The sequence below is a fragment of the Anomalospiza imberbis genome, chromosome 4 (assembly GCF_031753505.1).
Source record: "Anomalospiza imberbis isolate Cuckoo-Finch-1a 21T00152 chromosome 4, ASM3175350v1, whole genome shotgun sequence".
NCBI classification, from domain to species: Eukaryota; Metazoa; Chordata; class Aves; order Passeriformes; family Viduidae; genus Anomalospiza; species Anomalospiza imberbis.
This window is the reverse complement of record NC_089684.1, coordinates 29,247,659-29,319,747: the sequence shown is the minus strand read 5'-3', so window position 1 is coordinate 29,319,747 and position 72,089 is coordinate 29,247,659. Positions and strand designations below refer to the sequence as shown.

Below are 72,089 nucleotides of genomic sequence, written 5' to 3'. Positions count from 1 at the left end.
AAACTATTGAAGGCTGGGAGTTTAACTTGTAAAGTTTATATATGTGTCAGAGACCTAGCTGAACACCTGGCCAAGAACACTAGGATGCTTCTTACTCTCTGAGCCTAAATAATTGACAGCAGAAAGGAGGCCAGAGTTGTCTCCTTGCTTGGAGACATCGTCTCTGTGGCCTCAGTCTGAAACTCCGAAACCTGTGGAAAGTTTTCCATTGGTATCAGTGGGCTTTGGATTGAGGAAAAAACCCTGACAATATAGGTACAGGAGAAGGATATTGCTCATATCAAAGTGATTAAGCAAATTCTTCTTGCTGTTGTTTGTACCTTTGCAAGTTTCTTGCATTGTTGCATCCTACTTTCACCGATGTTGATTTTCTCAGAAAAATGCTTCTCAAGATGATCTATGCCACCATTCCACTCCCTGAGTGTCAGTAGCCAGCATGAAACCAGAAAGGTAGGAATGAAAAGGCCAGTCCTGCTTAACCTCTGGAAGGTGGATCATGCCAGCATGCTGTGTCCTTCTTGGACAGGCTGTGATGCAATATTTGCCCTTCAGTCATTTAATATAGAAAAGTTAAAGTGGAGCCACGAAAAATTAGGGTGTATCTAACTCAAGGTCTATGAGGACTGGCCTGGGTACAAGGAAGAGGGAGAGAAGGAGACACAGAGAATAATGCACCTGATTTTTGAGAATTTTTTGGCAAAAGGAGGCAAGTGTGATGACATTCTCTTAAGTAAGGGGCAGAGGGTAACACTGATGAACAAGTGCATGAAGTCTCATCAGTACTATGCTCTAGAGCGCTGGCAATATCCTCACTTATTGCAAAGATGGTTTCTGCCTTCACATGCTGACATTTGAGAGGGTTTAAGTGGAATTCCAAAATTCTTTAATCTCCTTTCTGAAAGCTGTTTTGTATAGCAAAACCTTTCAATATTGTTGTAAATGCTCTATGGAAATCCCAGCTGACATTCACCTCACTAATGTAAAGTCAACCACAAACCTGTAAAGAATGCTGCTTCTCAGAAACATATTGAATTTTTTAAGAATTACCTCGAATACCAGGCATTACAAGACAAAAAGACATCTGCTAACATTGCACAGGCCTTAACTAGCGTGTATTGAAATTTTCAAAGTCATTTAAAAATCATTACATGTGTAAAAAGAAGTTCATGGCTCAAAAGAAATGTCTTCAGAACTCTTTCTGCTGACTTGCAAATATACCTAAACTCACAAAATCCATCACTAGAGCAAGAAGGACTCACAGAACAAGAAGGGCTAAAGCTGAAAAAATCAAAGAGCAAAAGCAAACATGACAGAGCAGATCCACCACCACTAAAATCAATATCCTATCCCAGTGGAGCCATCAAAATCTATGGAACCAGACATGCTTGTCCTGAAACATTCTTTCAGTGACTAAATGCCCTTCTGGTAACTGTATCTGCAAAGCTAATCAACCACTACCCAGCAAGGAGTTTCCCTCAGCTATCTATAAAGGAACATTTTCTCTAACCTCCCAGTCCTCAGCCTCGCGGGACACATACATAATTACTTCATTCTCCAGCTGGACACTCAAACCCATGGCTGTGTAATGCCAAAAATCCAACAGTGAACAGAGGCGGGGGTTTCGTGCCTCATTATGATTTTCTTGCTGCTCTCTTGGTAGGGCCTACTACCAAGACAACTAATTACTAGTAGTGCTTACTACTACTCTGTGGTGCAGCAATTTCCAGAACCATTGGCCTCACTGTCCCTGCTGTGTGCTCCTCCTGTCTTTTTTCAAAAGAATGTGGGAGATCATGATTTAGCAGCTCATAGCCGCAGCATTCTTGCTTGGAGAAGAAGAGCAGCTTTCTATGGAAGACAAACATAATGAAAGCAGAACATAAATTACTTCACCATGTTCATCAATATGCTGAACCACGAGCTATTATTATTTGCTTGCTGTTGTCTTTAATTAAATTTTCCTCAAAATGTACCTTGTGAATAATCTATGTGCCAATTCTTTTCATCTCTCCCTAATGGATGAAAAGCTCTTTTTAAAACTTAGACTCAAAGTGGAGGTAGTGAAACAGATTTTGTGAAATGCATTTTAGTTTAATTGATGTGTTCTACAACATTTCTCTAATATCACCTACTAATCAAAACTGAATGGTTTCTGTGGTTTAGAATGTGAGATCATAGATGTGCCAAGACTGTTGCTTTAATGAGTGAGATATGAAAAACATGTGAATGAGATAGTAGATTATTTACTGAAATATACTTTGCTCAGCTTTTGTGTCTCAACAAAATTTGCTTCACATTAAGAGCAGCTAACCAAGACTTTGGAATGAAGACTTTTCTTGTCTGGAAGCCTTGAAAACCAAGGTTTTAGCTTTCTTTTAAATGTCATTTGGAATAATTAGTCACATTCTGCTTTGGTGCAGTGGTTACACAAGCTGGCTTCTCTGCATTCTGAAGGAGAAAAATTCTCTACTTACATTGGTCAGCTGTAGACTACTCTTCCATTTCTTTTCAGAAATAACAAACCTTAGGGCCAAGCTTTTGTTTTGTGTAAAACATCCCAATCCACTGTATTTCAACATCATGCAGGGAGTTTCTTCTAGGTGAGAAATTTTATCTATTGGCTGTATTGGATCCCCAGTCCAAGAAAACCTTTCTGTGCTGGGGCAACTCTGTCACTTGGAAGGGAGAATCACCTTCTATAAAGGTAGGACCTAGCAGTTCCCACTGAGTGAAGCCAGTATTCAGAGATGTTTTTCAAAATGGTTTTGGCAATTAACACACATAAACATCTTGAGTGATTTGTTTTCTAAAAGAGTTAGATATATCAAAAGAGGGAGGCAATATTTGCCTTGTTGTTCAGCTCATAATTAGTATTCTACAAGTGCAGTCCCACTTTGACTGCAAATTTTTAATACCAGTTTTGTTTATTCATGTTAAAGGAATGTTAACAGATCAGTTTCATGCATCTATTTAATAATTTAATTCTTCTTTACTTGTATTTGGTTCATGTCATAAATTATTATCTCTAAAAATAATTTTCCATTAACCTTAAATAAGTGTTAAATAAATATTTGGTTTTATAAGCAAACTAATTTTGTCTGAGGGTAGAGGCATACAGATATATTGCTTTGTTTTGTAAATTATGTTTTCCCAGATCTTATCAAACTAGACTGACCCCTCCATGGCTAAAGTAAATATCAGGAAAGAATAAAGCCAGAATTAGCATAAAATTCTGTTTTAATCTAAACTCTGTCTCAAAAAGTGTCATCCTTAATGAAGGATTACTGATCTGCTCCATATAATGTCAAAAATTACAACAAAATAAATCTCTAAAATATGCAGGAGTGCAGGTCAGGTTTCAAGGGAAAATCAGGATCTAAGCATTTAAGATTTCCATCCATAGGTGTGAGAATAAAAAGGATGGACTGTTCCACATGGTGAGCCTACAATCTGCAGATAAGACAAGATAAATAGGAAATAAATAAACAATCATGCAGGACAGGCATAAGGAGTGATTGAGAGCCACATCTAAACAAATAGCCTAATTTCTGGAACTCTAATTGGATTTCTTTCCTAGTCAGTCACTTGAGAATACAGTCAGAGCTTTGATCTCTGGAATCACAGTACTCATGGAATCACATCATCAAAGAACCATAGAATCATAGATCCATAGAACATCCAGAGTTGAAAGGACCCACAAGGATCATTGAGTGCAACTCCTGACCCTGCACAGGACATCCCAAAAATCACTCCATGTGCCTGAGAATGGTGTTCAAATGCTTCTTGAGTCAACTCTGTCAGGCTTGGTGCTATGACCACTTCCCTGGGAAACCTTTTCCAATGCCAGGGGAGTGCAGAAACTAAAGTGTGTGATGCCATAATCCCAGTCATACTGCTGGGTAAGATGTTTTTCTATTTGAAAGTGCTTTCTGAGGATGATGTGAGAGCTAATTAATAAACTCATAAGGTGTTTTTATCTTTCAATACCTTGTGACAACCTTAGAAAATTCCCTCAGTCTTCAGAAAGAAACTTTCTCTCCAAGATGGTTCTAGAACACCAAAAATTTTAAAAGAAGAAGAAGAAAAAACAAACAAACAAAAAAACCCCTATCCTCTAGGAATCTGAAAGGATATGAGAGAAAGGCACATATGTTTTATAGGCCTCTGCTGCTGGTTTCATCTCTCAGTTTTCTTTTCTAGAGACATCATCATATTTTCAGATGCAGGAATCACTCAGAGACATCTTCCATACAGGACAGCACAACAATGCTGCCAGAGCTGCAGGAGGTGGCCAGCCAAGAATGGTGGTGGTGTGTTCTCACCACGTCAATCCCTTTGTCACTGTGTTATCTCCACACCAAAGCACCCAGACCATCTGTGACACTGACAGCTATTATGTGGCACTTGCAGCTGCCTCCCAGACATCAATTACTGTGCTGCTGGGTGGCTATAAGTAATTCATTCTTCCCATCAATTATGCAAATCCTTTCTCCCATACTCTCATTCATTTAGGTGAATGGCAATTGTCTGGACACATGCACAAACGACTCTGCCTAGAAAAGGGAAGAACTGCTCACAACCTTTAAAAAGCACATGAACATCTTTTCATCACCTGAGATGATTGAAAACTTTTAATAAAATGATGATGTTTAAAATGACCGTGACAAAATGGGAATCTCCAGAAAGTGTATTAATTGCAGGAGGTGAAATATGTACCTTAGGCTAGAAGGAGCAGAATATCTTCGAGGCCTCATTTTCAAACAGGAAATAGAGGTAAAGAGCTTTAAAAAGATTCATCATGATTATATCAATTTATGGTGGACAACAGAAGTGAGTGAGTCAAGCCCGGTTTGGTCACATGGCTAAGGATCAATTGCCTTCCTGGTGTTAAAAATAAGTTAGAAAGTATTGTAAAATAGTTGATAGTTGTTAAGTATGTACTGTTAGTTTGGTTATGGTAAAAGGGGTTTAAAGGGGTAGTTGTCAGAAATTCGGTACTCAATGTGCCGTATTAAACCTCAGTAAAGTGCACCACCCCAAGCGAAACGAGCCAGCCTGGACAGAACTGTAATGGGCCAATCAAGCGCCTTAAACCTTCATGCAAATGAAGGATCCAAAAAGAAACCAATCCAAACTGACAAAAAAACCAGGATAAAAAGGGGGCTCCTCACCCACTGAAGCCGTGCCGCTCCACCTGGAACATCGCGCTGCAGCATCCTCGACGGGAACGCTCCTGCTCAGCCCGCGGGCCCCCTTGCTTTAGGCCTTTCTTTTTTTATAATAAATGCTGAAATCACTTTTAGTACCGGGAGTGTGGTCCCGTTTTTAACACTGGCAGTGCTGCTCTGAATTATTCCATTGATGAGCTCCACTGGCAGTATTTTCACTTGGACTGAAGATTATAAGTGCGCCTTTCTTTTCTCTCAGTTTTTATAAGCCACATGAGGGAGTGTTGGTTCACAGAATTCAAGCAAGTATCTGGGCTGAAAGTGTCTCAGAGTATTTTGATAGCTATGTGTACACCTGAAAGCGCTCTGAGAAAAAGAAATTAGCGCTTCCATTGCAGCAGGAAATGTTTCATTAGCCTGATGGGCCTTTGGACCAGCAATCTTACAAACACCCTGTGCCCTTCCAGTGGCTCCACACCAGGAATAAATAGGCTCCAGCCACATCAGGGAGTGGGGTTTGTTGTTTCCACAGTGCCCCTATGGTGAAAATGGATTGCTTGTTGCTGCGGTATGGTTGGGTTGACTCTAAAATCCCTAGTGTCCAGGACATGATGAGCTATGGTGTGGCTTGAGGGCTGAAACCAAGGAGGTGACATGAAAGTTGCCGTCAGTTTGCCATGGTTAAACGGATGGGTTTAAGAAATGCTGCTCTGTAATATTGCAATTTATCTTCTCTTAAGGAGTGTCTTATTCCTGGAACACTACAAATCTGGGACACTGATGTTGAGAGTGGAAATTAGAAATTTCCCAAAAGGGACAGATTTTTGAAAACCCATCTGCCTAGAATGATATCTTTGATCTTCTCCTCTTGCACTTCTGCAGACAGCGCTTTCATTTCTAGCGAGATGACCATGATGTCTTTTGAGGGACTGTCCTCATGACTATGGCCCATGTGTTTCTTTCCTACTGGGGAAGGAGATTCCTGCTTACAATCTTTCCAAGAAGCTGTTAGGTTAAGGGTCATGAAAATGAATGCAAAGACGCATACAAGAAGTTATCTGCACGGTGAGAAACACTTTCTTATGATTGCTAATATCTAATTTGTCTCCTCCAGGAAAAAAAAAAAAGGATGACTTTTTATCTCTGAGCACAATACATAGCACCTTAGATAAAGAGCACACAAATAGCACTGCTGCTCCAACAGTAAATTTAATTCCGCTTCTGCCTGAGGCGAATTACCCGGCTGAGATAAACTTCACTAATGTAATGGCTTCTGGGGACAGTTCACACTTTCCTTTAGTCTCCTTAACTGCTGATGCTTTCCCACGCTGGGCTGCATTGTGAGGGAAATCACTTGATCTGCTGCAGTTAAGGATGTCTCACCATTTCCATTATAAGCTTCTTCAAAAAGGCAGCGCAGGCTCCAATCTAGCATCAAAGTCAGAGAAATAAAGCGAAGGTTTCACTGTGCTTTTAAAAAGATTGTCTTTTACATTTCCTATAAGCAGAAGTCCAAACAAAATACGTCTGCTCTTTGGAACATTTTGCTGCTTTTCTATACACAAAATAGCTATTAATTTCTCTGCATGTTTATAGACTTTAAAAAAACAAAAAAGAGATAAAGATTCCCTGCTAAGATTAAAAAAAAAAAAAAAGTTGAAATAATAATAGCCATATTGGAATTTAAATGTTTCTACTTATCCCTGAGAAATCTTTTTACTTCTTATGAATAGCTGGCTGAAAAACTGGAGTGTGAGGATGCTGAGCTTTTATATCCACATTCTCTTTTCCTTGCAGGTAAACACATGCTTCCAATTAAGGAGGAAAAAACGAGAGATTTACCCAAAAGCAAAGCCGGCTGGAAGGTCTCACTTTCTCTATCAGCAGCTTGCCCCGCTCCTGCTGCTGCAGTTCACACCTCTGTCAGCACTGCCAGAGCTTGTGGAACTGTACGGAAGAACGTCTGGGAGGAGATAAAGGTTAAAAACACAAAACCTTTTGGCTATGTTCTGAGCCCAGACTAACATGGACTCCAAACAGTCAGTGATGCAAGGGATAGAACATTTTCCCCAGGAATTTAATATTTAATTTTGTACAGAATGACCAACTCTGGAGTAAGGAATCTCCTTTACGTACTGGACTGGCAGGGGTGAAACCACCATGCTCCTCTAATCCAATGGTTTTGGGATCTATTGAATCTTTCAGAAATCTGTACAATATTGATAGACAGGCATTACTCTTTTTCTGTCACCACAAAGCAGCCAATATGTCTTTCACTCTCAGACTGGACAGATATGAGAAGACTATCTTGGACTTTATTAAATAATTATTTTCATTATTATGGGACAGAGATAGTATTAATCAGGTTTTGAGAAGACGTTAAACAGAAAGGAGCTGTAAATCATTCTGCTTCCTTGAATTTTTCTGTAATCTAACAGATAGTCTCAGACTGTGAAATCAGCAAGGAAATGAACATTGACTCATCTGAAACATGTTTGATTTTGATCTTGGTATATATACAGACAAAGAGCATTTGTGAAGAATAGATTGCAATATGGGCTAAGCAGAACTAAAGGCAAATTGTAAGCTCCCTTATCACCATGTTGACCTTATTAGACTTCCCTTTGTCTGGAAATGAAAACACTTCACAGGAACCTGCATACCACCATCCTGGGACACAGATGGACATTACAGGAAACACCATCACTGCTTTACCTGTAACCCTATCCATAAACACTTTGGAAAAGATGGGAAAATAGACATTTCAGACATAGACCCAGACTTAATCAAGGCTCTGTTTGCACCACTACTCTCTGGGAATTCACATGGCTGGTTTACAAGGCACTAGGAATGTCTCTAATTTTTTAAAACTATTGGAAAAGCAGCCATTGCCCACACTCTGCTCTTTCCCAGCTCAATCCAAAGCAGATACAGAAGCAATGTTTCTCTTTGTATAACACCCCATAAGCAGTGTCTTATGCTGTGTATATTAGGGATGCAGCAAAGGTCAATTCAGCATTCTGGATTTAGGGCTTCGGTTCTTCTCTTCCCTGCAGCCCTTCCTTTAGTCTGTCTGTGGATGACTCCCTACTCAGCATGAAAGCTGATGTGTATCCCAGCCAGAGCTGCCCAGTTAACTAACATTTACAGGGAATCTGAATGGTCACAGAGCACTCTGAATGTCATGGTGATGGCAGAATGCTTTACTGACTATAATCCCTTATCCCTTGTATTTCCCAACAGGAATCATAATGCTTGAGTCTTGCTTTTTGGGATGGCAGGTGTCTATGCAGTGCTGAGTTCAGTACCCACATTTACTGGTACTAAGTGCAAAACAACATGCTTGCATAGACTTATTTTCCTTATGCAATCGCTGAAGCATATCTGCTATCTTCACATTTGCTGAAGGTTAATAGCACTCAGCTCTCAAATTCATGCTTTGGCCTATCTGACTTCCTGCTTGGAAAGCAGTGTGTTTATGTTCTCTGCACTGACAAGAATAGAGTAGGTGAATGATAAATGCTGTAGCATTGTGTGCTGCTCCTGATAATGTTATCTCCGAAGATTTAAATAACCCACATCATTACAGAGAAGTTGCCCTCTGTCTAGGTAAGCACAACAGCTGTTTGCACTGCTAACATTGAACTGCCATTATTTGCACATTAACTGAGAAAAGTTTAAGGTTTTTCTGGGTTATTTTGCTCATGCTAATAAAATGATTTTGTTTGTTTAAGTTACTATTTTCTAATTTACTTCCATTTTTATTGTTAAGGGTGACAGACACACACTACAACAGAAATGCTGCATTCATTTGGTAAAGGATATATAGGTAGGCATGTGATTTATTTTCACAGGGCAGGACAATTTTATGCTGGTGCTGTAAACCCTGGAGAATTTGCTCCAGAAAATCTACTCTCACATAAAGCAAAGTGGAACAAAACAATCCATAATCATACTGCATTTTCAAACCTTTTTCTCTCTGGCCTATAGGAATCAAGGAAAATACAGATTAGAGAGAAAGCCATGTGACTCGACAGGGTAAACATTATCCAAACAGCAAGTCCTTATGGACTACTATACCAGCAGACAGCTTGAGAGATAAATCTTCCTTTTCAAGGGGCAAGAGGGGAAGATTTTCCTCATGCTCAATGACTTTGCATCAACTGCAGGACAAACAATCTGGGACAGCCACTATTTCTGCTCCTCTTCTGCTCCTTATGCTCTTATTTCTGTCCTACTTAATGCTCCCATCTTGCCTTAAATGGCTGTTGACAAACCCCTTTCCCAGTCCCCAATTCTCTCAGGTGTTTTTTCACCCCTCATGCCAATGTCAGAATTTCCTGTCCAATTTCAATGTCGGGCTTGTCTAATTTAATAATCTCTTTGCTCTTCTCAAAATATTTCATCTCCTCCTCCTTCACTGACTCAATTTCCAAAAGTCAACTCTTTAACATCAACTCCATGACCTATCTTATAGTAAAGATTTTTCCACCATGTTACTTCACATCCAACTTCTCTCCCATTCCCATAATCTCCCTTTGCCTTGGAAAGAGATGCATTTTTTTTTAATGTGAAGTTTCTCAGTGCCTTTGTCCAGGATTCATCAAAAGTACTTAGAGGAAAGTATAGTACTGTTATATTTATTGTTGTTAAATAAGGGTTTTCTTTTCACCTTTTATTTATCTGTAGATAACATGGAAATTTTGGATACAACCTGAAACAGCAAAATACATAGCTTGATTTCTGAGCTGTTTTAATTTGCACTGCAGCAGTGTCTACTGGGAGTTACAGTTGAAGACCATGCTAACATTCTCACTGTTAGTGACTGAACAATGAGATTTATTATCCTTTTTCCATTACACAACAAACTTTACAGAAGAGACTTTCCTAAACACTATGTTGCTCACTCTTTAGCTCTTACAGATACAGCCCCCTGAGGAAGACCACCAGAACAAGATGACATGGGTAAGACCATGTTATTTCACATGTCTGACATGTAAGACTGCATATCTTCCTACTGTGGAAACCAAAAGATATTGAGGACCTCATTTAGTTAAGCAGAATGAATTTAACTAAATAATCTACCACAGTTTGGGACAAGTATTACTCTAAAACATAATTTCTCTCTCCACTGAGTCTGTCCCTTCTCATAACAAAGTTATGATAGGGCATTCAACAGCAAAAAAGTGTGGATTTCAATTTTAATGTGCACAGGAGATCAAGTAATGTGTTTCACATGCAAATATGACAGCAATGACCCTGATTCAGAATGCTTGTTATTTCTGGAGTTGGCATATGGTTCTCTGTAACAGCAGGCATAATGATTGCAATAAATTGCCTCCTAATGCTATGTAATGAACTCTGATTTGTGTTAATTTGGGCAGTACTTAGCAATTCATGTTAATTTTTTAAATCAGTTTTGTAAGACACTGTATATGAATTTAGCTTCATGTTTGGGTTTTTGGCAATGTTAAGAACACAGTCTGACATATAAATTCAGCTTTTGTGCAAAACCATGTGTCATTAATAAAAATGCAAAAGTGCAAGAAAGACAAACCTCAAAGAAATTTTGAGTTTCAATGTCCCTTAGGTAAGGTATCTAGCTGATACTGCATCAGCTAGAAGTGGACTGCAAACTACTTGGGGTGGGCTTATTATCTTTTGGGGTTTGTACAGCATCTTGTACAAAAGAAGCGTCATGGTAAAAATCCTTCTTGACAAATCATAAATGATGTAAATGTTGTGACAGAAGAATAACTGCCACTTGGGAGGAGAATGGGAGAGAATAAATAAGCAACTTTTATGGTCTTCTGTTCTTTTTTTCATTTTATTTACTACTGAATTTGTGCTCTGGATTCTTCTGGATTCTCATAAACCTGCTTATTTTAACAGTCAATGGGAGTTTTCACAGGCTTCAAATTAAGCATGACTTTATGTACTCTACTAAGCAGGGATAAAATTACATGCTACAGTGCTCTACTGGACTGGTGCATTAATCAGAGACTGAGTGCCCAGGAGTAATCTTTTCTTGATTAAAATCTAATTCTCAGTGTTATCAACAATTTATGTAATAAAATCAGAAAACAATGTTGGACTTATAATAGAAACTAAAATGCAGCTGTAAATTAAACAAGGCTCTTCCATCACCATTATAAAACTAACTCATTAAAAGTGTATTTTAGAATCCTAATTGTTTGATTTGCCCATTTCTGTGGCTTCTCCCTCCAAGCAATCAACATTCCCAGGATTGCCATGCAGGTAATGAGTACTAATGAGTAGTAGGGAAAATCTCTGACTTTATATGAAACAGCCCAGTTATTACATAAATTTTAGTGGTTGAGTATGGATTTAGTAGCCTGATTCTAGGCTGTTCTTTACAAGTTCTACAGGTAGATATAATTATAAAGATGGTTATTTGAATATTATGATATGAGTACAAAGTACACTTTCTCATCCCTGTAAAATAGGAATTTAGTGCAAGATTATATAGGTCCATCCATCAAATCTTTATCTAAATAATGAGCGAGGCATGATTTGAAAGGTCATGTATGACTCGCAGTCATGGAATAGTTATTTTCTTCCAATTAACTCTGGATTAGGTAAGTGAGTTGCTAATACAAATATTTGAGGACACATTCTCTTAAAGATGAACCACACTTCTTGGTTGCTCTTGTTTGCTAAAAGGAAGCACAAGGATGTACTTTTGGCAGTTGTTCCTCTCTCCATAAGTTGTTCCTCTCTCTATAAGCATATAAGTTCAAAGCACAAAAAGTTGCAAACTTCTCTGAGGGCTGCTTGCATATATTCTTTCTCATTCCTGTGAGGGCAGAAAGGCAGAAGGTCCTCAATAAGAATCAATTTTTGAGTTAATTTTTAAATTCTTAATGTCATAATGTCTTTTTGTATGTTGTAAACAAGTTCACTACCCTTTCTCTTGACATGAAAGGTGAATTTTTCAGTGGAGCAGCATAAGGGAGTGTCAGATAATCCCTAACACATTCATGTCATGCTGCTGAAGGGAAACAGAGAGTATTACATCTTCCTCTGCACTCAGTTTTCCAAAGTCAGGATATAAAGGGTGAGACTTGAATGGTCGTTGGCTCCACAGTGTAAGAGACTTATTTCTATAGAAGAGACATAATTTCCTCACACACTGTTAAGATCACTGAAGGACTATGCCCACTATGGCAAACTGCAGAAAGAAGGACCTACTCAATGACCTATGACCTCTGAACACATCCTCCTCTCCACCCAAATATGCCTTCATAAATTCCTGGAAGTTTGGACAGTTAGATAAGCACCTGACTGGAACCTGAGATAAGGTAAAGGTGGTACTATTGTCTGCTTATCTCAAACTAAGAAGAGGTAAATAAGATGGGGGAGCATTGATAATGGACATAAAGAATACACAAGGAAAGCCAACACATCAAATCTGCTGAAAATCAGCTCTAACTGGTCTGGAAGGGGGGAACCATATAAGAAACCCACCAACTCAAAGGAATAGAAAGACTGAACATTAGCCTAACTAGCACTGGAATTGAGAAAATCATGTAGTCCATGGACATTGATTACTTTGTTTGCTAGAATCTATAAAGGATGACAAGTTTTGAAGGACTGGAGGAATTTCACCACAGAGAAGACCATGGTGAAGGACCAATAGGATACCACTGTGTCCACAGGCATGGTGAATATCTTTCTACTTAATCTACTTCTTTCTCATTCTCCTTCTCTCACCCCTTCCCCCTTTTCTATTTCTTTCCCTCTCTCCACCTCACATTTTACTGTTAAATAAAATCCACACTATTGATTTGGGCATATGGTCTTGTTTGCACCTTTTTTTTGGGTAGAAGCATCTCACAATAATCGGATCTTAACACACAGGAGAGTGGCTTGTCTAGCATGATACAATATTTTCTGTGCTCTCTTCCACAACTGGTTGTAAAGCATAGCTAAAATATATTTGCTTCACTCATTTTCCACAACTCCAGCCTGAAAATCTGTGTCAATTAAACAGTCTAAACAGACTCTACTTCAGGGCCGTACATGCCTGGGAAATCTGTCATGCCATTTAAAGACAAGGCTCCTTATGAGTATCCAATCTTACTTCAAGGCAGAGAATCTCATGTACATCACTCTTGCATCAAGCAATATCTTCTGTGCTGGTGTTAATCCTGCCCTCCAGAAAGGCATTTCTGCAGACAATCAAGATAAAACATCCCTGAGGAGTTTGTTCCTCACTCATCCTTATGTCATAAAATCCATTTTTATTTGCCAGCTGAATATTGTCTGTCTCTGCTTCCTGATCTGAGTTCCTTGGTATGCCTTTCCCATGTAGAGGAGCAGTTCTTCAGTTTCTAATATTTTTCTGAGTTAGAGGGCACCTCAATCACCTTTTCACACCAAACTTTATTTGAAGTAGATGTTGAGGTTTTAGAAAAACAGAGCATTCCTATTCTGCTGTCCTTTAGGAATAAAAGACTGTTGTATACTTGCTGTATAATTTTGCATAGATAGTAACCCTGATCCTTTCCATGCAGAAATACGTGGGTTTTGCTCTTTTAACTTTTATAGCAGTGGTCTGGTAGGAGAAGAATCTAATTTCCTATTGATCTTTATTTGGTATCAATCCTGCATTGAAAAAGGAGAAAACTCCCCTGAAATTATTGTATTTTTCAACAGGTTCAGATTTCAAACTTTAATTTAGCATAATACAAGACTCATCCTTTCAAAAATGATGATTAGAGGTCTGTAAATAAGAATTTTAAAATTTTTATTTCCCCCAAGATGGCATTGACCAGATACCCTTAATAATCTTTGTAGACCCAGAGGGAAAAAAGACCCCACCTAAAAATCTCCCTGCTGATATAATAATTTAATATATTTCTTTTTTCCAGTTCTTAGGAAATGTCAATTTAATTTTCACCTGAACAAGCCTTGTGGGAAACAAGGTCTCATGCAGAGGCAAGTAACTATGATCCTAGAAGAAGAATTTAATATTGCTGGAGTGCAGGACATATGATGTGACATGCAGTGTGCAGAAAGCATTTATTTTTTCTTTCAGTCTATTCTGGATGTTGAAAAATAATCATGATTTTGTGTTATTCACCCTGGACAAAATCAGCTAATCACAGAATCACAGAATGGGTTAGGTTGGCATGGACAGCAGCAGGTCACGTGGTCCAACCTCTCTGCTCAAGCAGGGTCATCCTAGAGCACATGGCACAGGATTGTGTCCAGGCACTTCTTGAATATCTCCAGTGAGGAAGATTCCTCAGCCTTTCTGGTCAATCTGTTCCAGTGCTTAGTCATCAGCACAGTAAAGAAAGAAGTTCTTCCTCATGTTCAGAGGGAACTTCCTGTACCTCAGTTTCTGCCCATTGTCTCTTTTCCTATTGCTTGAAGAGCCTGGCTCCATCCTCTTGACACCTCCCCTCAAATACTCATAGACATTGATGAGGTTGCCTCTCAGTCATCTCTTCTTGAGGCTGAACAGACTCATCTCCTTTGGCCTTTTCTTGCAAAATAAGTGCTCCAGTGCCTTAATCAGCTTTGCCATCTTCCAGTGGACTCACTCCAGGAGACATCACATGGTAATTATTTAACCTTATACTCTATCACACTTTGTGATTAAACTTATTTGAACAATTAGTTGTCAAAGAAATAAGGTTTTACATTATCCTATTCCTAGGGCCTCTTCACATGGTGTTCTGTTCCTGGGGACTCTTCAGCACTCCATTGTTCCAGCACCCTGTTGTCACAGCTCCAAGACTACCTCATAGTTGCTGTGAAGTTTTTGTTATATTGTTTTTTTTAACTTATATGACATCAGCTTTACCTCTCCATCCTTTCAATCCTTGGAATAATTCAGAGCAGTCTGAAAGCTGTTCTGTGTTATGAATACAGGCAATATCTCCTATCTTTTCTGTACCTTAGTCCTGTTTGAAAATATTACTGTTATGGGTGTATACAAACCAGCCTACAGGTGAGTGTCCACACTTCATTCAGCTAGGTTTCTTCATCATCAGAGAGAATTAGAAGATACCCCCTGGATGCAGTTTGGCCTTTGCTCATAAGCAAGTCACCTGGGGGAAAGATTTTACAAATATTGGTTTCCCTTTTCTTCATTGGTTTCCCTTTTCTTCCTCATTTCTATGTAGCATGCCAAAGAATTTAATACACACAAAAAAATGATTAAACAATTGCAAAACCTGATCCCCAAGAAAACTATTTGCAAACAGATAAACAAGCCAAGCAGGGTGGAGGGAGCCTTCATATCTAAACAACATAATAGTAATTTGCTACCATTTGAGCTATTTTCAGTGTCCTCACAGCATGCCCCAGTACGACAATTAGCTACTGGCACTGGGAGAGAGTGACTAATGCCACAAACTGGAATTTATTTTGGTTGTTCTCCCACATGTCTTTCTTCCTCTTCTCTCAGTCCAACGCAATGGAATTATCTTTTTTTAAAAAAGAAAATAAGATACCCTATAGAAAAACATGAAAAGATTTTTTGACTCCTCTATCTCTTTCCTTTTTTTTCCCAATGACAAATGTGATTTTAATAACTACAATGTTCAGAGCAATTATTCTATCACAGCTGGTAGGAGCAAAACATGTTGATTTATCACTGTTCATCTTAGTGACCCTCATGGGCTCAGTGGGAGTTCTTATACTTTGGTCAGTCTAGGGCCAACATCCAAGAGTTGGGAGTGAATGATTACAGTGGTAGACAGAGCAAAGATTACAGTCAAGGTTGAATTACTGCCCTGACTTTACTCCCACCTTTTTCAGACTTTTTTTAATTTGGAGTCTATCCTGAATGAATTTCCATTCCATTTTCTTTAAAGAAAGTCTGCTTAACTTTGGCATGTTAGCGACAGAATAAAATAACCCATAAACCTATTTTGTGTACTCATAATCCTTGTATCTCAACCATAGCCGAATGGATTCCATTAAGTCTGCGTTATGCATCCAATAACGTACTGTAGTGGGTGCCTGGGGGAAAAATATTATGGCAGGTTATGTAGTAGTACTTTTCTCGTTACACCTTCCTAGATACCAGCAATGTGCAGCTGAGCAAGTAGTAGTATTATACTGTTGAAAAACCCTGATGGATTTTCTTCTATGAATTTCTTCTATGAAGTTGTTCTAGTGAGTGCTAGCAGGGCCCTTTGCCAGTGACTCAGAGATGTGCTGAAGTCATGACTTTGTATGAAGTATAATATGCATCTATTATTTTATAATAGTAGGACTCACCTTTCTTAAAGATATGATTTGTGATTAAGTCTAATAATTTTCAGATAAAATTGGCCACATTATGCTCCAAAAGATTTAGAATGTCTACCTGTCCGTCCCTTGTAGTACACAATTTTCTTCACAATCACAGATGCTGACTGAGTGTGCTTTAAGAACATTCAGCTACTCTGCTCTTAGTGATGTCAAAAAATGGTGCTCCTGGAAATGTTATGTAAACACTTAATTTCTTTTAATAATGTCTCATTAATCCCATAATGTTGTGCTCTTGGCATTCTATGCTCTAATATTACAGAGACCTGTAAGACTGCTGCTGTTGGTTCTTTCGTGCTGTAGTCAAAGGCTTATAGCCATCAATATCTTCTCTCACATGCTTACTGAATTTATCACAGTGGTTCCTGACTTCCTACACCTGCCCTTAGGAAGTGCTTGCTAGTGGAGAAAAACTTGGTGTATTGTTGGTGCATACAAAAGTCCTGTTATATAGCAACCAAACTAAAGTGACTGAAATTAACTTCCTGTAGCAAAGCATAAATCATAGAGTCACAGAATTGCTTGGGCTGGAAAGGGATCTTAAAGATCATCTAGTTCCAGACCTCTGACCATAAGGGACACCTTTTACTTGTCCAGGTTTCTAAAAACCCCATCCAACCTGGCCTTGAACACTACCAGGCATGGGAGAACCACAACTTGTCTGGGAAATCTGTTCCAGTGCCTCAAAACACTCAAAGTAAAGAATTTCCTCCCAACATCAAAATGTTATGGCTTTTTATATTATTAAACAAGTTTTCTAATTGTTCATTAAAATCATTACAAAAAATATTTTTATGCAACCTGACTTTGGATTTTTAAAAGGAAGAAATGCCCACAGGAAACAGGTGCTTTCTGCATTTTAATTAAGATCCTGCATGTGTCTGGATATCAGGAGGTGAGTGAGGTTCAGCCTAGGACTCTTGGTTCACTCTGCTGCACAGTAATTTTGGAGGCTGGAAAACAACCAGTCCAAAATGCAGACACACTGTTTTACAAGACAAAAGGAGGATAAACTCCTGAGAAAGCTCAGTATATGAACCAAAGTCCTTGGAACAAAGCAAGACAGTTGCTGAGGTGCTGCTCCTCACTCTGGGCAAGAGGGAAGACTGGCATGAGTTTTTAGAAGCACTGCCATGTCCCAAAAGCCTTCCCTCCCATCCTTCTTCCTACCAATGGCGAAAAGCAATTCCAAGGAGGAATGTAAGAGTAGTAAAGCCACAGAGATGAGTCCCAAAAGTTCTTTCTGAGTCTCCCTATGACATCAGGCCTCAGTGGACATGGAGTGGAATCCTGGTGTTGGAGCTGCAAGTCCAGCCTTCCTGTGCTCTGAAGGACTCTGGAACCAGAAGAGAGCCTCATGCTCTTTTTCTCATGCTGCCTGAGAAATAGAGGGTTGCAATAAAGAAGGCAAAATCCAAACTGAACCTCCCCATCCTAACTCCTTCTTTTGTCATCACCAACCACTCCCATGGATCTGAGCCTCTGTAACTATGGCAGAACAATTAAATATAAAATTGTGTGTATAAAGACCTTCCATGATTAATTTTTGCATGTAGCATGTTATGAATGAGTTTCCTTCTGCCACTGGCCAATTGATTACAGTTACAGTAATTTTACTCTTTGCTTTCATTGTTAGGTTAACAATTGAATTAAAGACTACTATGAAAGACATTTTTTATTCCAGTGCTCCTAATCCATAAAGCAAAAAATGAACAATCACATGTTATTAGTACATCTAGAAATGTAATACGACCTTTGGCAAATTGTTTCACTCTACAGAGAAAGTAACTAACAACCTGGTATTGGTAACAATTTCTGATATAATTAGATAAAACTTACAGTTCAAACTCAAACAGGTAAAAAATATATTGGTTGTATTATGGAACAAATGAGCTGGGAAACACTCTTACAGTGTAGATTAGTAGTTTTGGTAAAAGAACTTTGCATAATTGAAACATAAGTTCAGAAACAGCCCCCAAATTTACAAGATAACATGAGTGCTTTTCTTTTTGCTTGTATTTTAAAATATGAATTTTAAGTATTTCTTATAAGTAACATAATACACATACACAAAAAAAATGTGATGGCAGTATCTCCTCTAGCATTACCTTACTTTGTAAAGACCCACAAAAAATAGGAGATGGGGTGTCCTTAACAGGAAAAGAAACAAAAAAATTACTCAAAGCACTGAAGCCTCATAGCTCTAGCACACACACTGGACTGAGACTGATTTTAGGATCTATTCTGAACTTAGACTCGGAAAGTCTCATTTTCTCGGCAATTTAAAGGCACAATTTATGGCTTTATTTTGAGGGCTCTATTAGGCCCAATGCCATCAGCTCTGCATCTGCAGTTTGTTTGCTCACTTAGGCAGGAGCTAAGCTGGCCACACAAGAAAAAATTGTGGGTAAATAAACAAACAGATATGAGCAGCTTTCTGGGATTTTGGGCTTCAAGTCCCTCTCTTTTTAGTAAGTCATTGGACAGCAGTATGGATTGCTCAGTAAAAAATGACATTTAAAAGAAAAAGAACACATCTTTAACAGTCTTTTCCTATGAATACATATCTACATAAGCTCAGCCAACCTTCTGGCTTCCTTTTTTAGCTAATTATATTGCTCAGACAGAGTGTTCTGTCTCCATGCTTGAGTCAAAGGTATCTGTGTTTTATCCGGCATGGATAAAACATTCCTGACTGCTGATTCCCTCTCTGCATGGGATGTTGCTAGGTGCAAAGGTTTTGGGAAAATGTGGCTCTTGACTGCAGTTCCTGCCTAGGACTGCAATACATCACGTGCTATCTCCTACCTAACCACTCTAACTCCTTTTAAAAACATTGGCTTTGTTGTACATTAATTAAGGTGGATTCCTTACGACCTTCTGCTTGGGGTGATGTGTAATGGTCCCTTCGAACCCAAACTATTCTACGATTCCCTGCAAAGCAGTTTTCCAGATCTGAAATCAGTACCATGGCTATCAAACAAAGGATTCTTGCATGGTCCAGCAGGACCAGCAAATCAACACAGTGAGGCTCTCACTCAGCTTATGGACTTAGGGTTTTCCCTCCTTGCCTGCCTGTTATCCCTGTGATTTTCCTTTGAAGCCAACAATGGAATAACTTGAATACTGGGTGCAAAATAGTTGATGAAAGCATTGGTCCACTGTGAGCAGGACTGCAAATCTTTGGCTTCATTTGAAGTAGAGCAGGGTTCATTTGGATTCTGCTTTCACTTTCAATTAATGGTGGCCCTGCTGTGCATTTGCTTGTTATGTGATTCAGCTGTAGAATGACAATCCTGCAATGGATACTATTTTGCAATTAAATCCAGAGCCTTTGATATCTTCAGCACTTGCTTGGACAAGCCTCTCAGAAGTCTGATCTAACAACAAGCCTCCAGAGGACCCTTCCCACACAAATCTTTCTATGATTCTAGCAGGGCTTTTTCATCATCCATAAGAAAAGGTTATTTAATATAGAAAAAGATCTGTTCCTCATGTGACATGCCAACACTTTGCTTTATCACTGATAACCATAGATATCACTAACGTAACTCACAGCTCAGAAGTTTTAATCTATTCTCCCAGCTAGTAGTAGGGTCAGGAAAACTGCAGAGGTATTTCTAAAGAAAAGGGAGTCATGGCTCCAATACTTTTATGCAAGAAAACGATTCAATGGAAAACCTGCTGAAAAGGCTGAAGTGTAGTTAAGAATGCAGATAAAGAAAAGTATGACATTCACCTAAAATATCATAATTAATGAACAAATATATCATCCTGTAGTAAATTTGACAGTGTGGTCTCATTAAGTTCACAGCACTATTTGCTCCAAAGTAGCTGACTTTTTTTTTTTCCCTTTAAATACAAAATTATGTAGAAAGAAATGCAGTTTCCCTGAAGGTCCCCTGTTACTGCATACATTGAAGATAATGCAGGCTCTGGATTTCATGGGCAAGGTAGAAATGTGGTTCTGCTCAAACAGGAAGATCTATCATCAGATGATAAAAATTATTACAGATCAGATAAAGTCAGTGTAAATACATTGAGTCTTAATAAATGAAGACCTGGACCTGCAGGTTTCTTAGGCTACTCACAGTTATTAATCCAGGAAACTGGCAGTTGGTTGGCATTAAAAAATAGGGCTGCTCAGGTTTTTGGTATGAAACATGTAAGCTTTTAATGAAAAAATGTCAACAGTGGCAAAAAGCTGTGAAAGCTGAGGCCACAGCCCCAGCACAGACAGGTTCTGGTAGAAATACCCATGCAGAATTCTCCTAAAGTATCTCCTCACTCTGCTTGTTCCCAGGACCCAGAGCACATGGCCTGTCTGTTCTGCTGTCTACAGCAGTGATGTTAGCAAAAACATCAGGATCCAACGGGCCTTTAAAAAAAATCATGCCTTAATTATGCATGCTGGATTCACCCTTCATGTTTTCACCAATATCATACATATTTGGAAGCCTGATCACAAATGTAGGAGAGAAATTTTCAAATCTGTTCACCCCATTATGTACACAAGATTTTCATCAAAAGGTGATGAAAGTACAATTCATTTTTTCAATGAAACAGAGACATTCAGATGACTTGGGCATTTATAAAAACTCTATCATTAAAGACTCACTTCATGTGTTTGTGTTTAAACATCTTGGCTAAGATCATTCAGTGATTAAATACAGAGCAGAGAGAATACCTTTTAGGGAATATTGACCATAATCCCCCATAGTAATTTATTACATTATCACTTCTATAATGGATGACATCACCTCTCTTTGACTCACTTTACGTGTCTGTAATGCTGGAAAAGGATTTAATTGTTAAGATATAGAAGATTTCCTCATACATCACAGCTGACATGAGGACTCTCATTTCCCTCATAATTCAGTCTTCATTCTGTCCTCATAAAGCCAACCAGCTGAAAGATATCTTTTAACAACTGCAGTTGCTGTTGCTCTGCACACAATGTCAAATTGTGCCCATAATTCTGACTGTCTCCATTGTTACTGTATGCTGCTGGCAATGTGTCAGCATTTAGCAAGGATTTAGTCTTTCGTTACAGCCCACCTTCTAAGAGTTTTATGTCATACATGCTTCTTTGTTTTCTCTGTTGGCCACTAGGAAGAAATATTGTAAGTGATGTTAAAAAAAGAAGCTTCCTGCCAACTTACTCCTCATTTGTAACGGAGACTGAGAAAATCTGATATGTAAAATGGAAGTAGAGAATTGATCGCTCTAATGTTGGCTCAGGTTAAGATTTTAGTAAGCTCAGTGTTTATGTAATACAACAAGCCAATCATTTTCCAAGCAGTATTTGGTATGGCAATACAGAAAATCCTGGAGCTGGAAGGTGTGTCATCATGACACAGCTTAACAGAAACTATTGGAAGGGTGCAGAGAAATATCTTAGTGAGCCTTTTGCTTTATGAGTCTTAAAAGCATACAGACCCTATTTCTTCATGCTCATGTATATTTGTGCAACATCCATAAACATTTGTCTTATTGAGTGAGCTCATAACAGACCTTTTTTTCTACAGCCTGGAGTTCGCTGACACCAACTTTGGGCTGAAACATGTATGTATGAAATGGTGCATGTGCACCATTCATGGATAATCCAAGGTTCCCACACTAAATGTTTCTTCTTCTTTGCTGTATTTCCTTCACAGTTACTTTTATGTCTCTCCAGACAAGATGTCCAGGCACTTGCTCCCCTCTCTGTACCTACGTCCAGGGTTGCCCCATCCCAGGTGCAGAATCAGCCACTTGTCCTTGTTAAACTTCATAGAGCTGGTGATTGCTTAGCAATCTAATTTGTCAAGGCATCCACAAGACCAAGACATGTGGCAGACACTTTACTTAAAAAAAATCAGAAGCGTTTGGAGCTCTGAATCAAGCTTAGGATCCAACAATGTAAAATATGGTAACCCTCAATTTGTACTCAGTAATTGATTAGACATGTGTGCTAACTGGAGGTCTGACCAGGAGGTTGGTTTTGTGAAGAAACATACATAGAGTGAGAGGGTACTGGAATCACTCCCAAGAAGACTGATTTCTGAGGAAGACCTCTAAACATAAAGTAGAATGTGTACTGTGTTTTTTTTTGACATGTGTCTCCAACCAAGCCTTCTCTGTCATTCTAGAAGCCCTGCCTGTAGAAGCCTTTCACTGATCTTCTATCATCTAAAGAAATTTATTAAAATGTCCATTCCCAATAAATTTCCCTTCAGGAAAGACAAATCCAAACTTAATGGTTAGAGACCATTTCAGGCATGAAAACATGCAAGTGCATTATTAATGAAGTTTATTGCATATTAATATAATACTATCTGATCTCATTATTTATGTAAATGCTCCATTTTTATTTGAGTTGTCTTAGCTACTTGACCTTAGGGATGTTTGCCAAAAAATTACTGATTTCTACTCTTTTTTATAGTAGTGTAAATAGGCAGGGCTGGCTGGACTTCTCACAGGATGTATAGCATAGAGTTTCAAAGTGTCATATTCTGGGAGGTTACAGACTAAACAGGTTTCAGCTAATGGGGTGTCTGCAGTGTCTGAGGAAAAGGAAAGTTTAAGGCCTAGATGCTTATTACAAAGTCATCCCTGCTTCTTCAATAACTCATCTTGATATTTTTTAATTTGCAAAAATGTGTCTGTGTGATCCCATAGGCTCTTAACTACTTTGTAATGAGTGTGTATGAACAGATGGAAAATGTTTTCAATTTCTGAGAGAAGTGCTAATGGATGTCACCAGCTATTAGAAAAGCTCAGGTGGTTCCATTTTGGGAGAATAGGTATTGTCATAAGCCTCTTCATTTTTAATGAAATGTTTGCTCATTTATACCTTTATGGTAAGTTTAAGACTGCCTGTACTAGTGCAAAATGATCAGAAATTGAGCTGGAAATTATTCACTGTGAAATGGTCCAGAAACTTAAATCCAAACATTTCACTTGAAAATAACAAAAGCTTGTTGCAGGTCACACCAGTATCAGGGAAAATTAATTACTGGGAGAAAAATAAAAAAGAATCCCATCAAGGTTAGACTTCTTTTTCCTCTTTGTATCAGATTCAGGAAAAAAACCCAAAAACCCACCCCCCAAAAAAAATCACAACAGAAAAGAACAATTTTTCTATGCAACATTCCATACTCTGTCAACCTATTTAGATTTTTATCCATTAACCCAGATGAGATTTCATACTGGTTTTGAGCTCCCTCTAGCATCAAACATTAGAATCTTCCCAAGAAACTGAAATATGAAATATGAAATATGAAAGGATAAAATGAAACTCAATAAATAAATTTTCCCTTATATATCCACGCTGAAGGGCATGAAGAATTAATAGAGTGAATAAGGCTGAGAAAAATGCTAAAGAAACCAAAATGTTTTCCTGGCTGGGAATTGAAGAATGGAGGGAGGCACAGACGAATTGGGATGGAGTGGTACTACTGGGTTGCCCCTCCTCCTCTGTTACTGCAAAAGACAGAGTTCAATAATATGTATTGCTCCTCTCTGTTCTGGTGTTGGCTCGTATTGCTTAGCTGTATTGAGACACTGCTTTGATCAAACAGCTGTGAACTGCATGAGTATATATTAACAGATAAAGACACCTCAGTGCACTGTACACAAGCTGATATTTTGGAGATTAAAATGTGTAAAAGACCCTTTGTGCAAATCTTGCATTATTTCTTCATATGTCTGATGCACAAAGACCAACCCCACAAACAGAGCTCCTTCAGCACTCAAGCCAGACCTGAAGAAGCTTTCACCCAGCTACTGCTCCTTCTCATGTTCCCAATTCAGTTTTCAACTTGCCCAATAAAGTGAGCAAAGTAGCAGCTATGACAAGTAAGGCAACACCTACAGCAATAGTATCTCTACCATTGCAATGTGAAGAACAGCAGTGCTCCGAAGCAGAAATTGTTTTTCTCACCTGTCCCATGAAAGGCTTTCCCTGAGTGATAGCTGAGGTTGCAGGTGTTTATTCAGTGACTGGAAGGTGGAGCTTTAAGGGAAGTGTTAAAACCTGCTGAGGGTGTAAGAAAGACTGCGCAGAGCAGGCTCAAGGTGGAATATGTTCCTCACAGGTTTCTTCACAGCACGTATTTTTTAGGAACATCTTGAACATTTATACATTTATTTTGCTCTCACATTTGGTGACTTCAGGCATAGAGAAAAGTCTCTATTGTGCAGGATACTGTACAAATTATATTTCTTTGCCTCAGAAAAATTACACTTAACCCAAATTACATAAGCCCAAACAGATGGACCAAACCTTCTCCAGAGACTGACCAGGTGAACCATGGACCATAGCTAGCAAATACCTATATTTAAGTAAAAAAGAAAAAAATTTAATGAGAAATAAATTTTAGTTCCTGCATTGAAAACTGTAAAGAAAATGGATATTTTAAATTCAATCTGAGTGAAAAAATTTAACCATGTATGCCAGTGATGGTATGTTAGCTTCCTTTTGTAAAGTAGAAATGTTTTAATGATGTCTCTCTGTCCAGCCCTGCCAACATTCCAGCATTTTCCCAGTTAAGTACTTCCACAATGAGAAATGATATAGGGAACCATCAGGCATTACATGACACTGCAGCTCCTAATTCTGCTGTGTATATTCCTCTGCAGTCAGGCTGAGTTTGTTTTAAGTTTATTTTATTTCAACTAATCTTGCAGCAGAAGAAATGGAAGCCTCATGAACAGCTGGGGTATGGCAAGTCCCATATCTTGACTCATAAATGTCGCAGGTAATCCAAAGAAAAACCATTCCAAAGGCACAGAATGGCAGTTACTTTGCTTTGCAACAGCTCCGCACTGAAGGTAACAGATGCCTTTCTTTGAAACCAGTCTGTTGGAATTTCACAGAGGGGCAAAAAATGCAGAAAAAACCCCCAAACACAAAAAAGCCCAGCTGTCGGGTTCAAACAGCCTTGAAGTGGAGCTACAATCCAGGGAGACAGAGAAACATGCTGAAAGCCAAGAACTGAGAAAAAACTCTTTCAGGGTTTATCGATGGAAGGCTCTTCAAAAGCACTATTTTCCCAACAACTGCTTGGACCTTTAGGGCTGGGCTGGCTTTGTCCACCCACGTTTGACACCATCTACTGAAAATGGTGATCTTCAAAGACAGGTTGCTCACCTGCCCAACACCATGACTCAAGCTGTAGCAAGAGTTACAGAGCACAAGCACTGCTTTCCACCTGCTGAGATTAACCATGATGAATGAGCTTTTTAAATTCTGGCACGAAAGAGGGCTCCTACTTGTGTTTCATTAAAATGGAGCTACTAATAAGTATTTATATCCTAAGCAGCTGGGAGAAAACAGGGCATAGAACCAATGCAATTCATGGCAGAAAGAAAGAGTCTTTTTCCTGCATAAAAGATCCTCTTGGATAAAGAAGCAGCTTTAAAAGCTGCTGGTTTCACAGAATATGACAGCTTTTTAGACAATACTAAAAAATGCTAAAAATCAGCCTCCAAGCCGGAGATGAATACTGTGTCTGGAGTACAGAGGAATTGCATGAAAAGTTCTGTTGACAAAGACCAAACTTGGTTGCTGAAGATGACTCAAGTTGAATTTTCAAAAGTATGAAACTAAAAATTTCATTTCTTTGTTAGTTGATAAGCTCCTTTTTCACAGGTTTTGTCCCAGAGATTTGGATCATTTTGGGTACACAAAAGCTCAGCATGCTCAAACATCATCATCAGCAAAAAATTTAATTCTGGCAGCACCATGAGGAAAGGAGTGGACGATCTTACTGTGTTGAACAAGGAACACATACAAAACCACACAGAATGCAGCTGCACTCAAATCATGCCCAGCCCCAGAGTCCATACCTCTTTGCAAACAGTTTTTCCTCTGCTGGCCTCAGTGGCTACTTCCCTCCTCTCTCTGTCTACTCTATTAAAAAACCCTCTTCCATCTTCCTTCAGTGATATTCTTGATGCTCCCTTTCTCAAAATGTCTCAGAATTGTTAAATATTGTTGAATATCCCTTTGGTCAGTTTAGGATAGCTGTCTCGGCTATGCCCCTTCCCAGCCTCTTGCCTAGCCCCTGGTGTTGGGGCTGGGGGTTGGGTGGTAGCACTTTGGAAGAACAACCATGAAGATGTGGGAGAACTACTCAGCAGTAGCCAAAACAGTGGTGTGTTATCAACACTTTTCTAGTTGCAAATACACAGCACAGCTCTGCAAAGGCACTGTGAGCAAAGTTGACCCCATTCCAGTCAGACCAAATACATTTCATAATATACAACTCTTAATAAAATGTATTTCTTAATATGTACAAATTGAAATGTGACTGTAAATGAATTAGAGAATTTAGAAACTTAGTTTCAACAAAATTGTGTCTTACAAAGGTGTGTGTGGTGGGGAGAAATCAACATTTCTTTCCTTGGAATACATTCTCTGTTTTTGCCAATATGAATTTTACCATTTGAATTTAATCTGACCTTGTATCTAATTTAAGCTCTGATCTTTTGCAGGCTATGCAAACTTGGTTCTCTCTTCTTTCACAAATACTTTTAAACAAGAAAAGCATTACACAAATGTTAGCTGAGTGCCTTGTATCTGAATTAGCAGAACAAGTTCATACAGCCTCTTGTTTGATCTGCTTGTCAATTTTGCCCTGAGAGAATAAACAAATGTCAGACATAAGAATTATTTGTGTAACAGAGAGGCATGCTATGCATGAGTTTTGGAGGACTACAGGGCTTTAATATTAATCCTCATGCAATCCATGTGGGGCACTGGTCTGGAGGATTTACAGATATCTGGTAGCCCAGATGGATCAGGAATGATAGAAATCTAGGACAAACAGGCATGGAGCTTGTGTGGTTTGACTGCATGGGGTGTGTAGTGAAATTCATGTTTTGGCAATCCAGACTTCAACAGTGTCTAAGTTGTGTCCAGTTTGGCCAGATCACATTGAGCAGCTTCCATGAAGAAAAACAGGATGACATCCAGAGAAAAACTGCAGGAGGGGGTTACAATTGTGGTTTTGGGCCTGGGACTAGAAAGATCTGCTAAATCTATTTATAGTACATGATAAATGGTTTCATCAATGGAAGTTCTTAGTTTTCCTTCAAAGTATATAATCATTCCTCAATTCCTGCCAAATCACGGCTGGACTAAAGCATTAACAACATTTTGGACAGAAAGGAGAAATGCATGAAGTGAAAAGACAAGAGAATGCGCAGGTGAAAGCCCTCTCCACTATGAGACTGTATTACAAGTTGGGCATTCAGCTACAAAGCTGAGGAAAGATCTGTGCAGCCCAGCAGATTTCAGTTTTATCATCAAAATAAAAAAAAAAAAAAAGGAAAATGATGGGTTTTTCTCCTTATCTCAGCCCAGTACCTGCTAATCTGCCATGAGATAAAAGTACCGGTGACAGTTTTTGTTTTTTGACAGTCCCTCACAAATGTATATATGTTGGGGGATATATGAAAAAACTTGCAGAAATATTTCTATTACATTTATTCATAGTGCTGAAAACACTTTGGATGCCTGATCATGAATAAGGTGCCTGGTGGACATCAGCTGGACAACATATCAGAAAATGTTACTTCCACCAATTGGTTTACAGTAGAAGGCCAATACAGTTTGATGTGTGAGTGCAAGGGAACAGTAAGATAATAATAGTGTAAGGGGTGCAACATTCTAGCTACTTGATTTCTTCAAGTTTTGATTATGTTCATGTCATTTTTGGTAATTTCAGATTTTTTCATGGGTGTCACAATAAAACAAAATATTAGGGAAGCAATAGATATGACACTTTCATAGTACATACAGCCAATGTCTCCAAAGTATTAAGGAATTACAGCAGAATATAGATCCAAAGGAATTATTTGAAAATTCTTTGAAATTCTTTACAGCGTGCTTTACATTGCTGTATGCTTTTTTGACTACAGGAATCTCAGATAACCTATGTTTTTCATTTGTATATTAACTATCTCCCGTCCAAGTTACCACACACACTGCCCTGAAAATTACACACCATGAAATGTACGTGAAAGAATTACCCTTCATCCTCATAGATTTCATGTAGAAGAAAAGAGAATATCTGTGAGTGGTCTCACATTCTGCAAGCATCAAGAAACACAAAACAAAATGGCAATTTGCAGCTCATTTCACCCATTTCAACTTTAGCTATGGGGCTCCTCCTAAATGCTATGAATTTTATATGCTGATATTACTGCCTCTTTAGGTGTAGTGATAGGGAGTACAAGTCTTTTCCATACCAGTTTACGGGCTGCTCCATGGGTCCTAAACCTGTCACCTTTTAATTTTTGGTATCTCCTGGCTTAGCAAAACATGATCAGAAGAATAGTCTCTAGTCAGGGAATACCCTCCTGTTTCCTAGTGCTTTAAGTACAATGCAGTTATTTAAAAAAGATTATTTTTTTAATCCCAGCTATCAATGAGCATTTGCTTTGGATTCTCAAGTCAATCACTTAATAACTTATTGCAGGAAGTATCAGCCTACATTTTTTTCACTTCTTCCAAAATTCCTCCCAAAAAGCCAATTAGTGTTTTGAATGCCTCCTTCATATGGTAAGTTTGCTATTCATAGCCAAGAATTCCTGTTTGTCTGAAGCTGTGAAGCAGACCAAAAAATGTTCAGTAAACATGCATTTTCTGAGCACAATTAATTCCATTTGATTCAATCCACCTTCTATACTTTGTATGTTGATTCTCCTGGTAGGCATGGATAAGAACTGCAGAATCAAGCTGTCTGATGATTCACAGAGAGATGAATAAGTATTTTCTAAACATTAATAACCCTTTTTTCTGAATTGGAATGTAGTGAATACAATTGTCTTTGTAAAGCTCTAAACCTCTACTTCTGCAATAAATAACTTGCAAACATTGGCCTTTAAGTACTCTGTAGGCTAAGTGCTTAAGCTGAAGTAGATTTGAGATTTTCTGTTTGTTTGGGGTTTTTTTTTCCATTTCTTCCTTCTATTCAATCCTGCCCATAGCCCTGACACAGGTTGAATGCAAGAGCTTCATTGGACATACTTGAAATTCTTTATAATCAACTCACCAAGCACACATTCTATCATCTTCATGAGATTTTAAATGCTTTTTGCTTAAAGCAAACACAAGGAAATACGTGGCAAGAAGGTCAAGGGTAGTAGGTCTGGGATAAACACTGTAAAACAAGTGACAAGTGAAATTTAAAGTTTTATTTTCTGTGCAGAACTCATTGTTAAGCTGTAAAGGTATAATTATCTGTTTAACTTTTCAAAGCCATTCAATAAAATAAACACAAATAAATTGCATTCAAAACAGGGTCAATATGCAAGAAATAAGAAATATTAATGGAATCCAGAAAGTTGAAAATGGATGTTTCAGTCCAGTAATTCTGAGCCCACCATTACGGATTTCTGCACTCAGAAAAGCTTGAGTTGCCTAGAGATTATGTTTTAAATAATCCCAGTTCCCAAAGGCCTTTACAATTTTGAATGCATCTTCTTCCCCTTCCCTCTGGGAATGAAATACCAAGCATTGCTAAGCATTCCATAAAAGAGAGTTACTGTGTATATCTCATCAGAAACCTATTTAGATAAGAAAATAGTTTGAGAACTACAGAATAATTGCTTACAAATATATATATATATATATATATATATATATATATATATATGCATACATAAATATATACAAATACACACACACACACACACACACACACACACACACACACACACATATATATATCCCAGAAAGAAAATTGCATCCTGGGTTACATCCAAATCCAGGTGTGGCCAGCAGGGCCAGGGAGGAGATTCTGCTCCTCTGCTCTGCTCTGCTGACACCTCACCTGCCGGGCTGCATCCAGCTCTGGGGTCCCAGCACAGGAAGGACATGGATCTGTTGGAGTAAGTCCAGAGAATGAACATGGACATACTCAGAGAGATGGAAAAGAAAGGCTGAAAGAATTGGAGTTCTTCATTCTGGAGAAGAGAAGGCTTTGGGGTGATGTAACTGCAGCCTTCCAGTACCTGAAGGGAGCCTACAAGAAAAAAGAAGAGGGACTTTTTACAAGTGACAAGAGGAGGGTGGAATCGATTCAAGCTGAAAGTGGGTAGGTTTAGATTAGATATAAGAAAAAATCTTTACTGTGAGGATGCTGAGGCACTGGCACAGGTTGCCCAGAGAAGCTGTGCATGCCCCATCCCTGGCAGTGTTCAGAATTGGGTTGAATGGGGCTATAAGCAGTCTGGTCTACTGGGACATGTCCCTGTCCATGGCTGGGGGTTGGAACTGGATGATATTTAAGATCTATTGCAACCCAAGCCATTTTACGAGTCTATGTTATCATCCTGTGTTTCTATACTGTGCACTGCTTGACCTTACGATGAGTAATTATACACACATACAAAAAAAAAGGTGAGTGAAGTACCCCTCTTTTCTGCTTTTACCAGTTTTGACTCCAGTATTGTGCAGTGCAAATTATAAAGGGTTTGAGTAAATCAATTTAAGAATCCAAAGTACGAGTTTTCAAAGGCATTCTGGAATGAGGCACTAAGTATTTGATAGGAAGCCAGAGAAATGGAAATGCTAAGCATAACTATTCTTAAAACAGCATAACTTAATGTGAAATGTGAAATCAGGAGTCCGAGATTGTACTGTGAACATTTTTCTTAAAAGACAAAACATTGATACAATAAAATTTGAATAGATATAAACCCTGGTGGAAGAAGTAGACTCTGTGCAATGAGACATAATAGTTGCAAAACCTCAAAAAGGTTATGTAACTAAACATAGTTTAGTAATGCAACCTTGGTATGTCGGAATTCAATGGCAAAATGAGTCAACAATGTAATTTAGGAGGAACTCTCCTGGTTTCCTCCTTACACAAATCAAATTTGGAGGCAGAATAATGTCTTATGATAGCAAGGCAGTACTTGCTGAATGTGTTGTGTGGCAGCTTGCAATAAACCTTCATCTGAAATCACATTTATAAAAGAAACGTTCAATTCAAAACCATTTTTTACTCCATTTACTGACACCTAATCTATAATTCTTGAACCACATGTAAGACATTGCACTATGCAAAGAGCAGTGAAAAACAGCAGCAACAGAGAACATTCTTGTGTCTCCAGTACTTCCACAGTGCAGGGACAGGCCTTTAGATTTAGCCTTTTAGTGGGTCCATGCAAACTAGGGGCAGACTAGGATAAACCAAATCTGCATATGAAATTATGTAACACTATTGACACTGCTCTGACTGGATCGCTCATTTTCACTTTTCATTTAATTTGAATCCTCCCACTTCTGGAATTATCTGTCACTGCCATTCAGACTTATGTCCAGATAGAATGAGCAATCATCTGTTCCACTGCCATCCTATCTTTGTTCCTGGTGCCATTTGCGTGTTCTTTTAATGGAGAGAATTCCAGTCGGTCTAATTGCAAGATGCAAACACAAGCTGGCAAGGGAATGTCGTTTTCTCGGGAGGTGTGGCTGTGAAAGCTGTTACAAAGGATAACTATTCATGCTTTCTGAAAAATTTTGTCTCCAGCATGTCTCCATGCCTGTAATTTATGGGGAAAGAGTTGTGTGAGAAGGCAGCACCTTCCCCTTGCAAGGCACTGGAATCCCTAAAAGGAGACAGGAACCAGGAAAGATATCCTCCTCTGACCTGCATGCTGCCATAGGACATTTTGACCTAAAAAGTGTCTCATCCATTAAAGAATGGTCTAGTACTATGGGCCCCGTCAAAAACCTTTTCTACTGAGTCTGGTAGATGGTTTCAAGCACCATGAAACTTGTGCCCAGACTTGTGCCTAAATAAGGCTTTTCATGGTACCTCAGTCAAACAATCCTTCCTGCTCTTCCCATGGGCATGAACTTCACTATGACCTTTCAGTGATGCCCCATTGCATTTCCCACTAAAGCCTTCCTATTTTGGAGACCAACTCTGCTGGACCTAGCAGAGATTAGTTATCAGATGCCATTATTGGAGGGAAAAAAAAAAAAGATGACACAGATGCTTTATCTTGGTTTTGGGTTTTCCTAGACACTGACTTTTGTTCCTGCCTGGTTCAAACCACAGTGATGTGGAAGCTTCAGAAAATACCTTCTAAAGTCAAGAGCTGTTCACTCAGGTGACACAGGAAGATTAAATATATCAGTAAGCTGGGACCAGAGCTCAAGTTCCTTAACCCCTTCAAATGCTACATTCAGTTGTTTGCATTGCCTTCCCTAGTTAATTTTTAATGTTTCAAATCCATAATTTACACACTCAGACCAAAACTTGTAATTTACTCTGTTTCTCTAATGTTGTTGAAATTGTACTTTTGTTATTAAACTGTTAAAAAATGCCTTAGGACAATCTGGAGAGTGGGTGACATTTCATAGTTAAAATTATTATATTTAGATTATTTTTTTATTATCCCAAAGTATGTTGGTGTGGGAACAGCAGCTTCAAGTGATTGTTAGTTATTGAGAACAACATTTGGATTATTACTTTTCCAGAAAAGTACTCACATTTCTGCAGAGAAATTGCCTTAATTTATTTTTGTGACTAAAACTTAATGAGGTATTCATACAAAATTTCATTATTTTTATAATAATTAAAAAATTTATAGGATTACCAAAGCAGCATTCTGCCTACCAAGCCCATTTGGACCTTCGGTCTGCCTTCTAAAAATGCCAAAAAATGTCTGCCCGTTATTGCCAGGGCTAATGATGACCTCTGACTGTGGTGGCCCAAAGTAATCTCTGCCTTGGTTTCCTAGCCATTAAATATGATGGAGAATACAGATCCCTCTAGGCTGTGACCCTTTTTCTTGTTTCATCTTTTAAAGCTCCAATTCTGCAGCACATACAAGCACAACTTTATCATTGTGACAGCACTGCTGTCAGTGGAGCTGCTCCAAGAATAAGGTCAGAAAGAGCATTCCTACAAGGCCATGGATTGAAAAATATTTGGGGTAAGATTTATTTCGTAGTTAAGAACCTGAATGGTGCCCAGCACAATAGATTCTTCTATTTGTTTGTGGCTTCCTCAGTAAAAAAGTTTGTTACGATAGTAATAAAGTGAGGAGTTCTATCTATCCTTTATCATTTTACAGCACTATCATATTTCATATCTGGTACTGTGTTTGACTTTTATTCCCAGCCCTGTTAATATGTGACATATCCATAGAACTGCAGACTCAGAAGACTGATTGAACATTTCTAATAAATATTAAGCTCTAGTGTTAGGCACTTGCACATCAAGAGTAAAGGACAAACACCTTCTTTACAGACATCTGAATTTCTAATGTGTCGGATGAAACACACTGGTTTAAATCAAAAGCAAATCTACTTAAATGGATTGATGTTCTTCAGACAGGCAAAATATGAGCATGAAATGCCACAGACTGTTTCTCTGGTGTTATTTTAGTTTCTTTTCACAAGACAAGACAATACAGTTATCAGATATTGGTCATTGAACAGCCTTTCATGAATTATTTAGGGAAAAGCTCAGCTGCTTTAGATGGCAAGAGTGCAATGCAAGGTGAGTATTATCCATTATTTTCACTTGAAATGAGATTTATTTTAGCCCAGTTTCCTGTTTACAGGGAAATTAGGCCAGTAGGTGACTTCTCACTCCTATGACTGTGGCCTTGAGAGCTGCCTTAATAAATCCATTGCCAGCTCCCTGCTGACTATTGATTCCATCAAGCTCAATGAACAGAAATAAGAAGTTCCTAATTTGTTGTGACTTTGCATAGATGTGTTTATTTATAAAAGGAGGGAGCTGTGGCAGTGTGCTTGCTGTTGAGCACTGGTACAACTTTGTGTTGGCAAGGATTGGGGAGAGAAGGGTGGCACATGCCAGGCATCTTGCAGGAGATGAGAAGATATTGATATTTGTGATTATTGCTTCTCAGCAGAGTGTCTGTGCTCCCTCTCCTTTGTGCCTTTGCTTTCTCTAGCTAATATTCTAAACATAACATTTTGAATATTGTTGAGAAACTAAAAGCAGGGGAAAAATTTTGCCCTAGTTCTTCACAAGGGGGCTCATGCTCAGCTCACAAGTCTAGCAAGACAAATATATCTGCCTTTCCTTCCACTTATTTTCTCCAAAAATAGTTACTCAGTTCTGTGAGTTGAAACTAGAAATAGTTTATATTCATGATTAAATAACCCAATTAGCTCTAGGGTTTAATCACTATGTTTTCTAGTTCATAGGGCAATTGGAATATATTCTTAGAATTCTATATACAGTTTTGTGGGCAATGAAAAGAGGGTAGGTGGGAGAGAGTTTCTGCCATCAGTTTATACCCACTATCACTGTTTTGTTTCTTTTCAACAGCTTCAAACCCTTCATTCTCAGGAATTTCTCTGGTTCCTCACACTTAGTTCAGTATGAAGTATGTTTTGTCAGAAGTAGAAGTTAGAAATAGAGGAGTAATTCTCCATTCACTGAACAAGTGACTGCCAGGTCTCTGTGGTTCATTGGCTGGCTGTGTGAATAAACAACTACAGACTCAGCTCCAGGGAAAAAAAAAAAAAACATTTTGCTTCTTGTAGCCACCAAGACTAAGGGTCTTCCTCAGACCTTTTGCTTTCAGATATAGGGATAAACTATTCCCTGCTGTTTTGTTTGGAAAAGCTTGTGAGCAGAGGTTTGATAGTGAGATTTACATCTGCAATAGTCTCTGGTAGTGCCAGCTCCGTATTTCTGTATTTAAGAGCATGCAAATCTTACCATGCAAACAATTGATAAAATTATGATAAAATTGTGTGAGGTCTAAAATAGGAATATTCAATGCATTAAGAGAATAAAAAGTAAATTAACACAGAGATTCAGTAGCTACATTGAGAATCTCACAGTAATGCTTGCCAAATCAGGTAATAGATAAAAATTTACATTTAATAAAATTACTGTCACAAAGTTTCTTATTTGCACAGTGCTTCAGAAAAGCTACTAGTTGTTTCTCAGTCAGTTGTTTTTATAGTTACCAAAGTTTTTTTTTTTTTTTTTTTTTTTTTTTTTTTTTTTTTTTTTTTTTTTTTTTTCCCCGTTAGAGGCTCTGGTACTTTGTCTTCTTTCTCCAGTATCTACATGGGGCTGGAAAAAGAAATTGCTATCTGAGAGACTGATATTTCAAAATTCTGCATTGCCTTAAATTGGGATGAAAATCTTAGAATAACTTGCAAATGAAACATGCAGAAATCTTTTCTTTCTGCCATACAGAGCACCTCATTTCAATAAGTTCAGAGTGGCTAAACTCCTATTCTGTTATTTCATCAAAAAACAGGAAGGACAAAAGATATTTTGACTTTTTGCAATGAACATGTCAATATTCTGATAGTAAGACTTATTATTAAGTCTATTCATTGAGAATTTGAAGGAAAACTGCATTTATCTGCAGGATATTTTCATTCTGAATTATCAGCATTTTCCAACAGGTCACTTTAGAAATTTTTCATCTCACTTAATGCAGCGTTGTTGTGTTGTTATTATCATGTAGGGCTCTATCCTTTGTTTGCAGGCAGCAGTACCTGCAGAAATTTGAATTTAGAGGACAAGACTGTGCATCATGGTAGGAAGAAGGAAAGCAGAAGAGAATGAGATAGGAAAAGAAAAATACCATGCATATTTAAGTACAAATTATCAGAGGCAGATTGTTGTGGAACCACTTGTTTGGGAATAATCTTTGTGTTGCAACATCTTTCAAAATATGTCAAAATCCCTGAATCAGCCACGAGGCTCCTGGTAGAGAATGGAGAAATCCGTGAGCTTTTTGTCCAGAAGCTTGGTATTGATTTGGTGTGTGATCCACAATCTTGTGAGCAGGTGTGTCTACAGTGTTTTTAATTATTTGAGACCTTTATTATGTACACAAATATGTGGTAATTGTGCTTTCTCACCCATACAGCCAGATGCTCATCATTGGTCATTTGTCTGGGGCAGGGAAGTCACTTCTCAGATCTTTCTGTCACATGCACAGAAGCAGTGTGATTTCATATCAGTGTCCTCATACAGCTCTTGGTGACTTCCCTGTGGAGATCAAACCACATGGAAGAAATTTGTGTGACTACAGCACCATTTGAAACCTCATCTCAAGCAATGCACACAGATATCAAGACTCAGAATTGATATTGATAAGCTGCACAGGGAAAGGAGGAAGTGCTGATTTGACAGACATGAGGCTGAGACTTTTTCCTGGTCCTTCCCTGCAAATGAAAAGCCAGTGGGAAAAAAGGCATTTAAAAATGATACCTTTACAATGGTAATGGTCAGTACACAGATCTGACGTCTGTGTTTTGATTTTAACTCTGTGCAGTAACATATCAACAGTCTCAAAAGTTTGCAGTGCTTGTGCCACCTTCTGTCAGAACTACCCAGTTCTCCCTCTCTCCCATTCCCTTCCCCTCTGTCATTATCCCAAGAGCAGGATGACTGTCAGCTGCACAGCTCCTCTGCTCCAGCCCTGAAAATGGATGTGGAATGCACCCTCTTTACTCTTCCCACCTCAGTGACTCTTCCTGCCTGCCAAGCAGGGTCATAACAGCTACATGGGGGACAAATGGGATCTCTATGTCCACAAACTTCATAAAATCCCAGTAGCACCATTCTCCCCCTTCTCCCCTAAAAACTTTCCTTTGCACTAATATGATTGGTGGAACCAGCATCTTTTAGGTATTTATTTATATCCTTATTTTGATTCAAATTATGTTGTCAATATTGTCTTTACAGATCCCAAACTCCTTCAGTGTCCTCCTACAAGGGAGTCCTGAAGAAGCAGAAAAGCACTTGAACCCAGAATCCAAAGTTATCTCTACTAACTTCAAGGAATGATCCAAATTTACAGGGTAAGTTCCTATTTGTTTCCTATGCTAGGAGTCCCTGGGTCTCAAGTTTGTTATTATTTATTATTACAACACAGACTGAATGGAAAATGTCAACTTGTTTTATTCTTCCCGGAAGGTGAAGAACTGCAGAGAGAGGGATGCATGAATCTAAGTAATGCTTGAAAATATCTGTAAGATCTCTAAATATGTATCAGGTAACTTAAAGGATACTAATGCTGTAGGATTTTATGAATTTCATTCACACTTATGGTTTTATATTTTTATGCAACTCAAATCAAGATACACCAGGAAGTGCAAATGAATCTTGTTAGAAAGGTGCCAACACACTGAAGAAGCATATACTTATTTTTGGGTTTTTTTTTTTTTGATGATTTGGTTGTAAGATGCTGTATTTACTATATTCAGGATCAGAATAAACTCTTGATGGTTTTACAAAAACACTTCCTACATTACCTTTTACTCAGCCCCTCCTAAAGAGAGGCATTACTTGATCACCGCACTCCTGATCACAATTCCACAGAGATCCACACAGAGATGATGGAGCACTAGGAGGCCAGCAGCTCACTAGTTAGGGATAGGATGGGGGAATGCATTCTCACTGCTTGGCCAGAAGTGCTGGTGTTTAAAATGGAAGCATATTCCCACGTGTACTGTCAACTGCCTTGAAGTACTTGTTGAGGCACAAGCTGTGTTTCCCTCCCACCAGTGTGTATCTGGCTGGGAGACCAAAGCTCACTGATTGATGTCCCAAGCTGCTAAACCCAGCTGCCCTCCTGAACAATGACAAAGATTACATTCCATGAAAGCATAGCTCAGCTTCTGCCTAAGCTCCTGGTCTGCAAGACTCGTCTTCTTTCTGAATCAGGATTTTCAAAATCTGACCTCTGACCCTTTCTGTGTCATGGTGTGAGTTCTCATATGATTTCCATTTTAATAGGTTCAGTTGCACTACATGCTGGCTAGATTATAAATGCTGTGCATACCTTCCCTTTCCCTTGTTTTTTCCCTTTTCATCCTCATACAGTTGTGTTTTGAAGTAAATACCATCTTTTGGAGTATCTCTGCACAGTGCTGAATGATATAGCTCTTGCTTATGTGACAATGCAGGTGTTAAACAGTAGGCACAATGATAATAATGTTATCAGTATTGATAGTTAATTAACTTTAGCTGTAGTTTTCAAGAACAAAAATGTCAAGGGATGACAAGAGATTGACAAGGAGGGAAGCCTCAAATACATTTAGGAGGAGGGCAGAGAAGAGAAAAGCAGTCTGCAAGACTCTTGCTTCCTCTTCACTCCACAGAAGCCAAATTGGTAAAGGTAGGACTCCAGTGGGAAGTTAGCTTTCATCCTTTTTCCTGTGCTGCAGATATCTTTACAGTTTCTGATAAGAACAAAAATATGTCATACACTGGGAAATTCTTGGGATTATTCATGTTTCTGTATCCTTTAATGAATAGCTGTTGCACATTTGTATTTAGGGCCAGGGGGGACATTGACAACTAATATTTTTTCCAGCTGTGTCCAAGCTATTCAAAGAAAGTCATGCAGATGCAAATTTAAATGATCATTAATCACGTCTGGAAAAGATGCTCCCCATCATGCATAAATGCTACTAGAATCAGGTAGTGAGTTACTTTCAGAAACTAAAGAAATTCTAGTACCAAAATTGTATTTGTAACTTTTACTTTTCCTGATTTATTTACATTTCAAACATTCCCTCTTCAATTGCTGAGCCTTTTCACTTAGACTGTACAATTTAAAAACAACCGAACATACAAAAGAGTTAAATTTCTACAGAGGGCCTGAAATTTGTGATAGCTGGTCTTCTCAGTGGTTTCTGAATTGCAATAAAGAGAAGAATTTATTGTTGGAAATGCTGAAAGGGTAAGAAAGTATAAATCTTTCTTTTCTAAGCAGCTGTAAGCTGTCCAGCCAAATATAAGTTCTATATAGACCAGATTTGTGAGTACAATACATAACTGGGTCAAGAAAGCTGGAAGCACGTACAGGTTTAAATCTGGAAAACATATATGTGTTGTATCAGTTCCAATTTCTGACAATTGTCATAAAACTGATTTTTGTCTTTATTAATTTAGCTTTGTGAAAAGCATTTTAATACAAAAAGAGCTAGGGGTGAGTGAGAAATGAATACCAATGCTTGTTCTAAAGGAAGAAATGATCTGTTTTTTGAAATAATTTGGTGTTTTGCATGTGATTCTGATGTCTTCTGTATCACTACCATCATCTTTTTTGTAGCTTTGTCCAAGTTTTCACTTCTCTCAGTTGCAATGTAAATTAATTTGTCTTCATATAAATAATTTCTAAACAAACCAGTGCTTCTTTGCATTCTCACAGCCACCAGAGCAAACCAGAAAGTTACAAAAAAAAGGAAAGACAACAATCCCCACTCAAATCCTGCTCTTGGCTTTTCAAGGCAGTGACTACTATCCTTGCAGTCCCGGGGCCTGCCTATTCTGACGTCAGTATTTCAGGAGTAATTAACTTGATAGATCAGTCAAAGGCTTTCAGTGCATATTGGATCAAAATTCTCAGCTCATGCATGAAACATGTGGTAAAATACTTTAATTCAGAATGCACTAAAAGCAAAAGGGGGAATAGTCAAACTGCTGCACAATCAGGTGTCAAACCTTTGACCCTGGTAAGCAGACCTGTATCCCAAATCAAAAGCGTGTTCAAAACATGCTTTACATTCTAGGAAGGTTTTAGGTGAGCAAGTAAAACCATTCATCCCTGGCATCCTTTGGCATAGGGCACAACCTCTTCCCCTCCCTTGGAGTAACTGATGTGTTTCCCTATTTACAGAGTTAGAAGAGCTCCAGAAGAAAAATGCTGCTCATGGAGTGCTGGCACACATTCAGGTCAACAATTTTTCTAAGGTATGAAAAGAAAGCATGGCATCCATCCATAGCTGTAATGCATCCTTCATGCAGTAGTTTTCATGAAGTAGCAGTGAGATGTTTGTGAAGTGATGCAGAAGATTACTTTGCAACTTCCTCTGTATACTAAGGACCATGACAAATGCATTTTCATTGACTCCACAGTGTCAGCTTTTTATTTTATATTTTAGTGGACTTTAATCGTACCCCTTGATTCTAAACACATATTTGGGCTTAAACATAAGGAGATTTAATAAGCAGTGCATTGGGCAAGATCCTTCTGCCATGAGCAGTTCTGCCAAGAGTCTGAGAAGGCGTGTCATGAGCTGACTCCTTTCAAACACTGGTGCCAGCACCAATCCCGTGAGCAGTGTAGGGCACCTTATTCTTGAGTTTGGCCCATTCCCCAGCCCCAGTTGTGTTTACCAGAGGTGACATCTGAGCACTCATATTCCACAAAGGTATCAAAAGAAATACAGCAGCACTTCATCATCCTCTAAAAATGTTTGGAATTAATTGACATATGTTTTGTTCCTAACAAAGGAATCTCTAGTCAGGCACTGTGTGGTACCATGCCCATAAAACATTTAAATCTTTCTCCTGTGTTGAAATGTCTTGTTGTGATCCCATACTTCAAAGGATTATCATTTATCTTTCAGTAAAGCTTAATTGATGAAAATTCTTTCTCCTGGCTTTAAATATGTATGCCTCACTTGAAGCCACTTCTTTTTTTTTTTTTTTTTTTTTGTTCCTTAATCCCATATAATAGGTTTTCTAATCAAATTACTACTTGTATTTATTTTAGTCAACATAACCCAGTATATTGATCTCTGGGGGCAGGCATGTTGATTTTAAAAGAATTGGTTGATTTTCTGGCAGTTTGTGAACTGTTTGTGCCGAATATATCAATTATCATAATCATGTAATCAAATCTGCCAATTATGTGACATTGTGTTAGTTCATTGAGCAAATGCAAAGAAAAGGCTGTGACCAAAACTGCTGGGTCCATACTACTTCTGTGATATGGGAAGAACAATCAAGTTGTAGAATTAACTCAGAAATTTTATAGTTAATTTTAATTATCTTCTTCTCCTTCTGTCATGAAAGCTGTGTCTTGGATCCTCCTCCTTACCTCCAGTCACAAAGCTAGGCTGTGATAACTTCTAATTATTTTATAGGACAGAAAACCTTTTTGTAAACAACTATGAGAAACACACTTCTGTGACAAGATGATACCAAACTAGATAGAGTAATATCAACAAAGAGATCTGTCAGCTGTGACAACTTCATGACATTTATTACCCATCCAAAATATTTTTCTCCCTGTTATGGGTACTGATGAAACACACTTTCCAGGATGATTCCTTCCCCCAAGAAACAACCCCCTCACCAAATCCCAGAGTAGTGCCGACATGCTTTTTTGCAAAGGAATGGGTCATAAAAAAATCTGAGATTTTTAATACATCCCTAGCCGTACCTTTTAATGAGAAGAGATTTAAGAGAAGGAACAGTTTACACTGGCATATTTTCTTTTCTTTAAAATTTAGCAAAGTCAGAAAACTAAACAAAAGGCATTTGGGAGCTCCAAAGGAAGATCTCAAAGTACTCAGAGTTAGGCTGAATATGCTGGTTGCTCCCAGCTGACAGACCAAGCTATTGAGGGCCATGAAGAAGGAAAGTGGGGCTGAAGGTGTGTTACAATTCACACTATCAGTGAAAATGTAGAGAAATCCTCTTCACCAGAACAGTGTCTTCTGTCCTCCTCCTCAAGTGCTTTCTTCAGCCAGACTGAAAGTCACGTACAACACATACAGCTCTACATATTTACAGTATAGCTGTACAGACAGACTGCCCTTCTCCCTCGCTTCTCTTGCATTGTCTCTTCAGGAATGAGACCCCCAATTTCACCACACCTAAAGACGGATGCCACTCTGGTAGGGGAGAAGCACACCAGCACACAGACTGTGAATGAGCACCACTTGTCTTCTGGGCTTCAGACGACTTCTGTGGTGGGTTTTGGACTGACACAAATGTAGCAGGCTCAGGAATGTCATTAAGCTTCTGCCTAGCCTCAGTTCCATATCAGCATGGCTTGGACCACCTGCCTCTCTGCACACACCACACCACAGATCAAATGCAGTGGAGATAAACAAGATATTTTAGTACTGTTACCTTCTGCTGTAGTGAAATAAGCTCCTTTCCATGCTTGTGAAACACCCTTGTGAATAAATTGATATGTAGATATGTGTGTATTTGAATATATTTTTCTTACTGCAGAAGGCATTAGAGAAACTAAGCATCTTTAGTTGTTCACCAGCAAAGCTGGACTGATAGTTTTTATTTTAATCATGATAGTTGGTGTGCAATTATGGGAAAAATGAGTTTTAGGACTGTGTGGAGCTTGCTCAAAGGCACAAATGAAAGGGTGTGTTTTTGCTTGTGCTTGTTTCTTGCTTGTGCTTCATCTTTCTGCCCTAAAGAAGTAAAACATTTTCTTCCACCCCATCTAGGCTGCTTACCATATGGGAGAATCAGTCAGAGGCAGCTGGCTGAGGAATTATCTTTCAGAGGAGCTGCTGAGGCAGTTTCAAGGTGCGGTATCTGGGAATCCACAGAGCTCTGATACCCATGGTGTTGACTGGTGCCAAACATGGAGATGTTGGTGCTTCCAGGGCTTCTCCCAGGAGAGGCAGAGCTCTTTGCCTGCAAGATATTGCAAACTTCCTTTGTTCCTAAGAAATGCATGAACGTATGTTTTTTTTTCCCTTGATCGTGCCCCTTGCTTTCCTTGCATCCTCTGTCAGCAAAGTTGGAGGAAAGACATACAGCTGAGTAGACTAAGTCCACTTGCTTTGTCAGGAAGTCAAGTAAAAAAAGATTTCTTTAATACTGTGTTGATCTTAGTGACCTCTACTGAGCTCCTGTCCTTTCCTGAGACAGAGAATTAGTCTCCCTTCTATTCTTGGTATGAAGTGATAAGCTTGTTCCTTTGCCATGGGAATGGACAATGGATAAAAATCAATTCTCATTTAAGAAGCTACAGCAGTTTGCCTTTGCCTTTTCCTGCTGCCTGTATTGATTCCCTGAGCTCTCAGGGACACTATCAATCCTGCTGCAGTCCAGATTTATTTGAAAAGGAACTGTGATGATGGGTGCAGTTCCTGAGAAAAGTCCCTTCCATCTCCTCCTTGCTCTTCTGACAGACAAACCAAGGCCATTTATCCCATCCGTGGTGGTGTGGATTCTCTGGAGGAGTTTACAGCCCAGTGCCATGATTGTCACTGCAATGAAAATTGCAGTGCTTGTCACTGCAGGCCTTGTTGCTGCAGCTCTTTTTTAGGTGTAGCAGAAAAAGAAAAATGAAGTTTACTTTGGGGAAGAAACAGAAATGTGACAACTTTTTCCTGAAGGCATTTTCAAAGGTATTTTTCTGATGGTCCCCTTGACTCTTAATTACCTTGAGATAGTCAACAGGTCTGTAGCATCCTGTCCAAACAGTGCTCATGTGTCTGCCCCATCTTATAGCATATTTTTCATTTGCATGAGGCACTGAATATAAGTTGGCTCACACTAAACACCCCACCAGAAATGATACCTAAAATGTTAATCTTGAAAGTTATGCTACTCTAAATAACTATGTGGGGTGAGGAAATAGTGGAAAGTTAGGTGCCCATGACTTCAAACAGTTATGCTCTTATAGATCACTAGGTAATTGTTCCCACCCTTTTGTAGAATTTCCCAAGCAGGAAATCCAAGCCCAAGGAGCTCTGGTGCAGCAGGTTAGTTATGACCTGGCTTTTATTGATGGTGGCAAGGTGGACTGGTGCAAAACAAGCTTTCTTACTGGGCTGCATTAAGCACCATCTTTAAAATAATAATTTTATGCACATGAAAGAATGTATCTCATTAGTTTTTCCACACCTTTATTCTCACTAGTGAAAAAAACTCCACAAACCAATGAGAAAGTTACCTCAGGTGCCTGAAGCATCTGCCATCATGCAGGATTTATTTATAGAAAAAGCTATAAGCAGTCACCCATTGTATACATTTCAACATTCAGCCCCAGACTTGAAAACTCAAACTCAATCTGCTATGTCTCTTTACAAGGAGAATTTCCTACTCATTTTCCCTGGGATCCATGGATTAAAAACTCTGATATTGGCAAGAAATATGAGCCTGGTGCCAAAAGATCAATACATCCCTGCTCTGTGCTGGCAAAAAAAAACCATTTTCTGTGGATAATCACCTGAGGAGATTTCTCTGCTCTTCTTGCAGACTTTTCTCCACACATTCTATTCCCTCCTAGTTTTGCATATGCTTCTGTTCTGCATGGCTGGATCTATGCTAGGTTGTGGTGGTCACTTTCAGTTGCTACTGTGTCTGACTGAAATCAGTGAAACTCTTTTGTGTACACTGGAGCTGACTTTTTTTTCCTGGAGACCAAAAAACCTGGCAACAGTGCCAGGTGATTATAAATCCCAAACTGCTATTACTAGATGCAGGAGAATCCTGAGATTGTAGGAGTTCTCACTGCTTGAACATAAGAGTTAAGCCTTAAAATTATTCACAATTGCATCTTAGCTTATTTGAAGGTAGGTGCTAGACTTCTGTAAAATAATTGTTAGTCCTTGTAGAATAAGCCCAAGAGTATAAGGTTCACTAGGCAGATATTGGTAATTAGTTCTGTGTTTTTTTTTTTTTTTTTTAGTGCAGTTGAAACACATCAATTATTTAATGAGTTTTGAAGTGCTGAAATGTGTTTCCTTCTCAATGAAAAATTTATGCCATGAGGCAATGAACAGTTTGTCTTTGCCCAGTCAAGTGTTTTTTTAGACATATGAAAATAATGTTAATCCATAGGGGAGGACTGAGGATACTTTATGTGCAAATGTGCATGAGAGAAAGCCTTTCAGTTTCTCTTACTTGAAATTTGTAAAAATATATTTGAAAACTGCTGAAATGAAGTTAGCACTGAGATTCAAGGAATGTGCTAAGGAACTCAGAGTGCATTTTGGGAGATAGTTTTTAAGGACTTCCCTCTTGCATTTACATCTGTTGCATATGCAGAGCCATGCAGAAATAAGTTTAAATGTTCTGGGAGGGAACAGCGATAAAGAAAAAATTCAGTGAGGCTCTACAATGAACAAATAAAGGGAGGTTTTCTGTCAGTAGCAAACAAAACTTGACTGCATTTTCTTCTCTTTAAAATTACTCAAACAAACTATGCATCAAAGATGTTGGATTTTTAACTTTTTGGCACCAGGAAGCTTAAAGTCCCCATTTGACCATCAATATTCCTTGCAGAGTATTGTGCTCTGCCTGTAGTGTGTTGAGAAGTGCTTAACTCTTCATATTCTTTGCACTCAGGAGAATGTTTAGGTACAAGCTTATGGCAAGGAGATTTGATAGTCCCTATCTCTACAGACAACATAGTGAACATACGTTTAAGACTAACTTTGGTGAATATACACACTGAGGTTTTGTTCAGTAGCCCTGATTCAATATAGAAATTCTGTACAGTTTTCTACCCTTACTGAAAACAGTGAACTAGTTGTCATTTTATTTTTAATAAGTTTTTAAACATAAAACTGTTGCCAGCAAAACCTGTAAAGCAAAAATGAAAATACAAGGTTCAGGTGCTAAAAGTTAAATTGTTTATTCACCAATTTGTTATATGTATTCTTTGGTAAGTAGATTAACACAGCTGATTTGGGTAACCAGTCAAGTTATTTTGAGAGGTTTGTGGAGAGATTTCCAATTTTAAAAGATGATGTGGGTGCATATACATACATATATCTATATTAAAAAAAAAAATATATATATAAATATATACATATAAAACAGCAGTAAATGGAACAGATGAAGGATTCCAGCATCACATATGGCTAAAAAAGAAGGGAGCTAGGAAAGTCTGTGCAGAGAACTGTCAAACAGCATGTGAGTGAGCAGGATGAAGACAGAGACAGGTTGTCTCCATCACTGTAGATGCACAAAGTACAGAAAAGGGAAAACATACAACTTACACCTTCTTCCTCTGTATTCCCACCACTGTAGAATTAGACAGTGAGGTGTGACATACAGGTGCAGTACAAATGCCACTCTGTGTGCTGGTTTTTTCCACAGGAGATGTAGATCTCACATTTGAAGGCGTGCCTCCATCTAAGCTAAAATTACAGTTTAGAAACAGAACATGAGGTCTCCCCATGTGGAGAAAACAAATCAGTCACTTGAACTCAGTTCATTCTCAGAGGTCCTGACCACAGGGTTGGCAAAACTTCACCCCATTCCCACTCCTAGTCCACTGCCCTAGCAACATTGTCAGTAGGAGATGAATTGGACAAAACTCCTGAAAAATGTACTTTACCCAACACAAATGGAACTGCAAAAATTTCCAATTTAGCAAAACACAGAGTCTAACAATTTAATTATGTCTAGAGAATAGGCAGCAACAGCAAAATAGATCTAAGTAAGTCTTTATTAGTCAAATAAAAATGCCTATGAGAACTGCAATACCATCACAGAATGTTGCATCTCTAATTATTATATAAGCTTACCTTAAAAGTCAACAATGCTGCAATTTTGCTTTTTGTAGAGTGGTACTTATGTTCTAGTGGAAAAAATGTACTGCTTTGTTTTGTAGTAAGTTCATTTTGGGCAATTATAAGTCTACTTAGTATAAATTGGACTTTGTTTGGAAACTGTTATTTTTATTGAAAGTTAATGAAGTGATGACAGAAAACTCTCTTATTCCTTGTCCGATCAATGCCCAAATGAGGGTCAGAAAAGAAATTCCTATTCCCTTAAGCTGCAACTTTAAAATAAATGGTTTTCATACTTTATTCAATTTTTAAATGATCATTTTCTACATGTATACTATTTCATTCTGACTAGAATGCCATTGAAAAGTGCAAATTATTTAATGAGTTTTGAAGAGCTTAACTGCCATTTCTTTAAAAAAAACTAAAATCCTTAAATGCATCTAGGATGCTGACAATTAAAATCCACACAGCTGTTTGCTCACTCCCCCCAGTAGAATGCAGAAGGGAATCAGGGCAGTAAAAGTGCAAAAACCCCTCCTGTGTTGAGATAAACAGTTTAGAAAGTAAAGCAAAAGCTGTGGACACAAATAAAACAAAACAAGGAATTCATTCCCACTTCCCATGGGCAGCTGTCCATGATCTCCAGGAAAGCAGGGTTCCCTACTGCATTATGGCTACTTGGGAAGGCAAATGCCATCACTTCATCTTCTTTATCACTTCATCTTCTCAGCTCTGACTGCTGATCACGAGGCCATATGGTCTGGAATGTGCCTTAGGTCAGTCAAGGTCCACTGTCCCAGCTGCATCACCTCCCAGCTCCTTGCTCACACCCATTCTGATCGCTGCTGGGGCAGTGTGAGGAGCAGCAAAGGCCTTGGTGCTGTGTGACCAACCCCTGTCAAATAAAAACAATGTCACTTTGCTAGCCTGGTTTGATTATAGCCAGCAGTGCTGCCTCACTGCTCTCCTGTGCTTTCCAATTGTTCTGCATTTTATTACCTTGTCTGTGAACTCCAGAGGGAGGCATCACATTTTTGTCTTTTTTTGTCCAGTTTAGTTGTACTGTAGTTCTTGAGAATAATCCCTTCATGTTGCTTGGTGTTATGGCAACTGATGAGGATTAACTAGGGTGAGCTGTGAAAGTGACTTCTCCTTTTGCTTGCCTTGGTTTTGTGTAGTGGGGTTACTCAGTTACCTTTGGAGCAGGCAGCAGACACAGAGGTGCACCAATTGCTACCCATTCTCCCATGTGTTTAGGAGCACTTTTTCCTTCAGAGCAGTGCTGTGTCTCTCATAGAAGAGCAGAAGGCAAAACTTTTCACCAAGAATGGTCATCAGACAGACTTAGTCCTGAATGTGCTTCAGTCACAGCAGCCTCTCACCGCACTCTGGGATTTCTATCATATTGTTCCCAAGGAAAGGTGAGACCATAAGTACACCTAAAGCTCTACTGACTGCTTTACAATAACACCTAAAGATCCAAGAACTTCCTGACTGTCAGATAAGAGGAGACAATGTGTCCTTTTTGCACTATTTCACTAGAAACACAGGTTGAGAAAGACCTGATTTGTTTCTGTGACACTCTATGTTCCACAAAGAGATTGTATTTAAAAAATGCTTTTAATTATTTAGATTTTTCCACCCATCTGAAGAATGGTTAACAGCTTGAAATAATGCAGGATCTCTGTGATATGAGTTGCATGAGTGTCTTACAGCAGAATTTTCTCAAAGTAGGATTCAACGATTTAAGTAGTTGAAATTCCCAGCTGCCTGTGCTAAAGACAAAAGAGTGGCCAATTTAATTAACCACAGCCACAAGGAGCATAAATAATTATCAATTTTACCAATATCAATATCCTGAATGTGAAAGAGGCTGGAACACAGATGTCTAACCAGGAAGGCAATGCTGTATATCTGATTGCTTTCCTTCCTCTCTTGCTCTTTAACTGATTGCAAGAAAAAAACCAAAACCAAACCAAACAAACAAAAAAGAAAATAAAAAACCAACAAAAAAAAAAAAAAAACCAAAAAACAAACCAAACCTCCAATTAATTTGGAAAACTGTCCAAAAAAGTCATTAAAGAGCACTTCCCTGAATCCTTAAAATTGCTTTTTCTTTCCTTACAAATACTTCCCTTCTAATCTGATTATGTCATGCAACAGTTGTGGCAGTGACAATGGTTAGTCACGGAAATGAAAAAAACCAAGGAGTTCAAGAGGTCACATAGACTGTCCTCTTAAATCTAGGAGAAAATTAACTGTATCTGGATTCACTAACATGTTTCTTAAAATCCATTTTAGAAACTCATGTCACCAGATGCTCTACCACATCTTTGCCTATCAGTCAACACTGTCAGGAGTAAGATTTTCCATGTATTTAGCATTATTTTTGTGCTCTAAATTAAGATAATTACTATTTACTTTGCCTTTGAAAATTAGAGCTGATTAGGGAGTCACATTTTCATTCTACAAGGAATTCCAGCCTCCAAATGCTATTGTTATCCCAAATGAGAGAAAGAAGCCAAAATGATATTTTTTTCCTCAAAGTTAATATGTCATATCTTGGATTAGGATGACCAAAATGTTTTCGAGTCTGTCAAACCATTTGTCTAATTATCCTTTCATACATTCATCCACATGAAATCATTCAAAGAAAAGATTTTAGCATTATCAGAATGGTACATGAAAGCTGAAATTATGTGCTTTGTCTCTCCTGCTGAAATTGCTACTGAATCTTTTACATGCCTGTGACTTGTTTATTTTATTCTCAAATAAATTGCATTCTTTGTTGGAAGATTATTCTAAGTCTTTGCTAGATTGCAGGGAATAGCTTGCTTGGTAATTTTATTTTTTTTACAAGGACAGTGACTGTGGACAATAGATTTTTTTAAAAAGAGAAGCTCTCCTGTTATTTGCAATCAAAATCTCTGTTAAAATATTACATGATAACCAACACAGATTAGTATTTTATCCAATTTTACTGAAATGATTTTACTAATATCACCAATATCCAAAACCTTAGTTTCAGAATAAATCAAGACTTTTGGGCAAGAAACTGCTAGAGCTGAGACAGGGGATGTGCATCAGAGACCTGTAACACAACTGGAGTCATTGATGTTGCATTCTTTGAGCTGCTGGAATTAAACACAGGTAGGGAGTGGAGGGGGAGCAGGGGGGAACAGCAGATCTACTTTTTTCCCTTTGAATCTTGAGCTCCCTGCACAACATGAGTGTGCCTATTATTGCACACAGTGCATGATTACTAGTGGGAAATAGGTATAGCCCCAGGAATGTGTGTGGAGATCAGGAGAAACCCCTGGAAATTAAACTTGTGGGGAAGTCAAAATTCTTTCTAGTTCAGTGTAGCAAACTGAAAAAAGCAGCTTGTAGTGAGTGAATCAATAAACAATAACCCCACCCTCAGCTGAGTTTTCCATGATAAAATTATGTTGATTTAGCATGATTTAACAGCGTGATTTAATATTGGAAACTTCAACCTTGGAGTGGGATCCTGCATTCCCAACCAACCCACATTGCTAGGTCAAGATTGCTGCTTTCCTTTTACTGAATAGGACACTTGATGTTGAAGCAGACAGAAATAATGCCCCATTGCTCTGCTGCTCTTTGCTGAACCTGCATTTCCCACTCAGCCTGATCTAAAGCTGATTTATTGCCACTAGAGCTGACAGCATCCTATTTGTCACTGAAATAACATCAGCATAACAGGAGGGGAATGGAGCAGCAGATGTTTATCCCAGACCAGGATCCCAAACATCTGAGGAGACTTAACAGCTTCTTCTGTTCAAATTACAGATTTTGCATGAAAGCCCCAAGGCAAAATACAAATGCCAGCCTGACAGCTTCACAGCCCAGAAACACACACTGGTTCTCATTGTCCCTGCAAAATCCAGCCCTCTCTACATATCATCCAAATTTCCACAGACTCATAGTGAAATCTTCCTGTGGAAATTCTGCATTGTACCACAACACATCACTGTTGGTTGAAATGAGACACAGTACCACTGCTTTATATTTTGACCACAAACCCCAACATTATCTCTTCTCCTCAAGGTCAGGGAGATATTTTGACTACATCACATACTCTGTGAGCTGTCATGTATTGCATCTTCTTACACCTTCTTCTTCAAGCTGCTTTTGGGAGCATTGCTGTTTAATGCCAGCAAAATATGTGTCATTTGCAACTGTTCCTAAACCTTCCTTTGCAACATCTGCTTCCCAGTTAGGAGGGCCAGTGCTAGTAGAAATGAAGACACCATGTGTTCAGCACAATAGAGAAGTGTATTAATGCACAGGAGGTGTCAGTGCTCTCCCCAGCTATCAAAAGAAGGCTGTCATCCATGTCTGAAGAGGTTTGAGGTACAAGGTGAAAGAAGTACCAGCCAGGGCTGTGAAGCCTGCTCTCATTTAGTAATGAGATCTTGTACCTTCCCTCTGTTAGTGCTGACACCTTGTGATGGGGCTTACCACTCAACATCAGTAGAAAAAGGAAACAGCCCAACTTACTGGCAGCCAAAATACATATTCAGGGGAGCCTTTAGAGCAGCAGAGAAGGGGCCAAGCATCTCACTGCACTGATTTCTAAAGGCAGAAATGATCAGATTCCAAAAGTGTCTTTAAAATGGTCTCATTTGACTGGCTTTAATATGTGATTCTTGCTTTCTTAGGCTGAGTGATTATTTTATTCAAAATAGCCAGAATACAGTTCCTTAATTTTTTTTTTTTCTTTTTTTTTTTTTTTTTGGGCAGGTTTCCTTTTCTGTATTGCCATTCAAACCATGTGTGATCATTTAAGATACACTAAGTGCATCTGCTATACACTCATTTTTCACACATGTAGAGTGGCTCATTCCTCCTTTCAGGGAAGCACTAAATTTTGTGTGAAAAGAAATACTAAGCTCTTGTGTGTACAAAGAACATTATTTTCCCCTGGCCTTGTGTTTCTTTCCTGCACTATATTAATTGTCATAAATAGTAAACACATACAAAATGTCCTCTCTGAAGCTAGACAACTAGACAATTTCATTCTCTACTTAAAATTCTCCCTATTATTTAAATGATTGGGAATTCACTTTGCTTGCAAAAAAGTATTTTGCCTGTTGACATGTTTTTCACATTAAATCTATGACTAAAGAGCAGGAAATTGATAAAATATCTCTCTTCTCTACATGTTGAGGGTTTTTTTATTCCCCCTCTGGTTTTCCTTTTACACCAACATGGGACATTATTTTTCATTGCACCTGCCTGGATTGTGTCAACTCACACCTTTTATCAGAATGGACATCTGATGTTTTTTCAAAGACTAAAATCTGTAAGTCACTATGTAAGTCACTATGTGATATTTCTCTTAAGAGAAATCAGTTTCTAACTGATTATCTCAGATGCTACATTTTAACTGGGGAATGGGCATTTGTCATAAAAAATCGTGTGCTTCCTGCCCCAAACCAGAAATATCCCCAAACTCAATTCTAAATATATTTGCACATATATGTCTGTTTATAAGGATGCATATTATCCTCCCCCCTATATATATATTTATGAATTAAGTCAATCTTGGGTCTTTTTAGATGTTTGTAACAGGCATAACCACAAGCATTAAAACATCTTTGCAAATTTCTAAGGTTAACAGAATGTGTTTGTTTCCAAACTGAAATCTGGAGGACCAATAATTTACAAGAGAGAAGAAAAAAATTTAGCAAAACATGGAAAGTAAACAGACCATAATGACTTATTCTTGGATTTCACTACTTGAAAGAACCTTAAAAATAGGGAATGGATTTCCATAGTGTATAATGACATCTGACTGCTGAAATGTCACTGGTATTTGGGAGCAACAACTCTCAAAAAGCCTCGGTGTCTGGACAATTCACATACATTTTCCCAAACACATTACAGCTGCCCAACCTGTAGAAACACATTCCAAGAGCTCAATTGAAAGCAAAGTGAATTATGTGAGATATAAATATCCATTGATTATAGCAGGGTAATTGTTTAAGGTATTTCCCTCATGCACAAAAAAATATTTCAATTATATCTAACCTACAAATTCTCCTTTATAGAGTTTAACAGCTGCTTTCTCAAGACTTTAAACTGCTTAACTTTTTTTATCCTCTGGCTTAACAGTTGAAGTGTTTTCCACAAGCTTACTTTGAAAAAAGTAAATCTAATGTACTATAATGTCACTGGTAAATGTTTATTTACTGTAGACTTTACGTGCTGTTAATTTATCTTCTCTTTATAAGTAATTTTCCAGAAAATTCAGCCTGTGAAGATCCAGGGATGAACCAGTTTTTAATCTTAAGAAGATTTTTAAAAAAGTTCTTTATTGAACTGCTGTCAATAATGAAGCAGAAAAATGTTCTGCAACCTGTACTTTTTTCTTCTCCCTGCAGCTCCTGTAATTTGATGTATTCTCTTCTTGCATCCTTTATATGCCCATAAAGTTAATTACAGTTACACCTTATTCACATCCTTAATCTTCAAGCTATTTAATAGGCTTTAATGAATATGGGATATATTATTTCATCTAAAAGACAGATCAGGCAGAAAAAAGGGGAGAACAAGGAGGTATTCACTGCTTTTAAAGACCCATGCAGTATAAGAGAGTTCTGAGCATATCTCCCCAACCCTATCTGTTTTTCTGCTCTGACAGATCCCATCCCTCCTTACACTCCTAAAAAACTTCAGCATTTAGGGCTCTTCAAGGGACATAGACTCCTCTTCCTCTTCTTACAATCTGACTTTTCTAGCATTTTGGTTTTTTGTCAGCGAAAGCTGAACTCCTTTCCTCTTCCTCTTTGGGTAGCATTTCAACACCCTTTTTTCTCCACTCTCCTCATTTTCCTATTGCAAGCCTTCCTGACTCAGTATCCACCTCCTCACATAACATCCACCGGCAGTTTTCTGTATCAGAATCTCACTCTGCTTATGCGCTACTCTGATATATTTGTTCTTTGCATGTAATTAAATCTACTAATTATCTGCTGACATTCAAATTCATAGCACCATGGAGCCCTTTTAAGCAGAACCTTAGCAATATTTCCAAAGACTTGTTTGGTTTTTTTTTTTTTGGTGTTTTTTTTTTTTTTTTTTTTTTTTTTTTTTTTTTTGGCGGGGGGGAGGGGCAAAAGGAGATGGAGATGGGGAGAGAATAGGATTGTTTTCATTTTCTCCCTTGAGTTATAGCCTACATTTCTAGCAAGCACCTACTCCCAAGCCAAAATAATAAAATCTGGTAGTTGTGGATCTTTAATAAGGGGGCCTGCAGCTGGTGTTTTCTTACTGTCTCACATACTTAAATTTGACATGTCTAGAGGTAAGAGATCCCTGGGGAAGATAATGCTAGACTGCTGTGCATCTGCTTGGAAATTGGATAAATTCCCAAAATTCCTGACTCTGACAACTTCAGTCACAGAGACACTGAAGGTGATCAGCAAGGATAGAAAGATGAACAGCAGCTACAGTTTCCCTGTTTGAGAATGACTTGGAGTTCTCCTTTAGCAGTAAGTGCCAAAATTGGCCCAGCAAGGGCCTGAATCTGTGTCCAACCCTGGCTATTATGATGTGCAAGTGTTAATGCTGGGTTTGGAAATCAAATTCAGCTTTTGCCCACAGCAATGCCCTGGATACAGCAGGCACAGCCCAGATTGATCCCTCCACTCTAATGGCTCAACATCTCTCTGTGTGCTGTGAACACTTTGAATCCAAGGTAGAAGTGCTCAGGTCTAACAGGTAAGGTTGTGTCTTCTCCTAATCCATACCTGAGATGTTTCCACCCCCTGCTCTGCCACCACAGAGCACGGAGCTTGCAGAGAGGGGCAATGTCTTCCCGTGCCACTTCTTGATGTTGCTTTCCCACCAGCACCCTGTGAGTCTCTGCAGATAAGAATTAGGCCTTTTTGCTTTTAACTTTTTTACTAAAAGAAGGTGGATTAACCCCTTTAGGGGAAGGAGCTGCCTAGGATCTCTTTGATCTTCTGTCTGCATTCACAGTTTGATCCATTTTTCCAAGCAGTCAAAAACCTGGTTTTTGTATTTTTTAATAAGGCTGGGAAGAATTCTTCTGGGTGTCTCTAACAACCATCCAATCTTTTACTGGCACCTTTTCACTCATGAACAGGTCTGTTGAGAGCACAGATTATTTTCTTACAAAATCACAATAAGGAGAGGCTTTGAAAAAAGAGATTTTAATGCATGAGGGATTATAAATTCTCTGTATTTTTACAGAAGGATGAAATGGTGGATTGCCACAAAATATTTTCATGGCTATTACATTGAACTGTATTTACAAAGCAGGTGCAGTTTTGTCTACAACAATCATTGCCTATCTGGAGCCTTTATAAATAACTGGAAACAAATTTGAATTCCCAAGAGTATAATGGCAAAGAAAGATGTTTATCTCCAAAAACATCTATATGAAAAAAATCTTTGTCTTGAAAGCAGATCAACCCCAGCCCCTAGATGTAAGGCATGTTGACGTCTGGAGTGTTCCAAATCTACAGCTAAATTAAGTAATGGGGTTGCATCACTCGTTCTTTTCTCACTGTTAGGAATTTGATGTAAGCAGAAAATATGCTGTCATCACTATGCATCTGACAAAGGACATGTCATAAACAGGGAAGAATTAGTCCAATATTAAAACACCCTGAAATGCCACAGCAAGTTCCTTTTCTATCACTCTTCCTCTCTTTTTTGGCAAAGATCTAAACCTGAAAAGCATGGATAGTGACACGTCAAAAATGTAACTGGAGTAGTTAGTGGAGGAGGTAGGTAATACAAGTAAATATCATGCTTCCTACATTCACCCAAAACTTCTTCACTGTTTTAAGAAGTTCATAACATTAAGTCCATCCTGCTCTAAAGTAGAAAAACCTGGAAATTAAGGACCATTTTTATCTTGGCATATTTATGGTAGGATTTAAATCCCCAGCTTTGAGGTTTCTCAAAGATACGGACCATACAGATCAGAATCTCACTAGTCATTAAATCAGGCAGAATTTACCCCTCTCAGGATGTCTCTGCTCAACATGGCAACCATTAGTCTATATGTGCATAAGTTATAGAAGGCTAAAATGGACTGTGGTGAGTGCCACCATTAACTTGTATACACATCTGTTTTGACATCTGCCGTAATGTTCATCTGCCAAAATAGAGGCAGAACTTTGTATTTCAAACATTAAAAATAGACCCAGACCAAACTGTACAGGTGATTAGGGGTAGGGAGTGGCACATCACTCTCCACAGAGCAAAACTGCTGAAGAGTAAACGGGTGGGTGACACAAGCCTTATTTTCACTCTCTTGTTTCACTTAATACTCTGCACAGAGTTAAGCCACCCAATAGTACCATTCTACAACTCTAGGCAGCAACACAATCCTGAATAGAGAGATTCAGTGGGTTGGCCTGTGAAATGAGCCACAAAAGAATGCCAGGTCTTTAAACATGAATCTCCTTTACTGTAAATGGAAGCACACACGGTATTGCTGTTAGTGCTGACAGGATTCCATGAGCTGATGTGGCAATTCTGCATCTCCTCTTATTCACAGATTATTGTGATATAACAGCAGAAATCCAGCAAGGCACATTACAGTCGTCTTGCACTGCCTTTTCCAGATGCGCACACAGCCCTAGTATCCATAATCATAAAAGAATGTGGTTGGAAAGTACCTATAAAAATCTTCCAGTCCAACCCTTTTGCAATGCACAGGGACATTTTCCAGAAAATGAAGCTGTATAGTGTCATGTTGTGCAAGGCTAGTGAATATTTGGGAAGTGTCAACTTCACTTGCCACATGGAGATTGTAGCTCAGAAATACAGGGACATGGTTACTGTCCTAGGCTGGGCCTGTGTGACAGCATGGAGATCTACAGGAATATTTCAAGACTTGAACAGTGAAGCTGTCTGCTTTAGAAATGAGAAAATATGGCTTCCAAGGAAGTACTGGGAGACCCTCAGCTCCTCTGCTGTGAGGATTATAGACTCAGACCACTCTAACTTTTACAAGTTGCTGCCTCCTTGTGACATTCCTTGCCCTCATCAAAGTATGGAAACTATGAGGTCACATGCAAACCTGTAAAAGGAGCCTGTATTGTAAAGAATGAAAATGTTGAAGATCAGCAGCTTCTCAGGAAGAAAAGCACTTTGAGTGGTACAGATGGCAAGTTTATGGGGTAGCTTGACATTGCAGTGATTTTTTTCTTATCCTTTAATATTCTTCTCTTCCACTGTATGATTTTTTTCTCCTGCTTATTTTGACAAGAAATCATCAGTGCAAGCACCATAGAAGATATTTTGGTGAAGAACTCTTCTTGGGCACTAACCAAATAGATGATAGGACACAAGAAAATACTGCTCTTTTTTAAATAATCAGAGAATCATAAAATAAGCTGATTTGGAAGGGACCCACAAGGATTATTGAGTCCAACTTCTGGCCCTGCACAGTTTTTCAAGTGTGATACTACCACCATCCCCTGCCTATATTTCAATAATTTTCTGGTTTTGATTTCTAGTTTTCATTTCTCTGCTTTTCCTGAACTGTTTTTCTCCCTTTTCAAAGGAAAGAGAGAAGACACAAAAAAAAAAAAAAAAAAAAAAAAAAGAGGCAACTAGTTTTTCATATGCATGAATAACACAGCCAAAACTTTACACACAACATTTTAGGAACATTCACTTCAGTGGCTTTGAGCACTATGTTGGCCTCTCCGGATGTGGTGCTGCTTTCACTGCCTGTGCTTTGCTGTCCTGACAGAGATGGAGCAAACCTGTTCCTCTTTGCTTTTCGAAACACCCTTGGGCATTTTTTTAGTAAGCTGGTTGTCTAGATGATAGTGAGGAGAAATCAAAGCCTGGTTAACAGCAAAATGCTCAGTGACTTGTGCAGCTTATGGCACCAGGGCCGTTCCTTCACTGATCAGATTGCAAATCAAGTAGGATGAGCAAGTTTCTTGTACTTTATACTGTAGGATTCCATAGTGCTGCTGTGAGTAAACATCCTTGTGGCAATGCTCTGCCAGGGCACTCCAGCCCTGCTGGGAGTCAGGAAGGATGAACTGAACAGAAGAGTCTCTTCTTGATGCTCAGTACAACAGAAAGGGAAGCAGTCCAAGACAATTGTTTTTTCCTTCACTGAGCAGCTGTTTACATATTTATGTTCCCTTTCATAGTTCAAATGTCCACTGCAGTTCCACACTTCTCTCCATGGTTGTCTTATCATGAGCAGAACCCCCAGCTCAACACCAAAATGAATACATGAGAATTATGGATTCAAATATGGATTCTGTATCTAATAACGTCTCAGTCTTTTTCCTGGGAATAACTTCTTGAACATGGAAATTCTTTGGGGATCAGTCCCTGCCTAAATTGATTCAAAGTGCAAATTTGAGCATGATGCTATTTTGTTCCAAAACATGTTTCTATAGTTTCCCAGTTCAGTTTTCGGTTAAAAAAGCCAAACCAAACCAAGAAAACTTTGGGCTTTCTTTTGCCTCTTTGTGCCATGATTTCTTCATCCATATTTCTGTAAAGAACACCATTTGTAAGACTGCAAATAATGAACTTCTGAAGGTTTATTCCCACTTGGACAGATGCCTTTAGGCAAAATCAGACCAATTTGTGCATATTTTAGCATATCAATTTGCTTTCTAAAATATGCATGTCATAATTTGCAAGAGGAGTTTCTCAAAGTGCAGCAAAAAGAAAGAAACTTCAATGCTGAATCAGAAAGGAAACAGGCTGCAATAGGAACTTATCACAGAGTTATGGAGTCACAGAATATCCTGAAGTGGAAGGTAGCCACTAGGATTACCAGTGTCCAATTCCTGTCCCTGCACAGAACAATCCTGAGAATCCCACCATGTGCCTGGAAGTGTTGTCCAAACACTTCTTCAGCCCTATCAGGTTTGGGACTGTGGCCTGTGCCTGTGGCCACTTCTCTGAAGACCATGTTCCAGTGCCCAACCACCCTCTGGGTGAAGAACATTGTAATATCCAACAAAAATCTCTTCTGACACAGCTTCAGGCTATTCCCTCGAGTCTGGCTACTGGTCAGCACAGAGAAGAGATCACTGCCTGTCACTCCACATCCCTCATGAGGAAGTTGTAGCCTTCAATGAGGTCTCTCCTCTCCTCTTTTCCAGGTGGCTGCCACAACAATGTTATCTGAGTCAAATGCAGAGTGTAGGGAAACAGAAGATGCCGCCATGCCCACCCTGAAGCTCCCTGGCTTTGCCTGCCCGGCAGAGGCATGGTCAGCTGCAAGGGACACTCCCCTGTTTCTCGAGGAGAATCAGGGAGCGGCTAAGACAGAGCGCTTCGCTGTCTGCTTTGTATGGAGGAGAGGCGGTGTCCAAGGAGATAATGAAGGAATTGACTCAAGGCTGGCGAAAAAGTCTCAGGTTTAATCCCAGCTCCGAGGAGCTCCGAAGGCCGTTGTACCCGACAGCCAAAAGCGCCCTTGAGGCTTTCGCAACATCTGAAGTACCGGGGCAGTAACCAGGGGGAAGGGACACCCATTGACCAATGGGGGGATTTGGGGGAGTGGAAGGCGGAAGGATAGACAGATACATAAACTAATGGGGGAAGTTCAAGGGAGGGACCCCTGGCCCTCGTCCACTCACTCGATGCCCAAGGTGGAAGATTCTGGGAGAGTGGGATGAGGAGCTGAGTGATGGACAGGGTACCAGGGAGGGGACAGGGGAATGACTGAGCATTTTCAGGGAGATTGGCATTGAGGGAAAGGCGGGAAAGCTCGGAGTGGAACCACCATGAGAAAATTGGGGGTGAAGGGGCAAACCATTACAGAACTGTTACAGAGATATAAAACCACAGTACAATAAGAAGAAATGAAGATTGGAGTTGTAAAAATTAGTTTTTTTCAGCAGCAATTGCAGTAGCTAAGGCATGAGTGTTACAATTTCTATAAGACCTTGACAGTGGCTCACGGGAGGAAAGGAAAATCTTTTTGGCCTGAGAAATAAAATTTAATGCAAGTATCTGAAATATGAATCCCTCAAATCTGCAAGACAGTGTCAGGAAAGGAGTTTAGACTTAAACCATAGCTACACAGTTGGATTACTTTAAAAAGAAGTCCCATAACAGCTACATCTGTAAGGGATAGGTTCTTGTGCAATTCATACATATGTGACCTTGAGAACTGTGATGTGCAGTATCTACAGGACAAGTCTCTACATAAATGGCTTTGTTTTGAGTACATCAGCACTGTTCTTCTGCAGTGGCTGTAGGTTTGTGGGGTAAAGCTCGATCTACTGTAACTCCTGAGTCTTGCTTGTATGCGATTTGTTGTTTTGTTTTTGATTTGGTTTGGTTTGGGTTTTTTTCATTGCAATGGTTTGTAGTATTCAACAGGCAACTATACTAACATACACCGATGCACTGCTGCTGGCACAATGTAGGTAATTGTAACTTCTCTGTCATTTTCATAAAATAGATTAAAATAATCCCATTTTTTAATTGGAACTTCTGATTGTTTACTTAAAGATAAAAAACATTACAAATAGTGACAGTATCAGTTTGTTTTCCATTTAACCTGCCAGATCCTTTATCTGTCAATTAGGTCAACACTTCCTGCTTAGTGTTGGGGGAGGGAATCTCTTTATTCAATTCACTGCCATTTGGGAGATAGATTGGCCATATGGCTCCACTTGAGCCAAATGACCAGAAGGCTTATTTTCTGAGTCATAAAGAGCTTGTTGGCTGACTTTAGCAAGGACATACTTTTGATAATTTATGCTGTTAACAACAGGTAACTTCCCAGTCAGAACAAAAAGAAAGGAAAAGGGAGATAAGAGGCAATCAAAGATAGAGAATACTTTGTTCTGTCAGGAGATGGAAGAGTGTATTCTGCCCTGTGTGACAGTAAAATCCTTGAATATCATAGAATCAAAGAATGGCTTGTGCTGGAGGAGACCTTAAAGACCATTTAGTTTCAACCCCCCTGAAAAGAGGAGTGTCACCTTTTATAGACCAGATTGCTCAAAGCCCCATAAAGCCTGACCCTGAACACGACTATGGGCTGGGCACCCACAAGTTCTCTGGGCAACCCCTTTCAGTCACAATAAAGAATTTCTTCCTAATATCTACAGTCATATATTTTTATTAAATGTTTTAAATTAAGCAGTTAGCTGCCTTGCTCTGTAGCCAGTAAGAAGAATGCTTCCCCCAAATATTTTCAGGAAAGTTTACCACCTTTTTTTTTTTTTTTCCTAGAAATTTAGGTTTTGGATGATAGGTTACTTTCAGTCATGAAGCTGCATATCTTGGATTATAAAGTGCTCTGAAAAAAAACCCCAGTCAAATGAAAAGCTGAGTGCTTTTTTTTTTTTTTTTTTTTACTACTAAACCTCAATATGAATTTTTCAAGCACATAAAAAGAATTTCACTCACAGAAAAAATGTTTACTGCATTTTCAGATTCTGGATATTGATTGTTATTCTGAAAGAAACTGAAATAATGACAAATTCAACAGCTCTAGAAACTCGTGCATCACAAACACAATTAACTATTCCAATTTCTAAGTAATCTTTTGCCTGGGATATGAATGTGAATTGGATTGTTTCACTCACATGAAATAAAAATTCTCTGGGCTAAAAGTCAGTAGCATTTTTCCTTGAGGCATGTAGACAGGTTATTATTTTACTTGTTTCTATCATATTGTTAAAGGGTGTAATTTATTTATATTATGGTCCTCATCTCCCATTTTCCAAATAGTAGAAAGCTCTGATGGGAGATTTTAATTTTATTTCTTTTTGAACCTCCCTTTTTTAATATATTTTGTATGTGGTGAGGATGTTTTGCCCTTTCCCTGAGAAATAGTGTCAAGCATTTCTTTATTCAGTAGAAAAACTACCAAAGCAAAGATATGCATCTATTATAGGAGTAAACTTGTTTCAACTCACTCGTGACTGCCAATTTAAGACAGAAGTAAATATCACAGATCAGCTTACAAATCTGAAACCTATTGCTGTAACTGGCCTGCAAAGCAGGCTGTCACTGTTTACCGGGTAGAAAAGGTATTCCCTATGCAGTTTCCACAGCAAAGGCATCAGCATAGTTTTGCATTCTTATAAGAGTTGGGGTATGGGCTGTAGGGTCCCTGTTAGGACAATTTAAGTGTGAGACATGGTTTAGGTCACTATAAATGGGTAAACAAATCCAGGTGGTCTCTGCAGAGGAGAATACAGATTTGCAGCATCATATTTAGATGATTTCTTATTCTGTTCTACCTGTGGAGACATTTCTAAAAGAATGAGTGGGACAAATATGTGTGCATGTCCAGATGAGATCTCTCTTTCTGTGAAAGGCAGCGGCCCAGATGTTTACCCATGCAACTGAGAACTTCACCATGATTATTGTCCTACTGAGTTACAGGCCTCAAAATCTCCTCTGCTTTGCAGATGTGGGAGGGAACAAGGTGCATGAGCAGGAGCTTGCCTGTATGTGGATGCACAAAACCTGGCTGTAGTGCCATCTACTTGCTAGAAGTTAAGAGAAATGCGTGAGGGATGGTTGCCTCCTGAAACAGGAGCTAGCTGGAAGAATGAAATTGTGTCAGGAGAGCAGGAAAATAAAGTTCAGAGGTGTCCTGCTCACCTGGGGTGGGGTCTACAGAAACCGAAAGGGGGAAGGCTCTGTGAAGAAGCTTGCCCATGAACCTATACAATTCCCCCTGACTTTTGCTGAAGGCAACAACAATCTGTCACCAGTGTGAGTTAGACATGACTTCTTTGGACTGACAGAAGGTGTTAAAAATCTCCTAAGGGCCTAAGAGTTCAGGTAGGTTCACTGAATGAGCTGAGGCAGGAATAGTCTGGGAGAAGAGGAAGATATTTAGTGAAACACAGCCCAAGGAATTATGGGGTTTATGTTTTGTGGATTTTTTTCCCCCTCTGAACTGAAAACAAACCAAAAGGACTGGATAGATCTGAATGCAAATAAAATATCATAGAATGCCATGGAATGGAGTGGAATTAAATTTTGTAGAATTTAACAGAATGGAGTGGAATGGAATTGAATGGAATGAGATGAAACCCCACAGAAGGGCACGGAATGGCAGGGAATGGAATGTTACCTCATAGAGAAGCATGAAATGGCATGAAATTGATTTTCATAGAATAAAATGGAATGAAACCTCATAGAATGGCATGGAATGCAAGGAAATTAAACAAAATTAAGTGGACTGGAGTGGAATTGAACAAAATGGAATGGAATGGAAAGATATGGAATGGAATAAAATGGAACATGATATAATGGCATGGAATAGAATGGAATGGAGTTCTTGCCCATGATCTGCACTCTTTGCAGAAATCGCTTCACTGATGCCTCCTGAAGGTTGATAATATGAAACCCAAATACTTTGTCTTCTCTGTTAATCCTGTCAGATACCCATTTATTGTAAAGAACATTAGGCAGTATTAGCATATTTGTTCCAATTACTGCAACAAGATTTTTATGAAGGAAAGCTACAGTCCTGCTACCAAGGATAAAATGGAAGAGCTTCTAGTGATTGTTCCTGAATAGCTCCCACAGAAATAAATATAAGTAATAAGTAAGTGCCTGTATTGTGAAGCCTTGATTCTCACTCTGGCATTAAGAACTGCAGGAAGGGGCAGCAGAGTAGCACTCCCAGTGAGGAAAGATATTTGAGAATTTGGAACAAATTATGGTACTTTCTCAGAACTGGATTCCGACAGTATTTAACAGAGTTTGTGTGCCATTTATGTTTACATCATGTGATTTTTTTTTTACAAAGCCTCAAGATTCATTTTCCTGGCAGTAAATACTTTGCCTTGAAACCATTGACATGACTCTTCTGCCTTTATATCTTATTGACACTGAACAAATATTTGTGGGTAGCAAGACTTTCCTTTCATTCAAAAAATATAGTATTTGAGGAGGCATAAAAAATCTTTTGCAAAAATTGCCTCTGATTTTTTAAAGGCCTTCACATTATGTCCTTGTTAGATATTAGAGTGGTCCAATGCTCTGATAGGCAGTAGACTTTAGCTTAAAAACAGCCTTGAAGGTGTAAACCCTAGAGGATAAGAGAAAAATGTCTCAGGCTTTTAACAAATTAATGGTGCCTCACAGTTACTGGGCTGAAGCTGCTCAACACAGAAATAAGTCTGTTTGGGCTAGTTGATGAGGGTGTCAAGACTAGGATTACAGCAATAAAACCTATTTGAGACATACACATCTATTTTGCAGAAAAGTCAAAGAGTTCAGGAAGTGAATACTTTCATAAATAAAGACATCTGCAAAGAGTGAAGGAAGGACTCAGGTTCTCAAGGATAACTTTCTAAAAAATGTCGGCAGAATGTGTTAGAAGAGAAAAATATCTCTAATTTTGTGGGTTGAGGTGAAGTAGGGATTGTACTTCATTTTGTTTTGCTTAGAGAGCCTGTTATGCAGATAAATTGGGGATTGTATCCACTGAAACACATTTATAGGGGCAACAGCTGAAGCAGCATGTTTGAGCTGTTTGGAAGGAGGACCATGAACAGACCTTGAGGGAGATGGGTTTTACTCAGCTACAGCTGCCTGGTAGTTAGTATCTTGTATAAATCTCAGTTTGTTTACAGAAAAAAACTCAAAAGATCATTACTTTGCAGGCATAACTTCTTCCTACATTTTTGTTAGAAATCTGAAGATCAGGTATTGTTTTGTGAAGTACCTATCCCCTCTCCAGTGACTAGTGGGATACTATATCACCAGTATAAATTGGCTTGGTTGAGCCCATCTGCAGATAAATAGATTACAAAGACATCAAATTTTCCTGCTGCCTAGTACAACCTGATAAAAAGATGCTTTTTTTTTTTTTTTAAGGTTAGATTAATGTGAGACTGGAGAAGCAGATAGGAGAGCAAGCCTATATCAAGTAATTGTCTTCAGGCAAGCTGGGGTACTTTACAGCAAACACAACAGATGGCAAACAGTTCCTTGCAACTGACAACATTTTCCAGTGTCCTTTATGTAGATCTGCAAATGAATGCCTGAACCCACAAAGATATAAATAATAGAAATGTGCCATACAGGCTACAGTCCTCCCATACTGGCTCACACTCTCAGGTAGCACCTTGTGCAAGCTGCCACCTTTGACTGTTCTCCTGAGATCATACACAAAGACAGCAGGAAGGAAGGCAGCAGATCCTCCAGATAAGTTTTCTTTGCTATTTGCAAAAGCCTAAATATTTACAAAATCCCTCTTCTAGTTTATTTCCAAAGTGTAAGAAGACGTGACTCCTTATAAACATTTCTGCTGGCAGTCTATTTGCTCTCTATTGGCACCATCTCTGATGGAAGAATATCATGTCTTGAAATGTTTAAATGAAAAGTTAGGACTAGTTTAATCTGGCCTTGTTTGTGAGAATTTATGTGGATTTTTTTTTTTTTACCAGCTCTAGTTCTTTCCAGAAACATTTGGATGGTAGCAAGTAGTGTCTAAATATCACAAAATTCTCAGACACAATTCATAGACAGTATTTTTTTTTGCTCTGTTGGAGACACTTCAGACAAGATGCATGACAAACTCAATATTTTGCTGTGAGGATCCCTTCCAGGCAGGCTACAGATAACAAACCAGCATTTATATGAAAATTACACTGACTCAAATTTTTCTGGTAAAGAGAAGGGCAGATTTCCACTGACAAATGTGATGGGCTATTTGGAAGGGCAGCCTCTAACTCAGGTCAAAACTCAGTTGGATCCAAATGGTGACCTAAATTTTGGGGAACTATGTGGTGTTTCTCACAACAGGCAATCATAAAGCAAGGGCCTTTATCTGAACCTGTTTTCTGGATGTTTGATAAGGATGACAATTTTCCCTTCCATGGCAATGAGCCTGTGTCAGTCTCCATGTCTCATGCCACGATCCTAGGATAAATGTTTTACATGGTGGTAAACTTCCAAACCAGTGTGACTGATGCCAAATACCGCTCTGACAATGTTTCCTTTTAATATAGTAAATCACTTCCAGCATTGTGGTGGGCCTTGAAAGTCATTTATTCAAAATCTGCCAGCAGCCAAGTAGAATCAAGTGATTTTCATAATGTATTTTAAATGAAAGTCATAAAGAAAAATCACTTTTATTAAGTGCTTGAAGAGTGCTCTTTCACAATGCCAATGCCTTTGAAAATGTATACGCTGACTATATAACAATACCTTTTCCTGAGAAAGTGCTGTCATCTACTATGAGATAAATTTATTTTTTGTGGTTGTGGAGTAGAGTTGGTTACATTGCTTGTTTCAAGAAAATGATCCAATTAATCTTTTTTTATGACTACATTATTTCTGACTGGGATCTGTCATTACTTGACTGCTTGTACAGAACTCAAATATTTTCTGGTGAATAATTTTGTTTTTCCACATTCTCCCTCTCTGTCCCTGTCCTTCATCAGTTGTCATAAAAAATTAGCTGGCATATTGTATGAGGCTATTTACTTCTGTTGTTTAAGTAACTTTCAGAAAACCATCAGTTCAAAGCAGAGCTTATCTGAAATTCCCTGAAATGCTTTTGCTTTCCAAATCAAATATATTCCCTCAGGAATTCATGTGTGTTGATGAAATTTTCATCTGATACCTGTCATAGGGAGAAACTGAAAAGATAGCTTGGTACCGGGGTATTTACCATCCCAGGTCAAGTCCCTGGGCTCTAAAATCACAGATTTTATTTCAGAGGTTTTTTTTTGGATTTTATTTGTTTGTTTGTTTGTTTTGCTCTGGTTTGATTGGTTGGTTTTATTGTTAGGAGAGAAAGACTACATAATTGCAGGCTGAATTTGCTCTCCAACCTATGTTCCCAGAGTCACAAATACCAAAAACTGCACAGACGCAGACAGGTCTGACTCATTGCAGACGTGTCAACTGAACAGCCTAGAGCAAACCTAGAAGCCAAGAAGACACAGCTACCAGAGGGGTCTTCCTGGATGGCTGCAGTTAGCACATGGATTCATTTGCTGAGACAGTTCCCATCCTGAGCTATAAATTACCCAACTGAAAAAACAAATGGGTGTTAAATATCCAGCCTGTCTGCACAGCAGTGTGTTAGACACCTGAGCTAGCTAAAAGCACAACAGCATCTCTGTGCAGTGCAGTGACAAGCAGGAATTCCAGCTCCAGTGCCAGGGAGGTGGCATAATAGGCATATGTGACCAGCAAACCAGATCTCAGCAAGGTATGTCACACTGAGACTGCTTCTACTTGCAGAGCTGGGGATTTTAGCACTTGTGCCACAATCACGACTCTTTGCATGACACCACTGCCTACCTACCATGGCTTTTGGTGTCTAAGAGAGTAAGGGCCATAGCTGCTCCTTTTCACATGTCTTGATTGGTGTCCTATCTTTCAACAGGTCAATGTTTTCTCCTCCTTCATCTTCCCTGAACTGTTCTTGTTACACGGACAGCAAAGCACCCAGTGTTTGCTCCTTCAGGCAGCCATTCTCTTCTGTCTGCCAAGGCAGCAGTTCTCTGCCTAGGGGACATCTCACTCGCCCTCTCACTTGGACATGTGTTCAATTCCCCAAGCCTTTTGGTGTTTAAGAGGCATTTGGATGATGCCTCAAATAACCTGCTTTAACTTTTGGCTTGCCCTGAGGTGATCAGGCATTTGGACTGAATGATCTCGTTAGGTTCCTTCCAAATGATAATGATACAGTCTAGTCTTGCTACACAGAGATGTTCAAGCCATTTGAACTCCAAAATTTTAAATCCAGTTGAATAGCTGGATGCAAGTCAATTGGACACTGAAGAAAACCATAAAACAGAGCAAATTTGCTTATACTGGATGATATTTTATGGAGATATATGCATTCTTACAAAAATAGGTGTCCCTTGAACAGTGCTGTTCTGTGTTTGCCTAGAAACATTACCTTTAACCCTTCCAGAACAGTACCTCTGAAAATTGGGCTAGATCTATGGGCCCAAACATAACACAGTATTTCTGCTTTTTATTCACTTTCTTCATCCATGCATTGAGTTGATCCTATTTCTGGGCTTCTCCAGTCACTGTTTGCATTTCACATACTTTTTGTACTAAATAATTCCATTGACTACTGTGTTGAAGACTCTGCTTCTTGCCTGAGATAAACTGCTGAATAATCATTGTCTAAAAGTGAATGGGGCATGAAAGGGCAGGGATACAGTCCTTTAAAAAATGCCAAGAAATTGCTATTCCCCAGGCTTACCCTGTTGCTGCTGTTTCTCTCATTTGTTTGCCAAGAGAGCTCATCACTTTTATTTACTCTTTCTTTGTGGAAAGTGGTCACATCAGCCTGGGTATTTTATAAGTCCATCCTCTCCTAAGTAAAGTGCCACAGTTTTCACTGCTCCTTGTGCCACAGTTTTCACTGCTCCTTATGTTCTGATTTTAATCTCCGATGTTTCCAAGTGCAGGAATATAAATTCCTGTAGAAAAGGATAGCTGTCAGGAGAATTTAATTTAGTAGATAAATAACAAGATAACAAGATCCACTGGCTGGAGGTTAAAGCTAATTGTAGCTAATCTGAAATTAAAGCCTCAGGTTTTTGCCTTTTTCTTTATTTTAGCAATATAGTTAATAATTTGAACATCTCCTGGTGGTGGCAGGTAGTGAATTTGTCATCACTTCAAGCCCTTAGCAAGGCAAAGCAAGGGGGAATAATTCAGCCAGCTTTTTTTAGCCCTGTAATTCAATGCCTAAATTAAGAGATCAGTCCCTCTAGTCCTTCTAAAATCTAGAGAGAAAGGGGAATTCAAGACAAAGGGGATGCAGAGAAGAAGCCTAACAGCTGATCTAAACATCTCTGCTTGGTGAACACAGTTTATAAAGAACAGAATAGAATAGAGCAGTTGAAAGGGATCTAAAATGACCATCTAGTCCAACTGCTTGACCACTGCAGGGCTGACCAAGAACTAAATCATACTGCTAAGGGCATTGTATAAATGCTTCTTAAACATGGATAGAGTTGAGGCATCAAGCACCTCTCAAGGCAGCCTTGCTATTTTATGGATTAGCACTAGGCAGATCTTCTACATTTGGATGGGACAGATACAGCGACAGTGAGGCATTCCAGTTTGATCAGGCCTTGACAAAAATGTGCTCCCCCATCCCTCAGTCACCCCACAAGAACTATGGGAGAGCTGGGGATATGCCTGCATGCCCCTGCCCTGATCTGTAACATTACTCTGCATAGTCGAGGCTGCAGGGGCACAGATGGAGAAGGTGCTGCAGAAAGAGGGGACAGATGTGGGCCTGCTGCAAACCATGTTTTCCTTGACTGGTGCCCAGGCTGTCCAACACTGCTTTCCCAGCCCAGGCTAAGTCAATGTCAATGCTGACACCACAGAAACCTGCTCACTACAGCCAACTTCTTCAATACCACGGTCCTTATGTCTGCTTGCACACCAGTCTCCTTTCCAAATCTATGACAAATAATGAGATCTCCTTCTCCTCCTTTTTCTATGCCTCTACACAGGACCAAATCCCACTTCTATTCCTTGTTAAACATCAAAGCTGAGAGCAAATAGGGAAAATCTGCTTGGTTGCACTTTGAGGACTGTAAAAGAGATTATATCTTCCTATTTTTTAATTTTTTTTTTCTGTTGCAGAGAAATCAGCCTTCTATTTTGCTACAGCCCATATCCACTCTCAGCACTATGCCATGGCTGATGCCAGCCAAAACTTGTCCTCTGGTGAAGGGCCTTCAGCTGAGCCTTCCCCAGATATAAGATACATGTAAGTAAAAATGTTACTGGGCATTTCTCTCTTTTGTTTTTTGTTAGGCACTAAAGGCAAGGTTGAATTTTCAAGCTGAGAAGTAAATAATATGTAAAAAATTCTTCCCTCAAGAGTGAGAAAAAAGTCAACACACAATCTAAACTTCTAATAGTTCCATGTGACAGCCTAATGTGGGGGAGAGTCTTAAGGAGTGTGAAACAGCCTCGGTCTCTTGCCTGGTACAGAGCAGCTGAAGACAGGCAATGGTGATATACATATAACAGATCTGTATTTTGCCCTGTGCAAAGCTGTTCCTGGCTAACTAGAGAGTAGTAGGAATATAATTTCCTCCTTCTTTACATTTCAGAGATTGGAAAGGCAATGTATTAACAAAACAAAACAAAAAAGATACAGAAAAGGAGAGAGACAAGAGCACAGAGGAGGCCTGGAGGGAAAGAAAAGTATTCAAATAATGAAGTGAGGGTGAGGCTGGCAAACTTTGTGGCAGTGAAACAACAGATGGACCGTAGTTTTAGTGATTCATCACACAGATGGTTCAGCAGATGGATTCTGTTGGGTTCATACAGCTTAGGTGGAAATATCAGCTGCTGATTTTGACAGGCAGGGCAGCTTCAGCAGAGGCAGTATCCTTGCTTTGCCTTCCCTTGTCCGTATCCTGCTCCCCCACAGACTGGCAGTGCAGGGATGATGCTGAGTGCCACAGCACTGGCCAAACTTTGCACTCCTTATGTGCCACATAGTTCAAGATTTTCTCTGTCTGTTTTAGGAAGGAAAATGTTTGCTGTGAGTAGATTCACTACCTCATTTCTGCCACCCAGTCAAGGGACAAATGCTGTTCCTTGGGAAACAAAAATGTCTACAGATTGTGATGATTTCTATCTATAAAAATTCTGTCAGCCTGGATGGAATTTCTGAGAGAGTATAAGTTCTCCAAGGGATGAAGCATCTTCCCAGTTTCACTGTAGGGGTCTAGATTCCCAAATAGCCTATAAGCATTAATGTAATAAAGAGGAACTAAAACACAATAAAATTGCTAAGATACAAAAAAACACCTCTACTTAAATGTTTTACTTGTGGATGTTCATGGGACTTGTGGATATGTAGGCAGGAAATTTTTTACCATCTTTACCCTAAAATACAGCTTGTCAGTTAATGAGAAGGACAAGCATATAAACAAAATTACTTGTTTACATATAGAGATAATCTTGCATGTACTCTTCTCAACAGTCTGTCTTGGCCTCAGATTTCAGTTTCTTGATACCAAAGCTCACAGGAGTAAGAAAATCTTTAAGCAGATGTGCAGTAGATTGTACATAAAAACTCCTCATGCCTGGTCTTAAAATACAGATGAAAAAATATGTAAGCAGCTGAAGGAAGGCAATGCATAAAGAAATGACAAAGAGGGGGGCGGGTGGGAAGAAATAACACAAGTGATTTGGGTCAAGATCACTTCTAGAGAAGGGCAGTGGAACAGATCCTGTTAGGGGTCTATAGAGTGTACTGTAGGTTTTGGATTTGGATAGAAGCTGTCAGTGTTATTAAGAGAGAAATATTATCATTGACATCAAGGAGAGTCTAGATTATGAGATACAAACTGAGGCAAAAATGCTATTAATGAGGTAAGACCCAGAAATGCCTGGAGATAACAGCTGACTGACACTGTCACTCTACTTTCTCCAAATCAGCAGGAGATGAGATTTTTTTCTTGGTAAATAATAAGGCCTTTTTAAAATTAGTTGAATGTGGGAAAGACTTGGAATGTACTTTTTTTCTTTTTAAGCCAGAAGAGCAAGAAGAAATTAAACAACAACAACAAAAAAACCTTCTAAAAGATGTTCTCATCATTAATTAAAAGAATTTTTTCTGAAGGAAAAAAGTGCACTGTTTAGCAAGAATGTCTGTCTAGAGTTGAGGGCACACAGTAAGAAAGTAGGAATTGCTGAAAAAAACCCCAAACTTCATTAAACAACTAAGCAAGCAAGTAATATCAGGGATGTATTTCAGCCTGCTGTTTCACTTTCCATATCACCTTTGTCCCCACCATTTGTCCTGGAAAATCCACATAGCACTCTGGACACTTAGAGGAGGCTTCCAGAGGCACTGAATTACAGTGCTACTCAAAGTTAAAGGCACATTTTGGCAGAGTGCATAAGAACCACTTTTTCACTCTTTTTCTGCTCCATTCCACCTTCTTCCTTGATGACAGACCTCAGAAGATGTCCAAGGCTTCCAGATAAGGAATGTTGCCACTCTTCTTCATCCACTGATGAACAGGATCGCTGTGTTAGGAATGTCATCTGAATTCCTGAAAATTTCATATTCCCAGCAACATAGTTTATAAATTCATACTACCATTCCCAGCATGTAGACATGTAGTCAGTGGGTGGAATTCAGCTAGGAGAAAGAACAATGTGTCTGCTCTCAAATCCAATGATTGAGTGAAGGCAACCTAAAAAATTCTTGCCTCCCATTTCTGTGGCCAAGTTTTCCACCTTGATACTGCCTTGCATTTTGTCAAACTCAGTTTCCTTTTCAACCCTTCTTTCTTCTGCCATACTCTAAATATAATTAAAATGGAACTTTTGAACATTGTGTGCCATTTCAAATAGCAGCAAATCAAGAAGAGGCA

General features: G+C 38.9%; 3 long non-coding RNA genes across 4 annotated transcripts; 1 reads left to right on the top strand and 2 right to left on the bottom strand.

Annotated features, from left to right (window-relative positions):
- Positions 1 to 14,912: 14,912 nt before the first annotated feature.
- Positions 14,913 to 17,698, bottom strand: LOC137473387 (uncharacterized). Of its 2 annotated transcripts, none has more exons than XR_010998752.1 (4): positions 17,628 to 17,698; positions 16,724 to 16,900; positions 15,211 to 15,250; positions 14,913 to 15,103 (listed from the first exon to the last, which is right to left on the bottom strand). It is a non-coding gene; the product is annotated as an uncharacterized lncRNA (long non-coding RNA). The 2 variants fall into 2 exon arrangements; XR_010998753.1 differs by lacking the exon at positions 17,628 to 17,698 and adding an exon at positions 17,021 to 17,436.
- Positions 17,699 to 37,137: 19,439 nt separating this feature from the next.
- LOC137473386 (uncharacterized) lies at positions 37,138 to 38,382 on the top strand. The gene is made up of 2 exons (XR_010998751.1): positions 37,138 to 37,275; positions 38,300 to 38,382. It is a non-coding gene; the product is annotated as an uncharacterized lncRNA (long non-coding RNA).
- A 22,483-nt stretch (positions 38,383 to 60,865) lies between these two features.
- LOC137473385 (uncharacterized) lies at positions 60,866 to 62,373 on the bottom strand. Its single transcript, XR_010998750.1, has 3 exons — positions 61,971 to 62,373; positions 61,147 to 61,189; positions 60,866 to 61,021 (listed from the first exon to the last, which is right to left on the bottom strand). It is a non-coding gene; the product is annotated as an uncharacterized lncRNA (long non-coding RNA).
- Between the last annotated feature and the right edge of the window lie 9,716 nt (positions 62,374 to 72,089).